The sequence below is a fragment of the Haplochromis burtoni genome, unplaced genomic scaffold (genome assembly GCF_018398535.1).
Source record: "Haplochromis burtoni strain Fernald_Lab_line unplaced genomic scaffold, NCSU_Asbu1 Contig_47, whole genome shotgun sequence".
NCBI classification, from domain to species: Eukaryota; Metazoa; Chordata; class Actinopteri; order Cichliformes; family Cichlidae; genus Haplochromis; species Haplochromis burtoni.
The window spans coordinates 2,044,348-2,116,436 of record NW_024582408.1 but is presented as its reverse complement, the minus strand read 5'-3'; the positions used below and the strand labels follow the sequence as shown (position 1 = coordinate 2,116,436).

The window sequence follows — 72,089 nt, the reverse complement described above, 5'->3', positions numbered from 1 at the left end:
TACACTAAGGTGGGGGGAAAATTACCAATAGTGTTATCTGATTGGATGGTAGTTCACAAAGCAGCAAGATCTCTGAACTCTGTAAAGAAATCTAAGAATCGCCCAGTCATTACTGTATATTCTATTGAAATAGGATCCCCTACCTTAAAATGCCGTTGCACCTTAATAGAGCTTTAACCTTAATGTATATCAGTATATTACCAATGTTCACCTGTCAATATAGTGAAATGGCAAATTAGATATAAAAAATAATAATAAAAAAAAATTAATTTGAAGCCAAAACAAAAAAATTGTAAAAAAAAAAAAAAAAAGATTTGCATTATTTTAAATAAAAAAAATAATAAAATATCAAAATTTCATTTTAAATCACTTTTTCAAATGAATAAAACTTCTGACAGCTTCTGTGTTTTCTTCTCTCTGTCATCATATTCAGTGTTAGTCTTCATGTCTAACTGTTAGCTTTTTTGACTTTGGTCACTTCCTGTTTTACTTTGAAGGATAACTTTCTCATGTGTCCTGCTTCAGCTTTACTTCCTGATCTTTTCTCTGGCTTGCCATCATTAGGATGTGACTGCTTTAAGTTTCACTCTTGTTTGGTTCTTTTCTTCTCCTTCGTTTCAATAATTTGATTACATTGTTGGTTTCTTTGCTTTGTGATGTGTATGTGATATTTAATATAGTGAAACCATAATTACTTGTATGAATCTCAAGAAGAATGGTTGCTTTCTCTGTAGTGGCTCTTGGGCATCCAAGCATAATAAGTAATAAACCTCTTTAATGAGGTTTGTGATGAGTCCAAGGTTGACAATGTGTCTTCCTTTTACTTAAAAAAAAATTATGTTGCATGATAATAAGGCTTTATGTGACAAGATGACTTTTAATCTTGCAATCAAAAATAATTAATAAAATTATTCTTGTAATTTGGAAACAGCATGAAAGTCACTTTAACCTCTGTTTAGAATCACTTAAATCACCCAAAAAGTCTTTATACTTACTAACAAACTTAATATTAAATTACATTAAATTATCTGAAATATTTATTGACTTAAAAAAGTCTTGATACAAATCAATCAGTATCAACCTTGGTTGTTCACCTAATGTACTGTATGTAAACACTCCATTGATGCTTTGCGAGGCTGGCTCTGTTGTTTTATACTCTTCCTGTACTAGCTGCGGCAAACCTCACAGATGCTTTTCAATGTTAATGCCTTATTTGAAAACATCACATTGATTGTAGCAAAGCGATGAATGGAGCAATGGAAGCAGATATTGTATTTCCTTCTAAATAACTAACCATAAAACATCAATTCGTTAACAAGGCAATCAAAATTGGCTGTCACAACTGTCCCTGCCCTTAAACCTCTTCTACCCTGGAGGTCGCTGTAGCTGGATCAGGTAATAAAATCCAATCTGATGCTATTTTGAGAAGCTTACTGAATGAGGCACGTGCTGTAGTGATGGAGCTTTGTCATGCCCCGATGCGTGAGCGTAGCATTTGTACTGCTTTATTTCTATTACGTCAAATGTATTAGAGTTGTAGCTGATTTTTCAAAACTTACTGTGGCCTGGTCGAAAAGTCCTACAAGTGTCTCTCTTTCAGAGTCCAAGTTTGCAGCTGTTACAGCCTTGCACTCGGCAGCCATAAATTAATTAACAGTAAATGAATAAACATATAAGCAATTACTTTAACCTACACCATGCTGTTATTAAATTATGCCATTGCTGGACATGTTTGAGTTTTTCCAGCCTGTAATTGTTATTGTTTCTGTTCAGTGTTTACTTTGATTTCTGTTATAAATCTTACGCATAAGTTCAGTAAGGAAGATCTGTAATCTCTCATCTGCCTGCTTTTTCCTGGGTGTTCGGCTGCTTTTCTTTGTAACTTTTTGGCTTTCTTTTTTATAACATAGAATATGTTAACATCTTCAAACCATTAATCAGGCTGTGCTCTGTTTTACTGCTCACTATACCTGACTGCAAAAGGTCACAAAATCTAACTTGACCTTGAAAATAATAATCTGCAGGGTTGAAGATGAAGCTCACTAAAAACTTAATTTCCTAGATTCACCACTTGAGGCTGGTTCTGAACTTAATTTAACTAAATTTACAGTATTTACAGTGTAGTACAAGACATAAGCTAAAAAACTAAATTACATCTTCATAACAACTTTACAGGGAATGAGCTTTAAGTCATTCACCTGTTTAAATTCTATGAAGGCTTAAAATTATGAATGATTAAGGGCGTAACTTCTATAAGGATGGCAACAGGTTGGTGCAGACACAGCCGACTGTACCCGCTAGGTCTTTGCTACATCTCAGAAGTTCAACTCTCTGAACTGGACTCAAAGCAGAGAAATCTGCGTCACTGTGTGACACCCACACTCTGTGAATGCACGTTGATAACCAAACTAGAGAGAATTCACCACTCCGCTCTGTTATCCAAATACGGAAACTTCTTGAATACAAACAAACAAAAGAAGCTGCTTATGGCAGGGTTCAAACCACAAACTGATATCACGTTGCACAGTCTCCTGGCAGTTTCATGACTATTACTCTACTCTTTCATCGTTCTGGGAATGAATATTAAAAAAATTTTCATGTCCTTGGACATAGTTTCTCATGTGAATGGACTATAATGTACTAATCCGTGCCAATGCACATGAAATTAATACATTTTACGTTTAAGGGGGTAAAAAGTTCTGTATTTGGAGGCAGATGGGGTTAGCAATGATCATACTACCTCCCAGCTACCTGGTCAGGGTTCGGCAATAAAAACTACTCGGGTTCAGAAAAATCACTTTTCCACATTCTTCTAAACTTTTTTCTTGGTTGCCATGGTGAGGTAAATCCTCTCTGGACAACATATCTGCAGCAGAAACAAAATCTACTTCCTACTTAAACACATTAGTTTTAAAGTGATGCTAAAAAAAAACTGTAACAAGAACTTAAACTAGATTTAAGTAAAACTGCCCAGTGGGTAATATTTGAATATATTTATTCATGTATTAATAAGCATATCACTAAAAGCATATAGCTTTATCTCTAATGAAAACAGAACCCCAAGACCCAGGTTTACCCGCTATACCTGCCAAAATTCATCGAGTTCAGCATAATTCAGCACTATGTGCATCACGTTTCACTTAAGTTGTTTTAAAGCTTGGGCCTTCACTTACCTTATCTTAGTAAGTACAGGCCTCTGAGGAAAAATGTCGCCCACTGCTGGTTTATGGTGTTTCCTATGTACAGTTTAGGGCAGCAAAATCTGTTTCTTTGAAGTCTTTGTGAACTGTAACGGGAAAAGAAAAAGGCCTAGCACACGATAAGGGCTGGCTGTTTAAAATAAGCGACTGGAGGCGTAATCTTCTGCCTAATGTGTCTTTTTCAGTTGTTTTAAGGACAGAAAAGTCTTAACTTTTTATGTAAAACACAGAAAAAAACAACTTGCATTGTATCTGCACTTACACTGTAAAGATTGACTGCTGGAGCCATATTGATTAAATTAACTGAATCAACAGATTGGATCAGCAGTACCACTGTTTGTGTATTATCCAATACAGAAACAGAATGAATGAATTTATTTGCTTTTGTCTGTGTTTTCATTTTCTTTCAGCACTATCACTTAATCAATCCCTTAACCCTATCACCTTGTGGAAATCCATACCAATTTTGCCACAGTCAATAAGTAGACTAATGAACTAGTTTGATCAGGGGCCCGGCAGAATATATAAGTGGTCTCATTACTTTATGGAGCTATAGGAATATGTTGTGATGCAGGCTGTGACCTCATTTAAGAGACAGAAATAAACCAGAAATAGAAAGATTAAACGCTATATTTATCTCCAGGTCATTTTGTCTACTGGGACAGTATCAATCGTTTTTATTGTCTGTTACCTAATCCAATAATTATAACAGGAAAAATAAAGCAATGACTGAGCCCTCCCCAGGTGAAAGTAGTTTAAACTTTGAGCCTTCCTTCACATGCAGTGGGCTCAGGTGAAGTGGATCTACGCAGCCTCTCTTGGAATCCATTTACAGTCCTCAAACAAAGCTCACCTGGATGAATGAAGTGTAAACACAACCCTGCATGTGCACTGCTTTCTGTGCGGCTGAACATAATGGCTTAGACAGCTCTTTCTCGACCTTCGTGGAACAGGCCAGGAATCATTGTGAATCATTAAAAACAACAATAGCTGCTATTCCCAACACAGACAGAGATATTCCCACAGGGCCCTCTCGCTGTCTGGGATGAACGGTTTGTTACACTGAAAAAAAGGGATTGGCCAGCACTTGGATTTACGTAAGCATCTTGCGTGTATTTAACACAATTGCCTCATGCTTTAAAGTTAAGTGTAACTACATAGTGTAGAAACTACATGATATGCAGAGAGGCTAGATAAAATTGTTCATATCATGTTCAAGTGAAGTAAGTCAATAATATATCAATGTTAAATCCCGCGACACTGCACGGGTTTCAGACTCGCGCTCTTTAGATCGTGGTTTCAGGAAGGCATCCATCTCAGTCAAGTCGAGCAGCCACCTCTACTTTTTTTAGTATACCAAAAAAAGTAAATTGGGTGGTTGTTACATTAAAAAAGTCTAACTTGTAATTTGAACACAATAATTTCATGTTTCTATGAACGTAATTAAATCATGAAGAATCTGTACGAAATTCAACAACTTAATTTGTTCTTGTTGAGACGACCTGATACAATCTAGGAAGAGTGGTTAGTTGCTAAACTCATGAAATTCACAAGATCGCACAAGATTTCAAACTGCAGGAAAATCACTGGAGTTATAAGAGGCAGGCAACTACACACGCACCACGTGCATGCTATTGCTATTTATTGTGTATTATTACAAAAACAAAAAAATTCTGCATCAAATACAGGAAATCATAGCTTTCCTACATTTCCTAGATTGTTGGCATGGTGGTTAGTGCTGTTGCTTCACAGTAAGAAGGTTCTGTGTTCAAATCCACATTCTGGCTAGTTTGGAGGTTTCTCTCTGGGTATTCTGGTTTCCTCCCGCAGTTATTAGAGTTAGGGTTAACTGGTGATTCTAAATGACCTGTAAATGTAAGTGTAAATGGTTGTTTGTTTCTATGTGATAGACTGGTCAGCTGTCCATGGTGTACCCTGCCTTGTAACCCATCACTTCAGGGTTATTTCACAGCCCTCCTGCAACCAGGATAAAGATAGAAGGATGGTAGTTGTTGAAGACCCATTCAATTTTTATGGTAACCAGGATTTAGACTTTGTTGAACATTATGTAATATGAAGACAGCATGTAGTATTTAAGTGACCAAGTAGTATTGGGGTAAAAGTTATTGAATAGTGTTGAAATAAAATGACAAAATTGTGAAGGATTAAAATATTCCAAGAGCTCAATTTACTTCATCTGAACATGTTTCAATCGCGTTTTATGAACACAAAATGCACAGGTTTACTGAATATGAAAAGTTTGTGTTAATTTATATCAGTTGTTTAATTGTCTGCCAAGGAAAAGCAGTTTGAATCAAGTAAATCCAACATGGCCTTTTTTTCAGTGTAAGGTGGAACTGGAAAGAACATCAGCTGGAAACCATCACGACTCGTGTGCTGCTGACATACAGTACTAACTCAGCTTTAGTCATGAAGAGCCTGTTGTATGACGCTTGATGTAAAGGACAGACCTCTTCATCTCTTTCACAGTTTAAAACATGTAAATGAGGCAAAAATGTGTCACTGTGGACTGAACTGCAAGTTGTTGTTTTTAATTACTGAGCAGTGGTACCCTGACACATACTTTTAAAACTTTTAGATTAAATAGAAACTGCTAGTGTTTGTTTTTTTAATATCACTTGATCTGTTAAAGTGGATGCCTCTCTTATTATTAGTATTACTACCACTCAGACCATCTCTACATTCACTTGGTAAACTACAAACTACTTTAGTATTTTTTTAACTTTTCAATAATGAAACTTTATTGTTTGTCCATCACTTCTCACTTCATTTACTCAAGTAATGTGAATGTATTGATACTTTAACTATTTCTACATCGTTCTGCTTTCTACTTCTGCTCCACTTTCTGCTAATAGCTTTAAAACTTCAGCAACTTATTTCTTTCTTCTTCTTTTTGCAGTTTTCTGCAGGAGGTGTCTTCTCCTCTTCTTCTTCCTAAAAGGGAGCTCTTCCTCCCCCTGTTGCCCAGTCCTTGCTCATTAGAGATTGTCTGATGTGTGGAGTTTTTTTTCTTGCCATTGTAGGGTGTTTACAATATAAAGTGCCTTGAGTCAGTTGTTGAGATGTACTGGACCTAGAATTGAAGATAATAAAATATAAATTTACTGAGGTATTGTGTGTTTGCTCTACAAAGCCTTGTGACAAACTACGGGGACAATCCCAAAAGTAAAGTCTCCTATTTTTTATTTAGAAATTCAAAAAAACATTTATTTTCTATAATACTTACATAATTTAAAAGGTTGAAGAATTATTTATTTTTCTACATAATCACCATTTTTGTAGACGCTGTGGCAGTTTTAGAATGTCCACACCATACCATCTCGCCGCCATGTTAATCAATTCCACTTGAAAAACTGATAATCAGGAAGTGTGAGCACCTCTATGAAAGCAGAAGTTTTGGCAGTCTGGTCTGGATTTAGGTGCACGTTAACATGATGGAACAATCTTTCCAGCAAATTCACATCAAGGTCAGGCTGTGCAATGTTCACAGGCCTCAGTTAAATGCTAAAGTTCAAGTACAATTTTAAAAAGACTGAAAGTAGGTTTTCCAGAATAAATCCTCTTCCCAGCAGTGATAAATAATTATGATTCAGTTACTTAGTAAAAGTCATACTTTCACTTTAGGTTAAATAGCTAAAGACCATGCCAGTGTTTCTACTTCTACTTCAATGGAGTTTATTCTTTAGTAGTGGGTCTAAAATACTTTTCCACTTTTGTATTTGATACTGTATTTGATGCAGTTGGTTCCTCTTTTCATGAAGTACCATCTGTACGGAGGCACAAGACTGCACATCAGCATCAAAGTTTCACTCGGTGTTTTCCACAAATGATATATGATTCTGATTGGGCCAATTAAATTCAACATATTTAAGTTATTTTCAGAAAAATGTCAGTGTCATTTTCCTTATTATTGAGTGTAGTTAGTTGCGCTAAAAAAGGGTTTAGGCTTGTGCTTTAGTTGTGTTGTAGAGTCTGACATTGTTTAAACATCAGTTTATTGGACTGAAATTTATTGCATGAGCGTTGAATACTGAGAATGGAAAATACAACAGATACCTCGAATTGTGCAGAAGAAGACTTCCAGACAGAGCCATGCTTTTAAATATCATTCTTTCCATATGAGAAATCTTATGAGTGAGTGAAAGGTCAAATAAACACAGAAGTTAATTCAAGAACAAAGGTTAAGTTTCCACTTTGGAACTCTAGGAAGCCTATTTAAACCTACTTAAATGTCTGAAGCATTATTCACTGCTTTTGCATGTTAGAGCAGGGCTAACAGCAACACATGTGAGATCAGAAATTCGTCCATATTTGGCCGTGGGTACAGATTCTTTGTCTGAAGGCGAGTTGCGATAATCTGAGTTGGCCACTTTCATAACCAGGACTAAATCATAGAGGACAGGCTTTAATATTATCTGTTCTGACAGATTACATTAAAGTGTGTTCAATGCAAATTAGAAGTAAAATCTTTGCGTAATTTCATGGTTTTTGTAATGGCACACAAACTAAAGGTTGTGTCATTTCCTCTCTCACAGCAAATTTACTGTTTGGTTTGCACATTTTTAATGGCAAAAAATGCCATTTGCCATTTTTTAATAAAATGCTGCATATTTTAAAATAACAATAAAAAACCCCAAATCTCTGACAAGGACAGTCCTGACCTGCGACCCTCTGTCTCGCCTGTCCACTCGTCTTCTCTAATATCTGTTGTATCAGCAGCACAGCAGGACAGTTGTCGTGATTATGTATCAGCCACTGAGAGATGTCACTGGTTATACAATCTCTCTCCAGCAGTACTCATTGTTCTAGTAGCCGGAACCGGGGCTCTCTCAAGTCCCTGAGTGACCTGAAGAGGCCCTTGAGCAAATAGTACTTAAAGAAAATCCACCCTTTGGTTTCCACGTGAGGGATTGGATTTGTATTATTCGCCTTTGTTTTGCATCAGATCCACTTCACATTAAGAACTCAGAGGTGTGGTGCTGTTTTGGGCTAATCATGTATTATGAATCCATTATTTGATTTTAATTGGCTCTTCTTATGAGAACACTTGACAGTCCTCTCTGATCTGCAGTGGGAAATTAGAAAATTCAACTAACTTCCTCCCTGTCTGTCTGCTGTTTGTGCATTTTAAAGTAAATATGACTACTTTATACTTCAGCAACACTTGGGCGATTATTTTAAAGTAAAGTAAAGTAAAGTAAAGTAAAGTAAAGTAAAGTAAAGTAAAGTAAAGTAAAGTAAAGTAAAGTAAAGTAAAGTAAAAGAGCCCAGTTTCTGGTGCTTGGCAGCCATGGTATTTTGTTTGATATTTGGATTGTGATTTTGCACGATTTCACCAATTTCAAACTCTTAAACTCACACTTCTTTTTTAAAATTTAATATGAAGTTGCCTCCCCTGTTTGTCATGATCGGTTTGTGACTGGTGGGGGCTTATCGGGGATTAGGGTGCAATGCCTCTCAGTAGTTTTAATATTGCTGATTGTTTTTGTTTTTCTGTTTGTTTGTTTTTTTTTTTGGGGGGGGGAGTTTTCAGTGGCTGAAAGGGTGATGCTTAGATCCTCTTTTTTGAATGCAAAACTTTCATATCTATGGTTATAGGAAGCTTCATCAAAATCTGAATCCTTATAAAAAACGCTGAAGGCTCAGAGTGTCCATTTAACACTGTGACATTTTGATGAAGTAATAAAAATATGATTGTGTCATATGGGTTTGATGTTTTTATTCGTAATCCTTAACAGTGCTGTAAAACAGGATTATGTGTGATTGCAGTTAGTACATCATTATTCACTGCCTAGAAATAGGTTATATTTTCTTTGTTCCTGATATTAAATCAGCACTGCGTATGGATTTCAGTCACATCAGCTCATATCTGGACTGATTATCTAACCAATGAGGTGCTTCACAACATGGCTGGGCTGTTCAGTGTACAGAAAGGCCTGGCCAATTTTCCTGCAGATCTTCTTGGAGGACACCTAATCACAAGTGACACAAGAGCAGCACTGCAAATTTGATCTTAATCCATCCTGAAGTCAGAAACATTTCCAAGGCTCTCAGTGGAGCTTTCTAGAGAAAAGGGCGCAACTGAAATGATGTTATGAAGGCTGTGATATGACACCCATTTCACCCATTTACATACGGTAAAAGTGAAAAAGAGCAAAAGTGGAAAAAAGACTGAATTTATACCAATCTCCCTGAGGCCAGAGCTGAGAGCAGCTTGTTTGCATGCAGGTTTTCCCTGTTGCTCTAGCATGTGGTGCTCCGCTTGTCACTGAATGTCAGATTTTGTTGACCTTGAAGAATGTGCTAGATGTTAAGTCCCTACTCGGCACTCTCTCGGTTTCCACACCAGAAGTTATCTCCTAATTCAAAAATGTGTAAATTAGAACTGTGATAAAATGTGGCAAGGATGTTAAACACACATACACAAACTTTTTATTTATTTATTTTTGGCTGTCAAAGTGGAGTTGAGTTTCCAAGGTTGACATATGACAGAGATTCCCTGCAGCTCTGTTGTCCACTGTTGTAAAAGCTGGTGTTGCTTTTTCAGTTTTGATCTCAATGCACTGTGACACTGGAGAAAGATTAGAATAGGTAAGGAGAACAAAACATACATCAAGACCAATTTAATTAAGCTGGATATTAATTCTAACAATATTAGTAGTGAAACCGGCGCTACCTGTCCCAATCACAGACTCCTGCAAAAACGAATTAGAGAAGAACATACAAACATGAGATGCTCTAAAACCGATTTAAAATTCTTCCTGCTGCCACAGTCTTGAATTGAGACATTGAGTTATTAGCTTCAGTGTATAAGGGTATATTATTAATTGCAAAGCCTTCTGTCTCCTCGGATGCATGGTTTTTGATGTTTCATGGCTGTGAATGTCTCTTTTGATCGTGCTGCTGCAGAGCTCTTCTATCAAATCATTCTGGCAAACCTCCTCATTAGTCATATATTATGTCTGACTTCACACAGAGCCACTGACACCAGATACTTTAATCAGCAAAAGTCTCATTTGTGACTACACACATAGGCTTGTCTGCTTGTTAAGAATGATATAATTAGCCAAGCACGGATCTAAATGCTCCTTCAGCTCCCAAAAGCAAACAACCGCAGAGGCACCTCGAGTCCAGCTTCGTTTAACTCTAATAAAGTGATCAGTATAGCTGTTCTCCCAGGTGATGCAATCAAGTGTACCATCCAGGGTTCCACAGAAAAGAGGATTTAAGTGGTTAGTTAGCAGGAAGTTCGATAGCTGTCACTCAGAATATTTTGGACAAAAACAAAGATGAAAATCCAAATTTTGGCGTCCATACAAGGAAGTTGATACATTAGACAAAATAACTTAACACGTAATGCAAGGAAATCTGACCAAAAAATGAATTGTGCAGGCAACCACATATGTTGTATGAGCAAACTGTACTTATTTATAATGTATGTTGTATTTTTGTTTGTGATGGATATTTTTCCTTGCAATACTTTTCCAAAAAGTAATCCTTTTAGGCATAATCGCTTAAACAAGCCTACATAAAGTGTAACCACTCCATGCTGGGTGCAGACTAGGCATCATAGTTCATGCAGCTTTTATGGTTTCACTGCAGTGAAATCAGTAATATTGCTCTGAAAGCTCTGCCCCATTCTCCTGCTTGTTCCCGTTTCAGTTGCAGCTTCAACCGATCAGAAGAACATCCCAGATAGTGCCAAGAGCTTGACTGGACAGAAAGCTGGGCTCATGACAGAAGTCGTGCAAGCAGAATGATTTCTGCAAAGATAGGAAGGTTGGGGGTTGACTGTACCAGACTCAGCAGCGGCAGAGCCAGGGGTCATAGTTATATAACAGCACTAATGTCAGACCTTCACATAAGATGTGACCCTCCCTAGAATCCCTGTAGCTGAATGCCATTTTCCCTTTACCTAAAAATCACATCACAGCCGCTTCAAACCAGCCCTGCTGTCCTGCTGATTCAGGTGTAAAATGAGCATGAAACTGGCCAATGTGTTTTGACTTCAAAGAGAAAGTTCTTTTTTTTTCTTCTTTTTTGAAAATGTGTAGCATTAAATTCTGTCTGCGATTTTTGAGGCACTTACTCGTGACTGATTTTGACAGATAGGTCACACATGCACATCTGTACATGGATTCTTACAATTATTTATTTGCCAAGAAACAACGATTCATCAGGAAAGGAGGAAAGAGAAATAGCAAGCCAGAGTTATCTTGTTTACTCACGACAATGACGAGCATGTCATTATTTCATGTGCTGAAATACACAGAAAAGCTCCAGGTGTTGGTGGGAGGAATGAAAACGCTGTCAGTCTTTGTGCAATCTTGACCTTTAAATGACTCCCACTGAAAATGAGCTTGTAAATTTTCCTTTGTTTTAGTCTCATTATTAAAAAAAACCCTCCAACTTTGACCTTTTCAGCAAAGTTTTACATTTGAAAATTTTTTTTTTTTTTTAAAAAGCTTTGAAATTTCAACTGATATAAAATCTTCTTTGATTTACTGAATAGTATTTAGTATTAACGAGAGCCAGTGTTGTATTGAATTAAACATCAGTCTGTTTAAACTAATGATGTTAGCAGTGTCATCATTGGTTAACTGTCACAGCTGCTGTCAGCAATCAATAAACTGGTAACAACAAACAGCCTGAAGAGAGACAAGGCAATTAAGGTAACCCTTCTGTTATGAATAAACAATGCAGAATTTTTCATTCAGTTCACTTATATCAATTGAAGACCACAGAAAGTCAATGACATTCAGAGACATCAAGAATTAACAGGTGGAATAAGTGTGGGTGACTCAAAAGTAAACCTTCACAACTTTGAGACAAGTGACTACTAGTGAGAGCAAAGGATACTGCTGACTGACAAATGACAGGGTAGCAAATACATTACTTAAACAGGCAGAGCCTGGATCCAACCACCAGCAACAAAGCAATGCTGACGAGCAAACTGCTTCCTATGTGGACTCCCCTTTAAACTTTTGTTTAATGGCCCCTGGTTGGCTAACACATTCCTGATGAGTTTAAGGGCAGATCAACTTTATTAAAAATGTTAAGTCCAGTTTATGTGTTTTTTTGTCCTTATTTCAGAGAGGATTATGGATTTATATGGGATGTACTCTTGGCTCATCTTGAGGCTTCCAAATTGGACTTCAGAAGCCAACTGGTAACGTCACAGTAGATACGTTCGTCATTTACAGACCTTTTGCAGCCATGTGACAATTAACCACATGACATCAACTTGTCAATCATTTGTGGGCATCTAACAGTCATGGTGACAATCTAAACCCAAGTGAATAATGCTGCGTTCCAGGAAGTCGCATGTTAAATGTAGCGTGTTCCAGAAAAGTGAGTAAAAGCAAGATTTGTTTTGTTTTTTAAGATAGCTTTGTGGTGTACCACCATCTTTACACCAAGCAAGAACCAGAAGTCTCCAGCAACTATCAGTTAGGGAATCCCTTGCAAGCAGCTGTTGTTTTTACCACTTCCAATATGGTGGATAACTCTCAAGCAATGTGGCATGACATCACACAATAAATCTCCAATGCTGTCTGTAGTTATAACTTGTTTGTTTAACCATTAAGGAACTAGGAATTCAGTTAAAACCCACCTCACCTAAGCTAACATGCTACAAATCCTTTTTTGTCCTTTGGTTTATGGAAGGCTTCAACACAGTCAGTGAGTGAGTTTGAACATATGCCATGCATGTACTATATAGCTGTCAACTTGTTTGGTAGCTGACACCAAAGTTGTAAGTGTTTAAAACATTAAATACCACACGCTGGCTGACAAGAAATTTAAAAAGGACAGGAAAGTGTCTGTAATTTGTAATGTTGACATGTCATTCAGTAATGCACAACAGCTTACTGCTTTTGTCAAAGGAGATGGTTTTCTGCACATAAGAAGACATTTCCTCTCTATGTGATTAACAGCAGGGAGCGGAGTAGGACATTAATGGCATTTTCCACTTGTGAGATAAGGGTCCTGGCAGACGGCTGTATTTTCAGCTTCCTGTGAAAATGAGTTGGCCTCGTGCAATGCAATGCGACTGAGATGTGAAAGGAACTGAATGCTAGACATTTAGTGGTGAACGTACGCCCTCTTCATTTTTATTTATTTCTTTGAATATGCTCTGCCATGCCTGAAAAGGACTCATCCAGATGCTATTCTTTGGAATAGTTTTAGTTTATTCTACAAGTTGCCAATCTCAGGAGACAATAGTGACAGCAAATGCGGGAGAACAAGGAAGGAGGTGATAATGTGGAATAGCGTTTTTATAAATGCTGGACAACAAAATATATAAAAAGTGACTAATTTTCAGGTACAAATGCCTTCAGATGTTTTGAGAAATGGCTTCAGTTTGATGTTTTTTTTTTCTCTGCTCACAGCTCCTTTCAAAAATCAGCGCCTGGATTTCACAGCATGCCGATTATATTCTTGAGTGCAGCGTAGAGCAGCCTTGCAGAGAAGGCCATTACTGTTCTGTACCTACTGTCTAATTACACTGTAACATATTTAGTCCACCTGTATTGTCTTAACATGCTGCTCATTTCTAACAATGTTAATGTTATCTGAGGTGAGAAGGATACGTCCTTTTGTTATGTTCATGTAACACAAAAGTATGAACTTAAGTAATGGAAAGTAAGTAATGGTTTAATGTTAGCATCACCTCAGATTGAAGTCTTCTTGTGCTCTTTTTGTGAAGCTTGGCCGTCCAACCATGAAGAACTGCAGCCTGTCAGATGGTATTTGTGTCCTCGAAAAGCTCATAACTCTGTGGACGCTTCCTGTCATATTCTGTAGTTTTCTTTGATTGTGTCCACATTCCTAAAAATACTCATTGGGTTTTGTTCATAAATTTGTCTCCGAATGGCGTTGGTCCATTTCACCAAATAGTGCAGAAATAAATTAGTTAAATGCATCAATGATTAAATACATAGCAAAAACACAAAACACTGAGCGTTCAGTGGACATAATGTCAGTATTTCTTTTGTTAATTTGGAAATTACCACAAACATTACATGCAGATTTTGTAAACCTATGCTAGACTTTCTTTTTTAACAATGATTTCAAACCAGAAACATTCCTATGAAGCAGTGTGGGGGAAAAAGAAAATTTTACAGTTCAATCGAAAAGGAAGACACATCGTTCCAAATTGTATATGTAATAGGATCTTATCATTAATACAAATGATTACTTTCGGGGAAAAATAAAGAGGGCTGGACTTCTCTCAGATGAATCAGTCAGGCAGCAGTTGCCAATAAAGAAGGATAGAGGACGATAAACACGAGGAAATGGAAAACGATAGGCTAAGAAACTGTCTCGTCAGTAGCACATTTTTGCTTGTTTATTCTTCAAGAAGCAATGATGGACCCAACCACAGCACTGTGAGAAATAAATGAAGCTATTATGAAAGGCCAGCTGAGCTCATTATTAATGCTACAGTCACAGCAGGAAACAGTGGTTGGAGACCAACAACACAAATAAAATTAATGCAACTGTGTGCAGTGAAATTGTGATCTTGTTACCCTTGAAATATTTGATTCAAACACGAGGACCAGGGCTGCAATCCCTTTGAGTTATCTGCCATCTTCAAACCTACTTTGGTGTGTCAAACAGTGATAAAACTCCAATAAGGTGGACTCAGTCCACTATCAGTCAAGTTGATGAATATGCCCAATCAGTTTGTAATAATACAGTGATTATCTGTGCTGAATTCACAGAAGATAAGGTTGTTGCACACCCAGACTCCGAGTGACCAGCTGGTCACCACAACTATTTGTAATTGGTGCTAAAAGCAAAAAAGTTAAATGCAATCACTTGGCAACCACCTTATCTTGGTGGGGCTGAGCCATAAAACATGATGGACGGAAAGTACAGTCTATAATAAACAACACAGTTAAAGTTTAGTGGCTGTACAGTACAGTTTCTGGTACAGCCAGTCAACTCAATTGTAATTAAATCCCTGCACACCTATTAAGAGAACACAGCCTGTGCCAAGTCTATCATATCTCCTACATGAGTTTTTGAGACCTAGACATCATCGTTGTAATTTAAAAAAAACCCACATCTAAACCCTTATTATATATATTTTTTGTTTGCTTGGTGTTACGTGTCTGCAGGCTGCATGTTTTCTTTCCCTCTCCTTTTGTTTGCCATTCCCTTAGGTACGCAGACTGCAGGCTGATGTCAATTTGGGGATCTCCAACTAATTAGAGGAGGGAGACCCTGATTGGACAAACCAGGAGGGCACACCTTGATAAGGAGACTCACCTGTGGCTGGGCGTGGCTCTCTTCCCTCCTTTGAATTGTTTGGCACATGTGTAAAGTGCCTCGGATGTATTTCTTTTGTTTGATAGTTGTGGTGAGAGTAAAGTGGACTAAGTTTGGGGACCCCATACACTTACTCACGTAGAGTCTTTTTGTTAGAAACACTAGGTAAGTAGGTTGGTGCCACTCATGTAATTTTGAGCTTGTTTTGAGTTGAGGTTTAGGGTCTTTCCCCCCTGTTTTTCCTGTTTTTGTTTTTGTAGGATAATATCTCAGCTAAGTTTTGTTTTTGTCTTTTTGGTGTCCCTTTCTCCCCCACATTTGTTGTTTGAATTTGGGTTACTTATTCTGTGAGAGCACTGCTATTAAACTTTTTATAACACCTGTACCGGGTTTCCAGAGTTGTTGTGTTATCACCTCCTGCCCTCGAGGAGACGTAACACTTGGATAAACAAATAAATTACACCCAAAGAGTGGAGAACACCTAGGACCAGCAAGTATGGTTCCATGATCTCATGAAGAGCCTCAAATACACAATGAAAACACATACACAAAAAAAAGGTGTTGAAAAAGCTCTCACTTTATTCCCAATTCATGCTTTCCACATCCACGTTTCCCCAAGAGTTGTATGAGTCAGCGTGGCATAAATTCAGTTATCTGCCCAAATTTAAAAGGGTCCACAATGACGCAGTTTGGAGACAAACTTAAGTAGGCAAGGATGAGATGGTTTGAACATGCGGAGAGGAGGAATGGTGGATGTAATGGGCAAAGGATAGTAAATATGGAGGTGCCAGCCAGGAGGAAACGGGACTTCCAAGGGTCTAGTGAAGGAGGGCATGCAGAGGGTTGGTGTAACAGAGGAGGATGCTAATAATAGGGTGAGATGGAGGAAGATGATCTGCTGTGGCGACCCCTCAAGGGAGAAGCCAAAAGAAAGAGAACCATTAACACATTCTCAGGATTAATTATTATTTAAATTGTTTTTTTTTTGCAAGCTTTTTTTAAAATTACATAATGTATCTATAATCTGAATGTATTACTTATGTCTTAAAGAATGTTGCATTCTCAAAGTGGTCTATGGGTGAGGACAGTAACATAATACTGGATGGAGAGCCAATGTATGTAGGCCCTGGAAGGCATCCATTGCCTGCAGGACTTGAACCACAACCAGTGACATGGAAGGTGGAGGGAAGGGAAGAACCCAGAAATTGAGACCTAAAAGCAGCTTAGTAAACGTTAACCCCTTTATATACCCTTTAGATTATCTTAAAAGAATGCAACAAGGAAAAGAAAACCTCTACATCTCTAAATTAGCTGCAGCTTCTTGATTGTGTTTTTATGCTGTGATGTGAACATAAAGACAAGGTATAGAGAAACTGCTGAACTGCAGAGTGGTGCCGAGTGCAGTGCTGCAGGTCAGTACTTGCAGGGTTAAAGGATGAAAAGTAACGAACAACAAGAAGATCTCGGCTGATCATCTGTGCACTTTCTCCTTGGAAGTGGAGCGGAAGAGTTTACGGTTTGCAGCTGTGAAGGTGTGACTGTGACAGTTATATAATAATTTTCAAAACGGATGAATACACTGCAAGTCACCCCATCCTAACTTTGGTTATGTAACATGTCACTGAAGCCTGCATGGCTGAAAAGTTAGTCGTGATGAAAGGACTGGTGGCAGTCAAATACAGATTCGGGGAGTTTTCGCAACATGGGTCACATAGATTTATTATTCATTAAACATAATGGATTTGTCTAAAAATTTGAGGCTTTGTCTACATAGGGTGTTTAAAACAAACTGGATGTACTCTTATTTTCTGAATACCCATAAAGCCAAAATTGAGATAAAACACAAAGTAGAAACAAAAATAGGAAAATCTTTGACAACCAAAAATACTAGAAAACAAATTAAGATAGAAAAAGATAATTTCTTTAACTTAAACAGGAACTAAAGGGCTTTTTTTCCTGAAGCTAATGCATTTTGTTTATGATGCATTAAATACATATTTTATTAAAGCCATTCTGCATTGAAGCAACTTTAATATGTAAAATATTTTCTCTTTGGGTTTAGAAAAAACGGCTGTTGTGCTGTTAGGAATTTTCAGCTCAATGAATATCTGCACTGTGACTGTTGAGGGCATCTCATTCATTATTAAATCCCTGGAAGGTACAAAGAACAATGAGTGTTGACTTCCCCTGCAATCTATAACACACTGAATACTGAATAAATGTAGAAAAACATGCATCCAGTAGCTGCCCAGGAGGCTGTACCAGAGTATGTGTAGCAGAGTCTCTTGTTGCTCTAATGCTGGATGATTTGAGCATTTACTATGAGTTACATTTAACCATATGCACACAGACGGGTGTAGAATTTTTTTTTATTGCAGAAAAATTGGGTAATATTTTTTGGGTAAAGTGCTTTAATTTTTCAAAATAAAAGACAGCTTGTCATGTTTAAAACTAAAAAAAAAAGTCACTATGTGGCGTTGTTAGGGGCACATTTCTAAGCAACTTTATAAAACTTGATACAAAAGCAAAGAAAAGCAACACGTAACATCTGTCTTCAGAGGGTGGAAAGGGTTTGGTTATGTTTTCATTTAGACAAATCATCTGAACTGGTAAATTATTTAACATTATCGCGGGAGATTTCCTGTAAACAAACAAAGATTATGTTTACACAGACCGCCATCCTTTAATTGTAAAATAATATGCTGAATGTGTTTCCTCACTTATAAAATATTTACATATTTTTAAATATTTAAAATCCCACGTTGTTTACATTTATGTTTAACTGCTAAACAATTTTTTTTATGTCTTTCTAAGCGTGTTTCCATCCTATGGGTGTCATTTAGAATAAAAGCATTGTTGCTAACTTGCTCTTTCTTGATTTTTCATGTAGTTTTCTGTTTCCTTTCATGAAGGTATATTTTTCAACATAAATATATTCAACTACTACATTTTATTCGGCCAAAGTAACGCAAACCTAGACACTGGTGTGACCAAATATATATTCCCCAATTGGTTTTGATTGGTTGTTGAATGATGCCACTGGCAGTTACATGAGGAATTTGGTGTCAGAATGGTATATGGTGCTACACCCAGAGCCACTGAGTAAGTCACTTGTGTCAGCGAGCGTTCAGAATTGGGTTTGTCACGGCAGTATTTAACAGCAAATTTAAATTAAGTGACAAACTGTCAAATTTTGATAATTATAAATCTATAACTGTATTGATTTATTATATTACCATACCAGATACAACTGTATATGTGATTACATCAATTTGTATACATACAGTAAAATATGTGAGGATTTGTCTGGACACTTAACCAGAGCTCTTGAATTGATTTGAACTATTATGAGGCTCCATGATCCGCCATTACTGCAACAAAAAATAGAAAAAGGTTCATTGGAGTGAATGGAGATGATGCGACTGTGTAGTCCATACAATGAAAAAATATACCTCCACTGCTGTGCACAAAAAAATTGCCTTACATGTATTTTCAAAATAAATGTAAAGCTGGAAAGTATGTTTTGTTGTGTGGATTTATTGGTAATTGAAATGTGTTAGCAGAATTTTCAAGTGATGATGATTCATCTCAAAAATCATGAGACACTGCTCTCCCATATATAAGCTGCCTTTATAGGTTAAAGGTATCAGTACTGGTATCAGCACTACTATCTGTATTTACTTGGTATTGGATCGACATCAATATCATGATTAAAAATTAAAATAATACACCAAAAGCATCAAGATCAAATTTAAGACACTGTCCAAGAGTAATAAATGAGAGCCATGTTAATTAAATCATGTTTTATTATAGTTAAAGAAAAAACATAATGTTAATGTATAGTAACACACAAAGCTGACTGTTCATCACTCGGTTCAAAAGAGACGCTGAACAATGTTAACAGGCATATTGCAGTTAATGAGAACATTCCAGTACAAAAAAAGGATGAAATGTGACACTGTAAAGTAAAACCACTAAACTAAAATATGATAAGCTAAAGATTATGTAAGAAAACTCTTTCAGAGAGGACTGAAGTGAGAGTGAGCACTGCATAAAAGCCTCAGCTAGCTGAGCCAAGTGCGTTTAGACGGGGCTGGAGCAAAGACTCCATAAGTGCATGAGGTGCAAACTGTGAGGCCATCAGTTAGTGAGGTGGACGCCTGTATCCTCAGCCATCGGTACTGAATTCAACATTTCTGTGTAGTAAAGTGGGAGGAGTTAATTGGGGTGTATCGCCAACATAATGTGACTCCATTAAAAAAATGGTTCTCCAGTGTATGAAAGCGTGTACGACAGTCTGCTAAGGTGCAGCACTGAGTAATGACTTTCCACTACACGTAAGTGAGCTTGCATGCTCTGATTTAGACTATGGGAATACAGTTGTTCTATATGAAAACATATGACAAGCAACATGTACATAAGATAGTTTGATGCACACGAAGAAACTTTGCAAAAGAAATTCACAGCGCTTTGCAGTGAAGTCTGAATGGGCTGTCAGGGAGGCCTTAGTGGTTGAAGACACTGTCGCAGGTTTGATCCCCAAAATGTTCTTCAGCAAACCTGCTCAATCATTCTCAGTCATTTAAGCACCTACACGGTGGTTTAATCTCATGGATGGAGAAAAAAAAGTAGTTAGCAGAGCAGAAAGTTTGGTTTAAACTTGAACTGTAGACACACAGGAGACACTGAGATCAATTATCTTTTAAACGTTCACTGAAAAAATAGGTTTTCCCTCAATAACACCTACTAGTGTCCAAATATATACAAGCTTTAATTTCACTGAAGTGACCATACTCCTTACAACCAAAGATTTATTTTGGAAAATGTGGATTTAAGTTGTTTTTTGTTTCAATAAAATATATCTTGGCAGGGATTTTATACAGTTAGTACACCCTACTTAAGTGTGTCTCACAGTGTATTTTGTCCCTTTTCATATTCAAACAAAGTTCCGCCTCATGAGCACAGAAAATACTGAGTTCAATATTAAGATACTCGATATTCAGAGGTGCAGAGAGATGCATGTGGTTTTTTCCCCCTGTCTTCTAACAGCAATAGTTGTGTAACGAATGCTTCTAAAACAACCATTAGCGTCATTTCTCTGTAACATCAGTAACAATGTTAGCGCTAAATGGTTTGTGCTTAATTAATGGAAGTTAAATACATGGCTGGAGTCTGAAGGATGCATCCTCTTCAGTGCCAGAAAGAGGCAAACGTCTAGAGTCCAACATCTCTTCAGGATGCAAATAGAGTTCCCTTGGTGTCCACAACTAATCTCGCACCACAGTAGGAGGGCTCTCCCTCACTTCAAGTGGGACTTCATCTAAATGCACAAAGTCCTCTGGGTTTCTAGATGGAACATCTGCGTTTATTGAGTCTTCTGTAGGTGTTGATGCTGTGCAACCCCGTGGACACTGAGCTGATGCCCGAGTGGCGCTGCAGACAGCACACACAGCCGTTAGAGTGAAGGGGATTGGAAAAAGCCTCTCCCTGCTCCATGTAGGTGTCTGAAGTGGAGAGGTCGCGGGGGATGATCATCGGTATGGAGTACTGCAGCTTCTCTCTACTTTTGTACCAAAGACAGGAGCACATGGACTGGAAATGAAGCACCTCAGCGTAAACGTTACGCAGACCCCGGCTTGCCGCTCCGCCTCCCCCGCTTCCTCCGATCGCACTCCCTCCGCCGACAAACCCAGAATGCGTGGAAGAAGGAGAGGCCGGATCTACGGAGCAGTTGATGTGTCCGCCTGCCTGACCGTTATGTGCCAGTAGAGCCCTCTGTTCAGCATCCCTCTTCTCGTCCTCGGCGTTCATGGTCATGAAGCGCAGCACTGCTAAGTTGAGGAACGCTCCAATCACGGCCAGACCTGTCAAGATGTAGATGAAGCTGAAGGCCACGTACTGCGGCTTCTTCTGCAGAGCGTGCTCATTCTGCAGCGCCACATAGTCCCCAAAGCCGATGGTAGTGAGCGTGATGAAGCAGTAGTAGAAGGCGTGAAAGAAACTCCACCCCTCAAAGTGGGAGAATGCCACTGCGCCCACACATAACGTGCTCATGCAGGATATGAAACCGATGGTCACCATGTTGACCATGGAGACCTCAGTGCGCCTCATTCCAAGGCACTTCTTCAGGCGGTGGAGCAGGTACCTGACAAAGGTGTTGATCCGCTCACCCACGCTCTGGAACATGACCAAGGTGAGAGGGATGCCCAGGAGGGCGTAAAGCATGCAGAACATCTTCCCTCCATCTGTGCTCGGGGCTGCATGGCCATAACCTGAGGGAAGAAGGGAGAAAGAAGCAGGGTTACTGGGGCAGAACTAATTAAATCTGCAGTGCAGAGGACAGGGGTCTGAGAAGAGAAGGCTGGAGGCAGGAAAGATATGAATGATTTGTATTCTCTGAGCAGCTCTTCTGATGAATTCAAAAACCCTTCATTTCACAGCGGCAGTATGCAATTGGAGATGAGAATGCACAGCGGTGCGGCGGGAAGAGCCGAGTATTGATGTCGTGTACAGGAGAGAGAGAGAGCTTGAATAATTCATTGACAATCGGTGTCCGCAGAGTGGCTTCAACTAATGAGTACATTTGCACCTAATTAGGACTCAACATTTTCCAGATCAAATAAACAGGACACCGTAGGGTAGTGTGAACATACCGGTCTTTTTGTTTGTTTCTATAACACCACTTTTTGCCCCACATGGTATAGAAACTCGTCAGCATTGTGGCCGTTAACAGTCAAAGCCCCCCCAAAAAGTATCTATGGCACAAAATATATCAAAAAGTGGGAGAAAATTTTCCTGTAATTTATCCCCCATAAAACAGAGAGCAGCTGATAAACCACTTACTGTAAAAACATACTGTCAGGGAGATGTGTACTCACTGAAATGACCTGCAAGCACACACTACCTCCTACTTTATGGCCTGACTCAGAGATTTTGTAAAGATACAGAGCATGGAGCTCCCAAATTTCAGGATGTATTTTCAGGTTAATTGTCAGCCTTTTGTGTCATAACATCATCTTCTCATTATTATTGCCCAGCAGGATATGACTCCCTCGCAAGCAACATCATTACAGCGTGAAATATGTTCCCAATACGAGGACCTGATGCGCGCCGGGACGGAAAGATGACGTCCCCGATAACAACAGGCTGGGCAAGTGGAACGGGCTGACCAATAGTTGAATGTAATTACTCCTGGGTTGATTTAATTCTTCTGGCTCTGGTTCTTTTGCCGTGCTGATCCGTGCGTTTGAACCATCTGTCTGTCTGGTGCCAAATATGTTTAAAGCTTTCCCAGTTGTGCCGCCAAAATGAGAGTCATTACGACTGATGGATCTCTCAGTAGAAGGAAAAACCTGACCTGTTCTCCGAGTGCGAGGACATCTTGCTTCTTTGTGGCTTTGCCTATTTTTAATCTCATCCCCACAAAGACATTTATCACATTTTCCAAAGACAGAGAAATTACCTCTGACTGCAGTCTTTTCTAAGTAAGAGACTGAGTCTCGGGACAAATGATGACCTTAGGTTGAGCTTAATATCTGCACGGGAGTGCTTTTAAACTTGAATAAAATTAGCATTCCTGGTGCAGCACACGTACTATTATTCCATCACTTATTGGTTGGGATGGTTAAATAATTTACTTTTAGGTCTTTCAACAGTTTATCCATTAGGCCTGCAATAATTTTTCCAGCTGTTCTCCGTGACTGTTATTTGCTTTCAGCCATTACTTCTAGCAAACTGCTTAAACAGTTTAATAATTTGAATTAACGATTTTAAACATTTAATCAGCACTTTTAGCTGTTTATCCATGTTATCTGGCCAGCTATTTATTCAGTACATTTAGCTCTCTATTTCAGCCGTCTATAATGTTAATCTTTTAAAAACTAAGTTTGTAATGTTACCTATTAGAACCATTTTTCTCTTGCTTTCTGTAAGCGATTACAGAGCTAACTAAGCAAACTGGTTGCTGTTTTATAAACCATTTAAAGGACACAACGTAAGTTGTTAACTCTCTGTTCCAGTCACGCTCCATTCCTTTGAGGATATTTAAATCTTTCTTTTCACTAACATGTTTCAACCTTACTGCTATACCTCGTCCTGCATGCTGTATTCAGTTCTTACAATATACTGTTCAAAAGTCTTGAGTCAGCTTTAATTTCTTTACACTTTGCTTCCATGAAGCCAGGCTTTCCTGTCAAGTCTTTCAAAGTTTTTCTTTGCACACTGGCTCCTTTTTTTTCTTTTTTTTACATTTTCAGCCCAATCTTTGTACCTGTAAAAACACAATTTGTTCCCATTGCTTTAGCTGAATCTATGAAAAATGACAACGATAACCCAGCTGATTCCCCAGCTCTTTGGGAATCACCCAAAGGGATTCCCAAAGAGCTGGGGAGCTTCTAGCTAAACTTGGCACACTTGCTGTGCAATGTGTCCTTAGAAATCAGAGGAAACTGGAAAAGTGACGTGGCAGTGAAAGTGGGAGGCCCAAAAAACTATTGACAACAGATGAACAGTATCTAAAAATTAGGACCTTATGAATAAATAGGAAAAAGTCCAGTAGAGACCCGACAAAATACAAGAGAACTGGACTGAAAATCTGTGGCAACATTTCTTATGTAGTGATGAAACGAAATGTGAAAGTTCTAGTTAACAATGAAGGAGGATACAACAGTGAGGGTCTACAGCCATCTTTAAAATACGGTGGAAGTTTGTCTTGGATTTTTGGCTGCATTTCAGCTGGTGGTGTTGGACATATGTGAAAATTCCTGAAATTATGAACACGGAAAAGTACTGTCAGATTTTGATCCACCATGCAGCACTGTGTGGAAAACATCTGATTGGTAATGGCTTCATTTGTCAAATGGTAATGAACCCAAACACACTGCCAGTGCCGTGAAAGGATCCCTGGACAAAAAAACACACACACACTATCAGTCATGGATTGGCCTCCCCAAAACACAGACCTCAACATTATTGAAGTAGTATGGGATAATTTTGACAAAGAGCAGAACAAAAGGCTGCCATCATCCAGAGAAGAGCTTTGAATCTCCTTCAAGAAGCCTGTTTAACTATTCCTGAAGAGTACTTAAAGACATTAGAAGAACGTTTGCCTAAGAGAGTTCAGGCTGTGTTGACGAATAAAGGTGGTCACACCAAAATATTGACTTTCAAGCTTGTTAGAATTATACAAACTCTGTTTTTGCCATATATACTGTATGTTTGCACACATTCCAATACATTGCTGCACCATCTTCCTATCAAAATGTAATGAAATGAGACGTTTGTACAGTGTTGTAATCAGTCGTGTGCATTTGTCATTATTATAATAACTGACTACTGACTTGCTTTTTCTCCAACAAATGCTGATAATCAGAAATGCATATGGTCAGTCCATCCCTCCGAACTTCCATCTCAGTGTTACTTTTTATGCATATATATTAAAGTCATAACCTTCTAAGGAAATTTTTCATTATTATTTTCATTTCAGAAGGTGCAGCTCAAACTTACTTCTGCATTTGAAATTATTTATTACTGTCCCCTCAGGCCCCGCACACTGCTAGTAGAGAAGAAAAGAAGAAGAAGAAGTCATTGAAAGTTAACATAATTAGTCACAGTGCAAGAAAAGATGTTGGGGTGAAATCCTTGAGTGTGTTTCTTTCTCTAAAATGTTAGCGACACACAGGGTTTTGTGGCTCTCCCCATAAAAATAAAAAATAATTCCTGATTTAAATGTGGCCACTAGCCTCTTTGAGGTGCTGCAGTATAGCACATGTGCATATGTGATTTCAACAAACTAACCAACCATCAGTCTTCAGTGGAAAAGTCTGGAATGTCCAAGCCTGGCGAAGGCGCCATCAGGTCACAGCTTTGACCAGGAGCGTGTTTGTTGTTTTTACATTGATAGGGTTGTGCAGGGTAAAATGCATCCCTGTAGGTGAGACTGTGAATGTGCGTTTTGTATCATCCATATGCCGTGAATGACCTTAGCTGTGCCTTGTGCCATCGTGTCACTATGTGGTCACTCACAGCACACTGAACAAGTCAGGAGTGTTGTCATAGTGTGGAAGGAACTTTAATATTTTATCTTGTCTGTGATGTTATGTTGTGGGTTTCGTTAATATTGATTTTGATTATTTATATTTTGTATACACGCATCCACACATGTGCAGTAAAACCTAAGCGCAGTTGTCTTTTTCTGACAATGTTGTATTTTATTCTGTTCTGTTTATTCTTATTATCTTATCCTATTCCAGTGTTTTTCTTAATTTTTGCTACTGTGTCTTTGCACTGTCCACTTTCTGCTGCGACACAACAAATTTCCCACATGTGGAACTAATAAAGGTTATCTTATTCTTTTATTTGCATGCTTTTATTAAAAGAAATTGTACTACTTCCAACCTGCATCTCCATAATTCAACGAATGACCTACACCTGCTCAGTCACCCGATATAAAAGGAGTCCAGCGTAGCAGTTGGCACAGTGGGATCGATACATCACAGAGACTCACCAGGGTGGGGCCCCAATGGAACAAGGAGGAAGTGGCAAAATGGACTGGGAAATCCAGTTAAAGGCAATAATAGTGCGGAAAGTGACAAGAAAGTCATTGTTACGATGGCTTCTTGAGCATTTCGTTTAAGACGGTGATGCCTGTGGACATGTTATTACTGTACACTGGCAGTTAGCATTGCGTGCTTTTAGTTTTTGTTATTTTAAATATTCTACACTTAAAATTCTTCCTTGACTTCTGCATTCTGAGTAGGGTAGGTTTCTCACCATCCAACTAGCTCACAACATTTGGCTCCATGTGACTTCTTTCTTTTTCCTCAAAATATAATTTCAGTTGAAGGGTTGTTGTTTTGACATAATAGACGTACATATCGCAAATATGCACGTGCAGCAGTCACATTTGGGACTCCCAAAAGATGGGATCTAAAAATAGGAGTACTGGAACATGCTGCATTAGGGAGATGACGGTGAAAGGAATGGCCAAATTTAAATTGGGAAAGATTTTTAAGATTTTTACCTGTAAGTAAAAATAAATAAATGCACTGATTAATCATTCATCATGGAATAAGCAGGGCAGTGTATGCTCAGGTGAGCACAGAAGTTGAGCTGTAGGCCTGTTTGGAGCTGTCACAAAGAGCATGTGGCCTGTCGAGACAGGGAGATGACCAGAGTGACAGTGGCACTCGTCACCGGCGCACACGGGAGCTGGAGGCAACAACGCCAGCAGTCCTATCACCATGTGAGAGAGTGAAGAGTCGCACATGACAAAATCATCTTCGAAAAGGCCCCCAAACAGTGACAAAGTTATCATGAGACAGGATGTCTCCACGGCTTGTGCTGGCATGCAGGGGAAGGCAGCAGGGCTGTTCGCTCTGTTTGCATGGATTATAGTGACCGGCAGAGGAAAGGTGCAGCCTCATCCATCACAAAACAATAGAAGATAAAGAGGTTTTGTTTGAACAACCCCTGACTGTCTGAAACTGAAGTATTAATCCAGAAAAGATCTAGTTTCATATTCGCCTCTGTCAGTGCGCCCGAGGGCAGCTGTGGGTAGCTTGCCATCACCAGTGTGTGAATGTGTGTGTGAATGGGTGGATGACAGAATGTGTAAAGCGCTTTGGGGTCCTTAGGGATAGTAAAGCGCTATACAAATACAGGCCATTTACCAAATTGGCAGTGTCGTTATGAAGAAATTGCCACAAATGTTTATGCATATTTGATGGATTGATCATGGGGGAGGTGGGACACTAATCCCCCGCTAAAATTATCTCAGATTCTCAATTTGTGTTGGGATTGTTGCATGATAGAAAACCAGCACTGAAGGTTTTTGCTGTATCCCGAGGCTGATTGTCTCGTAACCCAATTCCTGTAATTATCATGTGAAAGAAAATCTGAAAATTGCATAACTGTGGAAGGAGATAAGAGTTTTCTAAATACTTATTTGGCATGGGAGGCTAATGAATTTCAGCAGAACACAGGTGCACCATACACTCAGACCCTCCTCGCTGCTGCCTCTGATTGCAGAATCAGGATTTACAGCCAGTCGCTTAAGCTAATGCCTCTAGCAACAGGATAGTGCTAATTTAAATGCTCCAAAACAAATCATTCTGCAGAGAGAAATATTCCCCTGTGATAGCCTTGCCAACATTTTGTAATTTGGAGGTTTCATTTCAAGATTTCAATCCTGGCCTGTAATACTTTTGGGTTTTTTTTTACCCTGTAATTCATTTCACAGTTTTTAATCCGTATTCACTTTAGCAGATGGGAGCACAGCTTTATTCAGTGCTGTGCCATATTAACCCTCGATCAGATTTTCCAAATTAAATGTTTGATACCTTCCAACACTGCTCATCTGTAGCAATAAATACAAAACTGGTGCTGGTTGTCATATCTCATTTCTGACTCTAGTTTGCCTTTACAGATAACAACTCAGTGTATACAGTTCCTTCCTGCTCCTTAAACAAAACATTAACCGCTTTCCCAACTGCATCTAAAGTCTTCATTACGCTGATTAATTAGGCAGGGGCAAAACGGGCTTTGAAAATACATCAAAGAATGGCATAAATGCAGCTCCCAGGGCTCCAGTTCTCTGTCACTCAATTAAATTTTCATTGATTACCAGGCACAATTTGTTCTCGCCAGCAAGACGAGGAGCACAACCTATTCATCAGCTCACCTAATGGGAAGGGATTCTCAAAGAGGTGGTGCATTTATCAGGGGCTCTTTGTCAGTAATTTGTAAGGATAGGCTGCATGCAACTAATCCACAGCATACACCACAGAGGCAACGTGTATTCACAATAAGTTCAAATGCGACCATATATGTAAAAAGATCCAAAATCTCAGGATATGGAGTCTGTAACTTAGATGCTGGTGGCAGCACTACACTCTCTAGGGTAGGCGACTGATAACGTCCTTAAACATCTCTGCATCCTGAAGCCCAGGCAGCACCAAACTTGGTAGTGCACTCATCAGTCTCTCTCTGTGTATGTGTGTGTATGGTTTCACACAAGACTGAGGGACAAAGGTGAAATGAGTGGAGGGTTTGGTTTTCTTTTCTTTGTATTACTGAATAAATTAGAAGCTCTCAGTGTGAGGAAACGATGCTGTTTGCTGGGTAGCATGTTAAGGTGTTCTAGAGGCATGTGCAGCATTTGAATGGTCTATTTAATAACTGTGATGAGAATTATTTCAGATTTTAAGCTAATATTTTGACAAAATTAGCATATTATCCTATTTATAAAATAAAAGGCATAAAAGATTGTTATCTAAAAAGTTAGAAAAATCTTACTTAAATAAAATTTAAAACAACTATTTAGTAAAATATGTAACAATAAATAAACAAAGGTCAGAAACCAAAATAAAACATTAATGTCTGTCATGTAAAAGACGATGTCATTCACAGACTGTGAGTACACAGAGGCCCGCGCTACAATGCATGATTTCTGTCTATCCAATTTTTAGTATTACAACAGCAGTTCACTTCCTGCCAGGGTATATTGTCATAGTAACTTATGCTGCAGACCTAATCTGCTCTAGATGCGGTCACACTCTCGATTAGAAATCAGCAGGTATGAAATCACTGCCTACTGAGCAATCAGGTCTCTGGAAAATGGCATCACTGATCCTGAAAGACCCATCAAGGGCATCTAAAAGTCTTTGTGCTTCCCAGAACAGGTTCAGTAATAAATATAAGTTATTAGAAGCAACTTTATTATTGTTGTTGTTTTTTTCTTGTTGGTTCCAAACAGTTTTACAACAATTTGTTGTGTTGTACAAGTATAAACACATGATCCTAAAGCAGCGATTTGTGCTTTTGAGCCTTGTATTGAATTTGCATTTACCTTAACCCTAAAGTTTAATTCTGTCTTTTATATTTATTCATTGCTCTCAGGTTATGAAACTCTAGTGCGGCTGCAGGTAAAATAATAAAAACTGCTGATCTGGCTGCAGCAGCGGTATGTATGTTTAATTTTTTCATATTTTTTACTATTATATTTCTCTAATTTAAAATCATTCGTGAAATTTAGCTGCTCTGCTACCAACAGACCTGCCCAGGTCAGATTCTGCCAACACCATCCCTTTTAAGATCGTCTTCTGTCATCTCGGTTCTGTTTCACCCCCCAAAAGAAAAATGATTACTAGGGTTTCCAAAATTACTTCTTAAAGATGAGGTGTGGTTATATAACTGTAGTCAAAATTAAATATTTTTTTAATTAATTTTTTGGGGGAACAAGAGGCTGAGAGGAAACACTTACAGTGTAACACCAAAGCCTTACAGTATTTATACAAGATGCGCATTTTGGAAGGAGTTTGAAACATGCTGTAAATATATAGACTAACATGCTAAACACAGCAGATGCTCAGAGGGCTAGCTACAAGTATGATATCCTGACATGCCTTGCATTACTCTAGCCCCGCCTATCTCGTGTGTCATGTTGCACCATAAAAGGCTGAGTAGTTTGACACCCAGCCCATGAGTTCTGGGGGGAGGAAGTGCCTCTTATCTAGCTATGTGTTGAACTACCCAAAAGTGAATGAGTGGAAAAAACTGCAAAAAGCTTTGGATGTGCATACAAAAACCACCTGTTTCTATAGACCTACTGAAGCAGCATACCTAGAAGAGTTGTAATAATTTGCGCTGAGAGGGAATGGCTGTCAGTGTGTAATGCGGTCGTGATCTGTAAACAAATTCCTTCTGCAAAGCTGAAGTGTGCTCTGAGGTGTTGGACACAATCACAATATTCAGCCGTATATGGCCATCCTAGTTCTTCAACGTACAGGTGGCCAGAGGAGGCATCCCAGCGTGACGTCACCCTTATCTGCGTTTACACCATCCCTGAAATGCTGAGCAGATTGGGGAATGTTCTGTACAAGTGTGCAAATAAACACATCATCATCATGTCATCCTCTTGGTACAGACTGTATTTGAGCAGCAGCCCAATCTGCTTGCCTTTCCCGCAGCCCGCTTTCATCTCTCGTTGACTCTGGCCAAAGACATCATTGTATGACCCAACAAATTGTAAGTCTTCTCCACTTGTAAGCATCAAACTTTTCGAAGAATAACACCTAAAGATGGCACATTAAAAGGCCATTATGACATTGTATTTCCCACAAATACAATTCCACTCTTATCTAAAATGTGGACCTAAAGCCCCCCCCATTAATTGTCATTCACAGACACTTCAAACTCCAGACGACCTCACGATTGTTTATACAGTACAAGCACTCCAGCTCAGCACTGGTCCTCCCACCTCCCTCCAGTACTCCGTTTGGCTTTTGACCCACAAGGCCTTGCTGACAGCTGCTGCGTAATGTCCATGTGTGTGTGAAAGGCAGGAATTCTAAGACCAGTTTTAGTGGAATATTTACAGTGAGTGAGTGAGTGTAATCACGAACTGGGAAAACAGAAACACGCTTGCTTGATTTATTTGAAATGAGTTATGGATTTCAAAGAAATACATTCAGGCATGTTGATGACTTCAAGTAACTCCAGTGACCTGAAAAATTAGAGTTCTCATATGCTGAAAATGTTTAATTTTATACAAAATGAGGAGAAATTCACCTCTAAGCTCCAACCTGATTGCCAAGATAAAGATGTGAAGTGGACGCAGTTTCTAAGATTCCATTTGTTCCTCCCATACAGTAAATTATATACGCTATACACATCATGTAATCCTTGCTATTACTGAGTTGAACCGCCTTTTGCTGTCAGAAGTCTTAATTCTTTGTAGCACAGACTCAAGAAGGACAACACGATAGCATTACACAGATTCGTTTCCTGATCGTCCCAATCCTAACCCCATTCCATATCCCAAAAGTGCTCCATTGGATTGAGATCTGGTGATCATAAAGGCAATTTGAGTACAGTGAACTCAATGTCATGTTCACCTAATGTGTTTGTGACATGGTGCCTTATTCCAGAAGATGAGTACACTGTGGCCATGGTCACGGGAAGGACATGGTCACCAACAAGACTCTAATATTCTGTTAAAATGATGTTTGGCTGGTACTATGGTACAAAGTGTGGCAAGAAAATATCCTTGACATCATTATACCACCAGCAGCAGCCTGAACTGTGCTTTCATGTTGTTTACACCAAATTTTTACCCTACGATCCAAATGTCAAAGCAGAAATGTTTTCAGAATGTTTTTTTCTGTCTTCTGTTGTCCAATTTTGATGAGCCGGTTTGAGTCGTAGCCTCAGTTACCTGTTTTTAGTAGACAACAGCAACTTCAGGGTTAAACAGGTACATTCAGACATGCTCTTCTGCATACTTTGGTTTAATAAGTAGTTATTCCAATTACCATCTTCTTCCTAACAGCTTGAACCAGTCTGGTTATCAGCCTCTGTCATCTGACATCAACAAGGCATTTTCACCCAGAGAACTGCTCCTCACTGGATATTTTCTCCTTTTTAGACAGTTAGGAGAAAATAGGGTTGTGTGGGGAAAATCCCAATAGAAATACTCAGACCATTCATCTGGCACCAACAACTATGCCATATTACAGTCTCCTTATCACCTTTGATGATCTATTTGAACATACATAAATGCATTAATTTGCTGCCATGTGTTCAGCTGATTGAATATTCATGTCATCAAGCAGTGGAGCACCTAATAAAGTGACTAGTGACTTTAGAGAAGGTCTGAAGAAAACCTGCATTAATTGTATTAATGGCCTTCAGTGGTGGCTCCTCTGATGATAAAGAGTCCAGAAGGAAAATGTTTACTGAGATCATGAATCAAGTAAGATTCATGAACTCCTGATTTGTTTATGGTGTTAATCATTTGCTTCAAACCCTCTGAAAAACTTCTTGATGTTAATTTAGCAAATTATTGTTTCACATACCAATCTTTGATCAGCACCCATAGCTGTCAGATATTAATGCTTCGAGTAGTGTTATTGTGAATGTGTCACATGTGTCATATGTCTTAGATTTTTGACCTCTACATTATCAGTGGGACTTACTTTTCCTGAAAAACAAAAATGCCTGATGATTGGTTTGTTTGTTTGTTTGTATGTTAAAGGGAATTCTCTTGCAATTTCATGGGTCAAGTTTTAAAGGGTGACAAAAAAGAGTTTCTGACCAGGCATCCTTATGCGACAAATTGCAAGTGAGAGTGTTGGTAAAACAGACAATGGAGCAGATATTCTGAGCGTTGGGTTACAGTTGCAGTGAAATTGGCGTCTGAGACACATACATCTCTCACTTGTCAAGCATTTAATAATTGGACTAATTGTCAACCAAATCAGCTGTTCAGTCTTTCCAAAAAGGCTATATTTGCTTTTTAGTGTGCTTTTTCTTGACCAAAAAGCATCCCAATTTATATGAGAGACCCATCTTGCTAACCAACCTAGGGTTTTAGCACTGGCTTCAGCTGATTATCTCAACCCTCTTGTCCAAAGATAATGACAGCAACAGTTAAATGCTGAACTCAAGTACTTAAAAGTAGTATTCCACACAAACAATATTGTTTTAATGCACGCAGTGTTAAGTCAGGAGTCGCAAGAGACGGGAACTGGGAACTGGATAGTGGTTCGGTCTACAACGTGGATATGGACAATGCTTTTAATTTATTGCACAAAAGGAAGAGAGCATGATGGTAAAGTGCAAACTGCATCCAGGACAGAAACAACTGCTTTATGCTGCTAACACAACTTCAGCTTTCTGCAAGCACCTGCACAGCATGCTGGCTCTAGGCTAGCCAAGAACCTGGAGTGATATTAAAGCTGAGTGAATACCGACCCCAGCCCGGGAGCCAGAACTTCAACAGGTAACAAAGTCAGTGATGAGAAGTCTGGCTGCATCCTCCATTTCTATTTGTTCATGTTCCTAAAGTAGACTCCCTTAGGCAATCACTTTGAAGTATCTCTCTCTTGGTTTTCATCTTTGCCTTGTGTTGTCAGCTTTGTGTTCATACCTAAATACTAAGAGAAAGATCATACAGTATGTGTGTCCTCATTAGGACAGGGATTTGTGCTGATTTGTGGTCTAAAGTTTTTTATTGTTCAATAATAATTACGAGGCAGTGTATTTTAGGTCATATTAAAGAAAAAATCAAAGCAATGTCAGGAGTACTGCACTGACCACAACAAAAAGGGGGAAAAACATTCAACATGCACAAACATTTGACCACACAACATGAAATTAATTTGCGCAAACGTAGTCTTTGATATGCCGCTTAGCAATCATGGTCACTCTCAAAGCAGAGCCAATGAGAACCCAACGAGAATTGGGTGGTGACATCATTTCTTTCAATGTTTCTTTTTACCAATGACCACAAACATTTCCTTTGCTTTCAATACTAGTTAGCTTAAATTAGGGGTCGCTAAATTTTACTATAAAAAGAGACATTTTTGAGCTCAAATCGACATCATGAACAACTGTATAATTTAAATCTGTACTAACGTTTGTTATTTTTTTGGTAATTAAACTTTTCTTTTTCATTTGTATTTAAGAAATTATAGAACTAAAAATGCAACATTTTCATTTTTCACTTTATTTATTGGTTTAAAAATTGTATTAATAAAATCTTGGTTTAAAAAAATAAATTAATAATAATAAAGTAATTCAATGTTTGTTTGTTTTTAATTAGCTTTTTAAAATTTGTAAACTGAGAACATGAAGTCTTGGCCCTGATATCTGCTGGCCACAGCCCCAAAACACTGTTTGTCATCTCAAGGCAAAGTCATCAGACGATAGATGGGTTCCCATTAAACCTTAAATAAACCTTAACTCAAGCCAAAACACATCAACAGGTGTTATTTGTCTGGACATGCTCAATGAAGAGAGCTTTAAAAGGTGCCTATAAAAACAAAAAAAACAACAACACTATCCTGCAAATGGGAGAGGCAGAGCAGGAAATAACAGTTTTGACTGGCAGCTATAGAGTCCCTGGCTCCTTTGTACAGTACAACACATGACTAGTCGTGTAAATCACTGCCGTCAGTGTGTGAATGAACAAGTGTATTTCTCTAGCTAATAAATTAAAATACTGGCGATAGCCACTGGAACCCCTCAGCTTCCTAGCAGACACACTTATGGTATCAGTTTCAAAATCCTACGTTGCCTCAAGTCAAGATTTTCAGAATACTGGACCTCTGATCTTGAAGTCAGGGTCACTGAGATTTGAAAACATCCAAGATTACTTGTTGGTGCACCTATGGCATCAACTTGAAATTCCTATGTCACCTTGTTCTTGAGTTAATGCTCACCCGCCCGCCCGGGTGACGATAGTTCCCCATTGCTGTAAAAATCATAGCCTTTTTTGACTGGTAGTAGCGTCAGATCTCAGAACACCCAACAACATAATGAACTGGCCTTTTAACTGAGATTTCTTTGCAAGGCTGTACTTTGACATACTGATAATGATGTCAGATTTGTCAGCTTCTACATTATTCAGATGATGCTGTCAGCTGACTGTGAAATAGTGAGAATAATCTCTTCAATCAGGCTGTCATTACATGCTTCAACAGTGAACAAGGAGCCTGTCCAGCCGCTGAGAGCGAGCGAGAAAAAGTGGGTGATGCGGGATGTATTCATCACAGGCAATCTGATGTAACGCCAGAGGAGACAGCGCATTGGCAGAGCGTCTGTCTGGGTTCACTTTAACTTGGTTACCCCTGTGTGGGCCTGGGAGCATGTGCTTTCATCCAGCACACAGCTGAGGCCCAAACACTGAAGCATCACAAGCGTTCAGACCAAAGCAACCAGGCGTCAGATGTGAGAGCTGCGACTCGGCTGCCAGTGCCCCAAATATACCTGTCTCGTAGTAAAACCCTTTCACTATCATGCCATACAGCCGCAGCATCCGCTATCTGCCAAATCGCCTTTGTCCACAATCGAAAGCACTGTGGCTGTGTCTGTGTGTGTCCAAACATCCAAGTCATATGTTTTGCTTTCACTGTGAAAAAAAACCCCTATCAGCGTCTATTTCCAAACCTACTCCTTAGGTTCCTTTTTAGGGGATATGAGAGGAAACCTTGGCAGGCCACAGTTTTCCATGAGGTCAGTAAGCAAGGCATTCCAAGCAGAGTGTGAGATCTCTGGGAGGCTTAGCTAATTAAAAAAATCATGTGATTTATGTACCTGATACACAGTTGATATGGACTTGTTTAAATCTCACAACACAGCTGTATTTAAATGGGTTCACATACACTAACACTGTACACAACACGGAGGTAAGAGCGGAGAGGAGGACAGAAGAGGACAGTAGGGATGAAATATGACGGGAAGTGAAGAAATTCAAGGTTAAGAAATATCACTTAAAAGTAAGACAGATTATGACTTTATCCTGTATCGTGTCCTCTGAAGCATTGTTGTGAATTTAAAAATGGCTATTAAAGAAGTACAGACGCATTCAAGTCTTAATTTAGGTGGGAGGAAGTCTCTAATTTGTAGTCGTGGCTAATGTAGGAGCTCGAGTTGGGATTTCTTTTCTACGCTTTTAGGAGGTCAACTCAAATAACAGACGCATCTGTTTCAAGTGCTCCACTTGGGCTATCTGCTTTAAAAGTGTGCCTGTGTGGGCAGGGAGAGTGAAAAAATCAGGAGAAAGGGAGAATATGTTGTGTAATATGATACGGGAATTTCAAAGAGTTTCTTTTGGGAATAGATAGGTTTGACCAGCCCACAACCCCCCCACCCTTCACCCATCAACCTGTCACTAATCAGAATATGTCCTCTCCCCACTCTCCCTGCCTCCCTTTCGTCATAGTTATCCCCCCTTCTGTCCTGATACACCATGATACCCCACCTCCTCCAAAATCTCGTCTCTCTCAGCAGTCTCGACATGAATCCCACTTACCCCCACTCTCCCTCCATCGGCCAAACATGTCTGCACCAGTAGTCACAGTTATGGAATATCAGGTCTATGTGTAGGGCAAACTGGAAGGGGACTGCTTTGTCGTCCTCCAGATAAGGTTAACGCTAGGCCCGGGAGAACAAGTGTGCTCAATAGAGAGATAGTGCGGTGCTCGCTTGAGAATAATCTTGAGTAGGGAGCCAGCGCATAATAATTAGTAGAAGATACTATCACAACCTAATCAAGTTCTGCGATCTTGGGAGTAGAAGAATAGATGCACCTCGCCCTAAATGGATATATGAACATCCACTGCTCATTCGTTTCTCTACATCCGCGTACCCTAAAATAAGACACGGCTCATACTTGAGCTGATATGACCTTTGACGGACCGGCTTTGGTGTCACTTGACGTTCACATACTGATGAACGTCTCTAGAGCGAGGTCCTTCTTCTCCAAGAACTTCGCTCGACCAAGGAAGGGGTAATCATAGTGAAACCAATAGAATGAACGCCGCATCGGACCAGACGAGAACTCAGCTCATATCCACAATTTTAAATCATATGAGTCAATAAGAGAGACGTGGTTTGTTCGTGTATGTTTTGAGATGCGTATTCTGATCGAAACAATTCTCTGTTCCAAACATCCTGTACCTCCTACACAGAGCCCACTCACACCTGGATGGGGGAAAAGGCACGGTCAGGATCCTGTTTCTTGACTTTTCCAGTGCCTTTAATACCATCCGGCCCTGTATGCTTCAGGAAAAACTGAACAGGATGGAGGTGGACCCCTGCCTGGTGGCTTGGATCTCCGACTACCTCACCGACAGACCACAGTACGTCAGGCTGAAGGACATCACGTCTGACACTGTGGTCAGCAGCACAGGAGCACCACAGGGAACTGTGCTGTCCCCTCTTCTCTTCACCCTGTACACCTCTGACTTCTGCTACAACTCTGAATTATGCCATATTCAGAAGTTTGCAGATGACACGCCATCATGGGGTGTATCTGGGATGATCAGGAAGAGGAGTACAGAAGTCTGGTGAGGAACTTTGTCGCATGGAGTCACACAAACCACCTGCAACTCAACACCTCAAAGACTAAGGAACTGGTTGTGGACTTCGGGAGGTCCAGAGAAGGTCCACTGCCGGTTCAGATAGAGGGGGAGGAGGTGGAGGTGGTCAACAAGTACAAGTACCTCGGGCTGTGGGTGGACAATAAACTGGACTGGTCATGCAACACAGAGCACCTGTATAAAAAAGCCCAAAGCCGACTGTACTTCCTCAGGAGGCTGAGGTCTTTTAACATCTGCAGGAAGCTCCTGAGGATGTTTTACCAGTCGGTGGTTGCTGGAGTACTTTTCTATGCTGTGGTGTGCTGGGGGAGCAGCACAGCAAAGAAGGACTCATCCAGGCTGGAGAAACTGATCAGGAGGGCTAGCTCTGTGGTCGGCATGAAGCTGGACACTCTGGTGACAGTGGCAGAGAAAAGGACATTAAAGAAACTGATGGACATTATGGACAATGCCAGGCATCCTCTGCACACGGCCATAAACAACCAGAAGAGTCTGTTCAGTGACAGGTTGCTTCTCCCAAAGACAAGAACTAACAGACTTAAAAACTCCTTTGTCCCACACGCCATCAGACTGTTTAACTCCTCTCTGGAGGGGAGAGGGAGGGGAAACAGGAGGACAAAGGAGGGGGGAACAACTAAGCTGTAGTGCCTCTTCACCTCACTGTCAATACCTTGTGCAATACTTTTGTAAATAGTCAACAGTGCAATAGACTCAATACTTGAAATGTGCAATTCACTTGTATTTTTATTTTTTATTCCTATTTATTCTATTTATCCCCTTTGTATATTTTATTTATATTTGTCTCTGTATTTATATATGTGTATTATTAAAATGTTCTATATTATATATATACTATATTTTTTATTAAACTGATAATACTAGTACAATTCTGTCTGACTGTCGGTATGACTGATTTGCAATTATTATATAGTTCTTATGGCATAGTCTGTTAATAATAAGTTCAGACTTTTCAGGAACTTATTTCCTTTTTTGAGATATTAGTATTTCACGGTCATAGCGTGTGCTTTGTCGAACTCAGAGGAACCCCAGGATTAATAAAGTTCTATCTTATCTTATCTCTTATCTTAGATACAAATTCTCTGGGTCGTGCAAAGCATTGATGCCGGTAATAATGACGCATTAAGCCAAAACAAGCAGAGATTTACACAATAATGACACGATCTGACTGCTGAATGAGTCTGGGCCGAGTCATAGCCAGGAAGTGAAGAATGTCGAAAACCTCGACCCATTTGATAAAATATCAATTAGAACTGTAAAAATAGCTTTACATTGAGAGGTATGCCTCAGTGTTATGGCTCAGTTTCCCAGGCATAGATTTAGCCGAATCCTAGAACTCAATGGCAGTCTTCATCAGTTTTCTTCAGTCTAGGACTAGGCTTTATTCAAGGCTTGGAAAGTAGGTGTATATGTTGCAATTAAGAGTGTGACTTTCAGTGGGCAGTAAGAGCAGTGGATAATTGGCTAGCCGGTAAGATAAAAGTAATGAATAATGAATTAGTAATGTTTAAAAAGAGTAATATGTGATTATAACCTTTTTGAATGCTTTAGTGAAATAAACAAATATGTAATTTAACTAAATAAGATTTAATAAAAGGACAGCAAAAAACACAAGGAGGCACAATTTTAGGTAAGAACAGGGTTTTAGAAAGTCCAGTGGAGCCACCGTTTAATAGGAAAACAATTAGTATCCCCCGACTGGTTGCTGGAGGTTTCTGGCTGCCGCTTCAGTAAAACTGGTTGCAAAGTAGTTGGTAACTGTATGCAAACATGTCAGGATCTTCCATACAAACTGCAGGCACTGATTGGTCTTTAGACCTGTGTAACTGGATCTTTGGCATAAGCCATTAAGTATAGCTCATACAGTATTAATTAAGAAAGACCATCCCCTGCAATGGTTGAGCTGGATTCGCTAGTACACCTACCAATAATGCACAATATTTTGAAATAATCAAATCCCCCTCTAAAGCGGTCGCATCAGGTCAGAAATACAAACTTTAGTTCAATATACTGTCCTGACATGCAAATAAGGTTGGGAATCACAGGTTTGGTACATTTACTCACAGGTGTCGATGGCGAGGATGACGAGGACAATTTTCTGTGGAATATATAAAAAGCACAGACACACTTACATCTAGGCTAGGAACTAGGTCAAGTGTGAATGAGGAGAGGACTGCTATAATCCACACACTATGAAATGCCTTTTGATCCATTTGGACTCCAAAAGTGTTTTGTGTTTGTCACGTGCGATGACAGCTAAAGCAGCAGATGTACCGCAGAACCTGAGCAACACTGTATGGTTGTTGATCCTGACACACTGGAGGGGCTTTGTCTAGTCCAGCGTGTTAAACAAAATACATAACAAGACTGCTATGATTTGACTTTTCTTTCGATTTATGTTTATTTGAACAGCAGTATTATTTTATTCAGCTGAATGCCCTGTTAGAAAATAGCTGCTGTTTGTCTTGCGATTATGTTTCCATGACTATTGCTTACCCTTTCACATTTATTTACTCTGCATTTATGACTTTCCTTTATCCTCTTCTGTATCTATTTATTCTGACCCCTCAGCTGTTAATTCAGTCTTGTATTTGCTCTGTCTTTACAGCCTGTACCTGTCTCTGTCACCTGATTCCAGTGATATACGCGTGCTCGCTCTGGCTCATGTTCAACTGGTTCAGTTGTTCAAAGGGAGCAGATGCTGTCCTAAACTGACAGACGGAGAGGGGGGCGGTCTGGAACATAACACAGAAAGATCAATTTACTCAAAGCAAAAAGATAATATGGAAAAACTCAGAACTAAATAAGAGGCCATAGAAACACGAGGAGGTGCAATGACACGTGTCTCGCTACGTAAACAACTTAAACTGTGCCCATGTTCATCGGACCCAGTCCCGACCTGTGGCTTTTTTAAAGGATTGTGAACCTTTTTTGGTTATGTAGGCCACCTCTCTGTCGTCTTTCCAGAACCATTATTATGATTTACAAGAATACTGAACAGAAGCTAGTTCCATCCATTCTCTTCTCTTCCAGTTATCCATATGCAGGGTGGCTTGAGCCTATCCCAGCTACCACAGAGTGAGAGTCGGGGTCCACCCTGCACAGTGGGCTTTCCCAAGTAGTTTTAATGCCTAAACCATACACTGTTTATAACTATTGATTAGTCAAGTCTCAAAGTGTGCTTTTTGGGGTTTTTTTTTTTAGTTTATGTGAGTAGCCAAGACCAGAACAGTAGTGTGGGGGCTTGATACAGGATTAATAGGCACAAGGAAAAAATGCCAAACACATATCCATGCCACACGCTTGATTTGTTGATTAAGACAGAACCGGTGCCCCTACAGTCACATCATGTCGTTAACTTTACTTCTTCTGCAAGAATTTAATGGCACCCAATGATGTGTGCAACTCAGAAGCCGCTCTATATACATAAATAGCGATATCAGATGGAAAGAAAGTTTAATTACCAGAAAGTTGATCCTGTTCATCTGATGCGTTTATACTGGGAGAAAAATCTTTCATTCAAGTGAAAAGCATACATCCAGCTGAACAGACTCAACCTTATAGGATTTCCTTATTAAGCATGCACCAGAACAAACATTAGCTACGTTTTATTTTAATTTTCAGTACAGTTCAATGGCAAAAGAGTCTGACTTTTCATTCTTGTGACTTACAAGGTGCAGTTTGAGAAAAGGACTCCTGTGTTAAACTAACTTGTCAGAGGTAAGCAGGTTTCCATTTGCTGTCCTCTGATGATCTCAGCAGTTCAAGAGGCATTTTTAAAATGGAATTTGATGAAGACATTTCCAAACACAAGCCCACATGAGAGAATGTGTGGGTGCATCACAGCACTCTCGCAGAGATAGGAGCATGTGTGGTCGTCAGACAACGGCTTTCTGCTGGAGACACAATTGCCCATCAACATCCTGGCTGAGCCGTCGACCAGGCTCATTGCCACATTGTAAAACTATCATATGTCGTGTCATGTGATGCACAAGACTAATGCTGGCACCTGACTTAATGACCAGAGGCAATTAAATCATGTAATGGATCTTATTAAGGTGTTATATGAACCCTAAAAAGAATTAACTATTCCTTGTGTGCCTCTGCAAAGACAGTATGTTGTTCTGTTTATCTTGTGATTATTTTATATTTCTTGTGCAAAACTGACAGATAAATCTGAACAAAAGAGCAAAAAGCATTTGGCTTAATGGTTTTTCATAAGAGAGTCATGCTGTCATTCGCAGCAGGGATTCAATGCCTCGATTGAAATGGCTGGAAAAGCCAAACAATAAAAATTGTGGGAGCACAAAAGTCTTTATCAGCAACAAATGTCTTTTTCAAGTGCAGCATGTTTATTGGATTTTCTGAGCTTGTACTGCATTTCTTTAAACTTGTTCTTGTTAAGTTAAAGATGACAGGCAAATATAATGTGTGTGTTAGAGGTTAGGTGTACCTTTTAATATCACAGGTTTCAATATCAAGTCAAGTCAGGCTGACAGTGTGCTAATGGGGCAGCTCTGGTTGTTTTTTCTTTATTATTCAATCATTTCATACACTCGAGTGTCCCTGCTCGTCCAGGTTTTCTGGTCTTATAACAAGAAGGGTGTTCAGCCCTTTGAACTGACCTGCCTTTGCAAAATGTACACTAATGCATCACATGTCAATAAATGTTCCTAATCAAATCCTGCAAGTGTAGTAACTTTGGAAAACTGTTACAGAATGACTATCCAGTTTTCACTGTCAGGTCTCTTTGTCACCTTGGTGAGGTAACTGCTGCCTCGGGCAGCCCATATGGCTGGAGCAAAGAGACAGGGTGCCCCACCCCCTCTCAATCTGCTGGATCACATAATATCTGCAAATCGCTCCGTGGCATTCATGATAACCTACTTGGAGAGCTGGACTCCAGACTTCATGTGTTTCATTTAATATGTTTTGCCTGATACCATACATCAGGCAGTCAATACTACTTATCGTGAATCCTAGTTTGAAGAAAACACCACTTTTGGTTTAAATCCTGTCTTGACTTATATTCTTATAATGTAACAAACTCAGTGCGTTAAACAAAAAACAGTTTTCACTCCAGTTTACACTTTATATTTATTAGAATCAAACTGTCCAGCTGATAAAATATTTGGCTAATACAGCAAGAATGGGCATATATTATGTGAACAAAATGAATTAAAAAGTAAACAGCCAGTGCTGATGAATGAATTATTTAAACATTACACACACGAGAACAGTTCCTCTTTCCTATTTCAATCCATCACAGAAAATTAGTTTGATCTGCTACGCAACTATAACTGTTTGTTTTATCCAACGATGACAGCACAGCATCTAAAACTGTAAGAGAGTATTCACTGTGCCACAAACTATGATTTTTCACCTTAATAAAGTCCTTCAGTCATTTCATGATGATCTTTTTGATCTCTAACAAGTTTATGCTAAAAGTTACCAATACTTAGTCATACCATAGTCTTATGTTTAGATTTTCAGCACGGATTTGTAAATGTTTTGAAGAGAACAGAAAATATTTCTGTCATCCTGAGTTGTATTGGTGTTGAAAGATAGCAATATTCAACTAAATCTGAATACTTCTTCATGTCACTAGATAGTGAAATCAGTCTTGTTGGGCTGAATTTCATCTCACAGCACCATCCATGTTTAAAACAGCTATATTTTTTGTTGCAAGGCCGACTTTGTTAATCATTAGTGCGACAAAGTCATGCATCGCTGTTATCTAATACGAATACGTGAGATTAAAGCATTAGGGAGGTACGTTGAGCCTAAATTCTACATTTTATTGTTACAAGCTGAGTGTCGTTTTACGTGGTAAAATCACCAGGATAATTTATGCTGAACAACCTGATCCTAAGCATCATCATCATCATAGATTATTTATATAGCACTTTAAAAACACATAAGCAGGATATGTTCAGAGTGTAGTTTATCAGTTGAAAGCGACCACCAAATGAAGCACAGTCGTAAAGTTACAGCAGTGCAAACTGTGCTTTGTACTGTTACTGGAATTTGCATTCAGGTGGTGATGCAGAAAATGGATACATTTTTTATGTTTAATCATAATTTACTCCCAAGTCTTTGTTATTTATCACCAAGAATAGCTATCCATCCAACAGCATAAGAGCTGAACACTGAGTAATTTTTAATGTCAATATGTATGCAGTTTAGAGTTTAGAAATAAACAGACTGCACTGAGCGATCATATAAATGCATTCATATGTTTTACTGCCTTGTGTAAATATATTTATTTCACCACTTAGCAGTGATGATCAAATTTAATCAAATTAAAATTATTAATATTAATTAATTACCATTAGACCCGCTTTCTTTCCTTTTATTTATTTGGCACCACAGCAGAAAAACGGCAAATGTCTTTAAGTTATGTTTCAGGTACTTCAGTATCTTGCAAGAAATAAGAGCTGCAAAGATAAAGGGAGTAATATTTTTTAACTGGCAGGTAATTTCAAATGCAACGTTTCTACCAGTTTAACAAACATCAGCAAACACACAAACTGCTTGTGTGAAGATTGTCGCACAGTGTGTTGCTAGCTGTATTTCACAGGGAGAGAAAAGAAACAGCTAAATTCATTCAGAGATGGAGAAAGATAAGAAAGACAGGGCAGTAAAGGAAGAAGAGGTGGTGAGGACTCGTATTTGATAAACTGGAAATTTAAAGCTTGAGGTTTTTAAATCAGATCTTGGGTGTAAACATGTGACATGTCTTTTTCATATTGTGAAATGTGCTGCAAAACAAATTGAGGTAGACTAACTGTGTTATTATAAGGATGCATAAAAATCCTCTGCAGGTTAGTGAAGGATAAACAGATTGCAGTACTGTGATGGATTTAAAGTAAAGGCCAGTGTGTGACTGGTGCACAGTGGCCATCTAGTATAAAGACAGCATAAACAGTGTACTGTCGGTATCGAGAATGGAAACCAGCCAGGACAACTCATGAAACATCTGTTTACATCTGGTTGAATTCAGGTGTTTAAATCTGCAAAGGGCAGCAGGTCTGTACCTTAAGAAAATCTACTGGAGCTCTCAATAGAAATTATTGTGAGCTGTGCTTCCTTCCCCCACGCTGAGCCATTAAAACTGTTTTTAGGGTTCCCCCACTCCCTGAATTCCACTCTAACTCCTGACTGTACTTATTTTCCTGTTTTCCTGCAAAGAAAATACAGCTTTTTTATTTTCCTTCTTTTTCTCTGCTCATGTTCAACATAAATAATTCAAGCTAAGCAAATGTATTCAAATTCTTTATGCCCTTCTACTGATATTATTTAATTATTACATTAACATAGAACAAGGTTCAGCAAGCTTTGCACAAAAATAGCTGGTAGAAACATCCTCCAAAAAGCTACTTTTTACTTTCTTGCTGTGAGTACATTTCAGAACTTGTACTTTTTCACGTTTGCTTTAGTAAAAAATTTGAATCAGCACTTCAACTTTCACTGGAGTATTTTTCAACACTGGTATCTGTACTTCTACTTAAGCACAGAATGTCTGTAATTTTGTCACCTCTGGCATTTTGCTTAAAAGGAGAATGCGTCATTTTATGTGAGGGCACACAGAGCCCGAGCAGGAAACCTGGGTTAACAAAGAAAGTTGATAACCACCAACTTGATATCTGTTATCTCTGACTGGGATTCTGTCAAGCAAGCTAACACAAAGAAACTCTGACAATGTTAAACTTGCTTTGTAGTAGACCGTTGTTTTGAATGTAGTGATAAACTCCCAGGTATGTGTCTATCGTGCTTCTTCTCTATTAGAACAACAGATCAGTGAGCGCTTGCACCTACACAGCAGCTTCTGGTTTTGATTTGTGCCACACAATATGACAAAATATTTGTTATCAACTTTTCTGTGCCCTGCAGCCATGAGAAACTGAGAATGCAGTCATGTCCAATACTGAAACAAAAATAAAGAAGCTGTCAGAGTTTGCAAATTTAAAGACAGACTGGTCACAAAAAACTGAACTTTACTTAGACTGACTGCAAAGTCCACATCACTGAAAGCCATAATGCAAGTTAATTGAAAACCAAAACTCCAGAAATGAACAGGTAGCATATAGGCGAATATGGAAGCTGTTAACACCACTAAAATCTGTTATTTTTTTGCTGTCCATAAGTCAAAATTTCAGGTTATTGTCTCAAAATTGGTTAGAGAGTTATCTTGAAATATTGCCTTACTTAAGGAGGGTTAGGGTTCAAAATATAACCCAACATTTTCACTTATTGACTGCAAAAAATCTTTAGTTTTTTTTCAGCTGGAGGAGGAAAAAAGCTTTCACTGGGGTGGCTAAAGAGACACTATTACAAAGACAAAGGGGAATGGGCATTACTGATGCCTCATTAGCAATTGGAAACAGGAGGGAAACAAGACACTGAAACTAATCAAGACAATCACAAAGAAGAAGTAAACCTCAAGCATGACAGACTATCAAAATAAAACAGGAAATAAAAGGGAAGCCCCTAAACACAGAGGCAAAGAAACCCCAATGTAACACACAGGTGGTTCGGGCATCTGACAAGGATGCCTCCTTGGCGCCTCTTGGGTGAGGTGTTCCGGACATAAGAAATACCCAAGTAATAAAACTAAAGCAGAGGCTCAAAAAGAAATACAAAAACCAAACCCTGTAGACATGATTGCAAAGTAGACTGCAAAAAAAACCTAATTCAGCAGCAAATTAAAAAAAAACAACCACCCCGTCACTGTTTGTACTACTGTTTGTATATTATAATATATTGTATTAATATTATAATATAGACAGTTGTCAAGGATTAGGATTACATGTAGGAATTTTCACTTATTTGATATACTTCTGAAACAGTTTTTAACAGAAGAACTGTGCTGCCAAAATGCATTTTTTAAATAACAATTTATTATATTTTATTTATTTATTCTTTATTTGAAACCTTTTCGTGTTTGTTATTCTACAAGCGATGACTCAAAAACAGTCTAAGGATGTGTTTAGTCCATTTAACCCAAACTCTGGCTCATTTTCCCCCTTGGTGTGATTCGTTTGCGCAGATGTGAACACCATATTTGATTGGGCGAATACCAAGACGACCACACAGAGGCTCTTTGGAGGAGGTGCTTTAAGTGTGGTTTCAAATAAACTGCAGAGTGTTTCATTTGTGGTCTGACCGCAGTCCAGACCAACTGACAGGGGTTTGAGCTAAACAAAAACAACTTTGCTTTGTATTCTGGGATGCAGCAAGGTATCCCAGACTATATATGGTAAATGGCCTGTATTTGTATAGCGCTTTACTTGGTCCCTAAGGAACCCAAAGCGCTTTACACTTTCAGTCATCCACCCATTCACACACTGGGGATGGCAAGCGACATTGTAGCCACAGCTGCCCTGGGGCGCACTGACAGAAGTAGAATAGAAGAGCAGAAGTTATAACAACTAGCATTGAAATGAATGTAAATTCTCCATGTTCTCCAATAGTCCAGAACACAGCACCTTCTTATTGTGTTTACTTTTGTTGCTCCTGCTCCAGACACGCTTTGGTCAATAAGCGGACAGATTATTCTCATGTGGTTTTTTAGCGACATATTGGTTTGAAGGGACTTCACTTGGCTTTTGTGAAAACAAACCAAACCATAGGAAAAGCTTTAGAAATTCATCAACTGATCCAGACCAGAGCTATCAAACTATAGGTGTGAAAATGCCTGAAAACTGTGACAGGTGAACAGCAACCTGCTAAGAAGCTGGTATGAATGTCGCTGTTGTCAGTGTGCATGCCGTCCACCAATCAGGTAACTTGATAGTTCAAAGGTGTAAATGCCCTGGCACCATTTTCCACCAGCACAAACCAGCATGTAGATAAGGAGCAAACACTCTGACAGCTGTGATATTAGGATTAGTCCAGAGAAAATAGCAGTCTGTTGTTTTAGCCCACGGTTCTCACAGGACACTTGTTTTCTTTTGTGGGTTTTTTTTTCTTTTCTCGTTGGTTTTTTTTTGTTTGAATGGAAATTAAATGTGTACTCATATTCTCATGTTTCATTCGCAGCCCTCGGGGGTAAACATGACTCACCTATCACTGTTATTGTTATTATCATTACGCCCCGGTGTGTGACAGTCCACTTCATCCAGGTTGGCTTGTTGAGAGATTAAACAGATGCTGGAAACAAATTGGAAAACAAATTCCCCTGGGAGACGGTATATAAGCCAGGCGAGCTCCAGTCGCTCGGCTCTGTCGGACTGAATCATTCCAGCGCTCAAAGCCAGTTGGAGTAGCGTAAAACTAATACAACACCCGGGTTACCAAAGCGTTCAACACAATCCCCCTCTCTGGATGCAGAGAAGTTGGAGCCGTCAGGAGCCAGTGAATTGTGAGAAAAATCACTTCAGGTTGTTATGATAAGAACGGCGTGGACGGCTCTCATTTTTAGTGTGAACCATAAACATGCAGTATTAACTTCTCAGCGCTCACATCAGTGTTTGGACGCACTGCGCACAGCTGAGAAGCCTACTATGTGTGATATGGACAGAGCTTTCTTTTTTTGCCACATGTATGTTCTGAGGCCAGGGGGAAAAAATAGCTAAGGCTACTTGGGCTCCACCATCGCTGGGTGCCGGGAGAGACAGCTCACTGCTTTGGGCACACAATCAGGGCTCAGCTGGCATGAACACTCCCACCATTACACAGAGAAATCTGTGTGAGGGGTGCATTTTATGACACTGTGTTTCTCTGGGAGATTTATAGTGCGGTCGTGTGATAGTGATGTAGACCTTTTAGAGCTATAGAGGGTAATTACAAATGATATGGTGAAATATTTGTTTAGATGTAGATCATTTCTGGTTTTCTGATGTTGTTTTGCTCCTGATTTCTTGATTGAATTAGCTTTGCATGCATCATATCCTACATCTAGCTATGGCTCTGTACAGTAATGTTTATGGAATGGGTTATAGAGGGTTCACGCGCAGCACACTCATACCAGAGTGGCCATTATGAGCTATGGGATGAAATTTTCTCATCAGCATTTTAGTCATTTCTGTCCTAAATAAACAGGCAATTTGCAGCCGAACGCAAGCTGTAATATTTTGCTTCTTCTGCATGGTTGAGAGAAAGTGTCTGTCCAAACGTTTTGTCAGTGCTATCCACCACATTTCTGCAAAATTTAATAAACACAATGCAAGTCCTATCAGACAACTCATGTGAAATGCTTTGCATGGATTTCTGAAATTAATGCTCATAACCTATGAACTGCAAAAGCTTGGACGTCATCCGCATTCAAATTTCTGAGAGGTCAAATCTTTTGTAAGATATACAGTATTGTTGAATTGAATTTGTAGCCTGTGGGGACTCCTGCTAGAACTCACCAATTAAAAATAGTCAACAACAACAAATCTTTATTTTTAAGGTCCCTTAAAATAATGAACGTGTAGCTTGGTTGAAAATATGCCGTAGAGCTAATATCTGATTTTGTAAAAACCATCTTGCAGATGTGTGTATCCAGGCTTGTTTTTACGTGATAGATGTGGGAATGAAAAGGGAACATTTGCTTGTAATGTGCTTGAGAGTTGGCAGACATGCTCTTTGCGATGCATTTTTAATCCAAATCTATGGTTACAATTGCATCAGATAATTTTTGTCCTTGAATTTAACCATGTGACAGAGACAATAAACATAACATCCATCCATTTTTTTCTGTGTGCCCATTACATAATTTATGAATGAGTGTCCCTTTTGAGCGACATGACAGTAGATTTAAAGGTGCAGAGAGCAGCCACCACAGAGTTCTGGCGTTTCAAACCAAACAAGCTGCATCTTTCCCTCCCTTTGTATTTCATTAACAGCTAGAAAGGTTATATTAATTGAAGACAATAACATCAGCTCAGCTTTTGCCACCACTTTCCCATCATCGTCTTCTTTCAGCTGCTTCCATCATAGATCTCCACAGCAGATCATCTGCCTACATCTCACCCTAACCCGAGCAACATCCTCTGTTACACATACCCTCCACATGTCCTCCTTCACTACATCCATGAACCTACTATCTTGCCTCTCTGACCTTTTTCTCCTGACTGCTCAACCTGAGCTGTTCCTCTGATGTGCTCATTTCAAGTCTTGTCCTGTCTTCTTATTAAGGTGCCAATATACTCACAAATGTTCGCTTCGCTCACCACTGCAACCTCGATCTCACAGTCACTTGTATTTATACCCGCTGCTGCAGTATTCTCCTGAACAATAGGTATCGCCACTCAGACAATATTGCCGCATAAGCGCTGACACAGGAAGAGAAGTGGTCAAAATCGGAAGCCAAGACTTTGTCAAGTGTTATTTGCAAAGTTTGTGCTGGAATATAATTAAAATGGTGTTAAAAAACCAACACAATCATACACTTGTGTCTTCAATGCGATGCGGCAGATTAAAAAAATGGAGCGGTGCTTGGGTTGCTCTCTGGAGCTCAATAAATTCCAGCGTGGTACCGTGACAGGATGCCACCTGCACAACAAGTCCAGTCAAGAAATAACGTTCTGACTTTAACCAAATAGAACACTTTTGGGATGAATTAGAGCAGAGACTTTCTTGTTCAACATCAGTATCTGACCTCATCTCACAAATGTGCTTTTGGAAGAATGTTCAAAAATTCCCATAAACACACTGCTAAACCTTGTGGAAAACTTTCCCACAAAAGTTGAAGCTGATGTAGCTGTAAAGGCTGGGCCAACATCGTATTAAACCTTATGGATTAAGAATGGGAAAGGGTGGAGCGCCCACTCCGGGTCGGGGATGAGTTCCTGCCCCAAGTGGAGGAGTTCAAGTATCTCGGGTCTTGTTCGCGAGTGATGGGAGAAGGGAGCCGGAGATCAACAGACGGATTGGGGCTGCGGCTGCAGTAATGCGGACGCTGCACCGGTCCGTCGTGGTGAAGAGGGAGCTGAGTGTAAAAGCGAAGCTCTCAATTTACCGGTCGATCTACGTCCCTACCCTCACCTATGGCCACGAGCTGTGGGTAGTGACCGAAAGAACGAGATCGCGGATACAAGCGGCAGAAATGAGCTTCCTCCGAAGGGTGGCTGGCCTCTCCCTTAGAGATAGGGTGAGAAGTTCGGCCATCCGGGAGGGGCTCAGAGTAGAGCCGCTGCTGCTCCACATCGAAAGGAGCCAGCTGAGGTGGTTCGGGCATCTGACAAGGATGCCTCCTGGGCGCCTCCTGGGTGAGGTGTTCCAGGCATGTCCCACCGGGAGGAGGCCCCGGGGCAGACCCAGGACACGCTGGAGAGATTATATCTCTCGGCTGGCCTGGGAATGCCAAGGTGTCCCCCCGGATAAGCTGGAGGAGGTGGCTGGGGAGAGGGAGGTCTGGGCTTCTCTGCTTAGACTGCTTAGGCTGCTGCCCCCGCAACCCGGCCCTGGATAGAGCAGAAAACGATGGATGGATGGATGGATGGATGGATGGATGGATGGATGGATGGATGGATGGATGGACGTTACTCAAGTACACCCAAATACTTTTGGCAATATAGTGTATTTTAAACTTATCTATTTTCACTACCTCTACTCCTTGTGACTGTTATGCCCGTATCCCTCTCATTCACATATATGCGTTTATTTCTACTAACTTTCAATCTTCTCTCCAGATCATACCTCCACCTCTCCAGATTCTCTTCTACCAGCTCCCTGCTTATCATTACTTTCACATGCAAGGTTAAAATTTAATTCTTGAGCAAACCATCATCATATGTATTTACGGCTGTTTTGCTGCGCTCCTCTGCTCTTTGTTTAACTGTGCATGGCTCCCAGGCCTCTAGATTAACCTAAGTTTTGTGGCTAGATGAGGGGAGTGGATGGATTAGAGCAGGGCTGGGGAACTCCAGGCATCAAGGGCCGGTGTCCTGCAGGTTTTAGATCTCACCCTGGGTCAACACACCTGAATCAAATGATTAGCAGGCCTCTGAAGAACTTCAAGACATGTTGATGAGGTCATTTAGCCATTTAAATCAGCTGTGTTGGATCAAGTACACATCTAAAACCTGCAGGACACCAGCCCTTGAGGTCTGGAGTTGACCCACCCCTGGTTGAGAGTAAATTTTGTCACTGGTTTACCGCCAGTACATCCTGTCCTAAGCATTCAACTACTCTCTCTGTCCCATGTACTTTTTGTTTGAACTCTATTTCTTGGTTTACTTATACAGCATACGTAAGTCTACAAACTAACTGCATCACCGATTTGCTGATTATGTATCTCATTTCTTTTGTTCTTAAATACATTTGTTTTTCTTATAAGTCTTCTACAATCTCCATATTTTGCCCTTCGCTTATAGCTTTTAGTAGCTTGGATGGAGAAACAAAAAGCACTGGAACAGCTGCAGAGACAGAGCTACATGAAAAGATTTCATATAAATGAGGTAAATGACACGAATAAAATACTGTTTTTGTTCTTTTTTTATATTGCAATCTAAGCTCTCTTGGCTGGAGCCTTTCATCAAGCGTTCAGTTTTATGTTCACACTTTTTATAAACAGGCTCAAACTGAGAGACTTATGTGAATAAACCTGGCATGATGTTGTGGATAACTATAAACACAAAGGGAGTACGAATTCATTCTCTGCTAAAGACCCCATTACTCCGCTTTATTTTTTAATACCCAATAGATCTGTGCTGCGATATTAAAATTTAAAATCTCACTTATAGAACCATTAAGAGAAGGGTAGCAGAGCAAATAAAAAAAATCTGAAGTTTAAACTGCCCAAATGGCACAAATTATGCTACCAGAACATAGCAGATTTGTCCTACAAGTAATTTTTATGAAGTCTATATAACTGCACGGATACCTAGAAATGCAGATTCTTTCAACAGTATGCAGTGTGCATCCATCTCTATGTCATGTAAGGACCGTTATCATGTTCTGGCAGAAGCGATGAGTGAGTGTGGTTGCAGCTAGCTCAGACATGTCTGTTATACCACCTGGAAATATGTGACTGAACGTTTTAATGGCTTTCGGACATCAGTGATTACGAAAACAAAAATCCACAAACTTCGATGAACAGAACAGACAAAGTTGAGACAGGCTGAGATGTCCCAAAAGTAAAAATGTATAAACAGCTGTCTGTTGTATAGAAAGTAAACCACAGAGATGTCTTCTTGGCTGAAATGATTGCATTCAGTTACAGAAGTTAGAGAAGCAGAGGCATCTTATCACGTTGTGCTACAACCTAAAACCAAATCAATCGGTCAAATAAAACCAGCCCAGCTGGGTGGGTGGGGGGCACACTGTAATACACACATTTTGCCTCTACTGTACATTGCATACCCAGTCAGAAAAACAAAGAGGTGTAATATTCACAGCATTATTGCCAGCATTGCACCTGGAGTTACGACCCAACTGTCTGCACAAGTTCCCAATACCTTTCCTTTTCAGGTCACGAGAAGAGAAACACGGCGAACGCAGCCCAGTGACAGTTTTAACAAGCAGTCAGTCTGCTCTGTGCAGAGATTCACACGTCTCATCTTCCAACAGCAGCCCTGTCTTTTATAACGAAAAAAAGACAAGTTCTTAATACTGTCATTAAGTAACATGAAAGACCAAAAGACAAAAAAATGAATTGGTCCAGCTGACAAACACAGACTGTGTATTCAAAGCCTGATGTATCTTGTTCCTAGAAGTCATTATGGTCTGTAATTGAATTCAAACATTGGCAAAACCAGAGTTATTATAGTTTTATAGTTCCTAATTACTTTTTATTCTTATGTTGTTCTGACTTTCAGTTTTGTTTTTAGTTCAGTTTAGTTTCTGTGGTTTGAAATGATTTCGTTTCGTTCTAGTTTTTATTGATTTCACCGTTAGCTTTACTTTCCTTAATTATTCTAATATGGAGAGTATTTGTCAGGGGTATATTTAAGACATTCAGAGGAAATATTATAACACAAATGCATCACTTTTTGAAGACAGCTGACTCGCAGGAACACAGATATATGTTTTCAATAAACAGATGCGCCATGGGCCTGACCAGAGGTTGGGATAACAAATCTGACAAAGACTAAAGTGCTGTTGTGTCCTTCAGCTTAATGAAAGCCTAGAAACCAGGTGATGTGTTGTGGACAATGAATTTGATATGAAATTTAAGAAACTGTGATACACTGAGTCTAAGACAGTGAAGTGCAGAGGAGGCAGCACACGTGCTAAGCACACCTGGCTATGGGAAGGTGTTTAGCTCAAACTTCCTGCGTACAGCTAGTAGTTGGGTTTGGCTGAGGTCAGATGGCATTCTTACCATAAACAAACTGCTTTGGAGTGTCTCTGGGATCTCAAAATAGTCTTGGTACAGTTGTTTTGATCCTGACCCGATTATTACGTTCAGAACCACATGGAGGCTCTAATAAATCACAGTTTGATTTAAACTAATTAAACACAAATTTCTGCTTATAGTTCTCATTTTAATTTCATGTGTATTTGAAGATATATGGTACATACACATGCCCACTTTTGCTCTATCCCGCAATGGTAAAGAATCTGACCCTGAATTCAGAGCAAATCTGGATCAAGACTGACTCCAGGCATTTAGCCTGATTTAGACTTCTGCAAGAAATCCATATTATATCTTACAACATAAGTCGAAACACTTTTTAACCCTACGCTGTTACCTTCCATGCCATTTAGTCATTGTGGCTTGCGTCGACCCGATGTATAGTTAGAGTTCTGAGAAGGTACAGATCTGACTACGTGGAAGATTAAAGCATAAGGTTGGAGGGTTTTCCGGTGACATCCTAAGTTATAATGTAGATTTCCCCACAAAGGTCTGAGTTAGGCTTTTCTCATGTCCCTGACTTTAAGAAACAAAAAAACAGACAAACTAAAATAAATCACATTCCCAACAGAGTTAATTAGCAAATCTAACAACAATATTTTACATTTAGAATTTATTTTAAAAACTGTCACAGACAAACAGTATAATCCCACAAATTCTTTCCAATGCACCCTGAAATATTTCTTTACATTGTTACAGTGTTGAGTTGTAATACATATTTAGTATCTGATGAAGCTAGGACACATCTCAGTTAATCTCAAATTTCCAATGGAAGGATTAGGACATTAATCGAGCAGCAGTGCCGAGCGCTCACTAAAAGCTCTGGGTTGTGAAACAGGCTCATAATTCAATATTGCAGGATATGAGATTATAGGCATTCTTACATTTAGAGAAAAAACACAGGAAACAGTTCATATTTCTGATCAAATAAACCATAACACAGCCAGTTTGCCCCAATATAGAAAAGATTTCATGCTGTATCCTGTATATTTATACTCTGGAACAGAATCAGTGGGAGATCTCACTACTGTGTACTATTTTATTTGGTTAAACTCCAGCCAGCTCCTGCTGGGATATAAAGTCTAAAAAATACAATGTCATGTTTTGTTTAGAGAGTCAGGCAAGTACTCAACTTTCCATAGAGGCAGCGGAGCATAAAGCAGACGCACAATAGGTAAACATTGGCTGGTCATGTGAACGAAGCAGCAGCAGCAGCAATGAGAGTGACTTCTATCAACTTTCTCAGACCTAACTCCTTCAGATCCAAACCAGCAACAACCTGCCTCAGCCAGTAACAGCTGTGCATCTTTCAGTATTTATGCACCTAGTTTGTGCATGTGGTTGAGTGTAAAGGTTTGCATCTTCATTACTAATGCAAAGAACATACAGTGCTGTATTTTTAATTTGAAACATTGAAATTTAGATGCAAAATGTCTTGTAAAAGTTCGTTTATGTGGCGTGCTGCCATCATAATTAAAAAGCTGGTTACTTGCTTAACCCAATTCATAACAGAGAAAGTTTGGCCAACTTTCAAACACTTTGACTAAAATTTCTGAAGATTTCGTATTTAATTTAAAGTTACATCAGCCAATAATATCGCGAAGGCAGAAAAGAGATCTTTGACTGACAACTGATTGTTGGTCTACCTTTAATAGTAAAGAAGTCAGCTAACAGTCAAACAGACCTACAGTCATATGAAACAGAAGAGAGTATATAGAGCCGAGTGAAAACTTACTGTGACCACAGGAATTAAGTGGGCAAGTAGCAGACAGGTGCTGCGAATCAGATGCAGTTAATAACCTTTATAAAGGCAGAAGTTTTGCGGACTTTGCTGGTATCAGCAGTCCACTCTTCCCAGGAGTGGACTGCTGTAAATTCACCCCAAGGTCTTACTTTACAAAGCTCAGAGACTCTTCAACAACTCTACAAGCTACATCTCAGACTCCACGGGCAGTTAGCATTTTAAATGTTTAAGTTCATAACAGCACAATTAGAAAAAGACTGAACAAGTACGGCTTGTTTGGAAGGATTGCCTCTCTGAAAAGAACATGGCAACACATCTTAAGTTTCCAAAGTCTCATCTAAACAAATCACAGTACTTCTGGAAAAAGGTCCTTTAGACAGACCAAGCCAAAGTGGAGATAGTTGGCCATAATGCACAGCATCACATGTTGGGAAAACCAAGCATAGCATAGCAGCCACAGGACCAGGGCACCTTGCAGTCATTGAAGGAACCACAAACTCCTCTGTATACCAAAGTATTCAAGAGTCAAAGAGGCCATCTTTCGCGCAGCCAAAACTTAGCCAGTAGTGAGTCATGGAAAATCAGAATGATCCCGAACACAACAGCAAATGTACAAGAGAATGGCTAAAAACAGAAAAGAAGCAATAGATTTTGCAATATCATTAGCCCAAATCAAAGAATTCGACCTGACTGAAATTCTGTAGTGTGACCTTAAGAGCACTGTGCATAAAAAACTAGCCACAAACCTCAATGAGCTGAAGCAGTCTTGTGAAGAAGAGTGGGTCAAAACACATATGTGCAAGAAGCCCCTGTGAGCCAAAGGGCTCAGGCTTCAGGCTCCTCTAAAACGCATATATTATATTATATATAATATATATGTATGTATTCCTATTATGGATTTCAGGCACATGGCTGAGGAACACAGTCCTTTCTGTAAGCACAGAAGCCCCACCCACATCCTGCTTAAATGTTTTGTTTGAAAGGGTGACAAATCAGAAGAAGGTTGGCTTAAAAGGAGAACAGGTTAAACAGTTTGTTACAAACAGATGCTGAACAGCGCTTGACTGTACTCCAGTAGAGTCCACAAATAAAAAACATGGAACTGAAAATGAGTAGAAAGTGTGTACTTTAATCTGCAGAATGTTAGGACAGATTTGCTTTAAACATGGATGAAAAATACACTATCATAAATTACAGGGCGAATTTTGGGGAAAAGTCACATGGCAACGCAAAGAACAACATGAAATCATTGAAACGGAATTATAAATACCAGCCCGCCACTCTGGCTTCTAAAAGCTTTCCATCCAAACAATGGATGGCATCAGATGTAAACCAAAAGAACACCAACTCTGTGGGAGTTCAGACAATTCATCACTTCCACCAGCACATGACAAAAGGGAAAACATTACATTCATCTCTATTTAGAAAACCTGTTTGGGAAGCTACCCCTTTACTTATAACCGTGTAATTGCAGATAATTAGCAGCGACCACAAAGTGAAGTCAAGCTTTATGTTATTATAGCTCACAATTGTTTGCGGCTTCCTGAGGAAAAACATCGATCATTACCATAAGTCCATTATAGATCAATACAACAATATTTAGCATCACCACAAGGAGACGAGGGGATTTAAAAGGAGCTATCTCTCTTTCAGTGGGATTTTTATGTGCATTGCAGTATGTCACATGAGCTCGGCATTAGTGAGCCACATCCGCTCAATGAGATACTACAGTTTCTAATCATATGTTCATACTAAGACTACTGGAAGTATGAGTCTGGGAGTATATTACATAACTCTGCTTGACTGGAAGTGAGAGTAAAATGTATTTTTCAGCTAAACTCACTGTTCACAGTCATTGGGACTTTACGGAGGCATCAGAACATGGCCAATTAAGATAATAGAGATTATTTAACTGATTTTGCTTGAAACAAACTGGAAAACAAAGACGCATCAGGTGGGAGGACTCAAAAGTTGACATTATATCAATTTGAAAACCTACACAGAGGCTTCTATGTAATATTTCTCCTTTTTTGATGATGTCTCCCTCAGTGACCCCATCATCTGCATTAACCAGTGTGCCTTATTCAGCTGCACACTTATGACTGTCTTCCTTTCCAGATTTGTGATCTGCTTGTAACCTCAGTGACACAGAGCTGGACGAATAAAACAAAGAAAGCTTAGTCATCCGTTCAACTCTTCAGGCTTTCAAAGACGACCCTGTGAACACACTGTCTGACTGACTCTCAGTCTAATCATTTGTTTTATTACTAACATGCATATACACACTTTTTGCTGTGATCTTTATGGCTTGGAACTTGTATGTGCTATGGAAACACACTGGTATTATGTCACTCCTGTAAAAATGAGAAGTGGAAAGGGTTGGTTTTTTTTCAAGGTGTATGTCACATTACATCCAAGTGTGTCTGCATGATAGGTTTGGAGGGCAGAGCCCAACATTCAGAGTGCAACACTGGGTTATGTAAGGTAATTTGTTCTGTTTGGGGGACCTTCTGTAGAAGCACAGAAGAGTTAAAGTTACCTTATCCCCGAAATCTCCGAAAAGATAGCAGCTGTTCCCCAGCAGCATCGGGATCAGTTCACCGCTAATTCAATTAAACTGTAAACTAAAACCACTCTGGTTGATTATAACTATTCTTTCTTTATTTGCTGTAAATGAGTTTTATAATATTTGACTATTTTTCATTTGAAAACTGTGTTTCGGGAGTTCTCATTATAAGAGCAACGCTGATATTTTGAAATAATAAAAAAAACAAGGATTCATTAAAAATCATTTATGTATCAACAGCATTAAAAATAATTCAAGTGTTAATATGGAATACAGCTGTCATCTTACGTGTCTTCTTCCCCTTAATTTAGAGAAAACACATGATCTTGATTAGTTATTAATAAAGTGCAAAGCGACCTGAAGGATGAAAAAGGCTGCAAACCAAAATAAAGCTTGTTCCCTTTTTAATGTGATTAAAAAATGATTTCTTGAATCTGATTAGACACGTGACTTGTCACAGAAGACTGTGTGCTCTACATGTTTATTGTGTTTCTGTCAAGCATTCAGTTTGTGCATATAAATCCATATGAAAATGAATTTTGCATAAATTTTGACACTTAAAATAAATTCTTTATTTTGTCATTGAGTTATTTTGTTAGTTTGTCATGGGCATCTGGTAAATTGGTAAATCATACATTCTTATATAGTTCTATACTGTGTATTGTGTATTTTGTTGTACAGTTATTTTATTTTCAACTTATATATTTTATCTTATTCTTTCCCAGTTAAATTTACCCTTCATTCTAATTTGTGTTGTACAGTTATTTCATTTTTAACCTTAATTTTTTATATTTTATTCCTTCCTAGTTAAATTTACCCTTTTTAATTTTTCATATTTATTTCCTATCTTATTCATAACCTTTTCCTTTTTTTTTCGTTAGGTCACGAGCAGTTGTCTAAGCATTTCACTGCATATCGTACTGTGTATGACTGTGTACGTGACAAATAAAATTTGAATTTGAATTTGAATTGGTGCGACATGCACATGTGCTAGAAAAGCATTGCGGATACTCATCTTGTGCATATTTGTCATTAAGTTATTACTCATAATTCATCCTATTTTTAATTGCACAAACCATTTTCTATGGTTGCCATCTACAGCAGCTGCTTGGCCCATGCCATGAAGCTCCTGATGCACAGTTTTTGTGCTGATGTTAATGCCAAAGGAGGTCAGAAACTCATGTCTGATATGGAAGAAATTTCACAAACTGACTTGTTGCACTGGTGGCATCCTATTACAGTACTACACTGGAAGTTAGTTGTTGTTTAGAATGAGCGTTTCTTTCACAAATGTTCGTAAAGAAAGCCTGCATGGTGTTGGATGTTATACTGTACATCTGCTGCAGCAGGACTGCCTGAATTTTGTCTATGTCTAAATCTGCAGGTATGTGCAGATGCAGGCCAGGAATTTCTATGACTTGGTTTAGTTGACATGGGTAAAAATTGTGGCCAGTGAAAACACCAGAAGGGTGTAATGTGGCAACTACCGTATAGCCTCCCTCACACTCATACAGTATGCATCTTTACTCTTCTTTTTCTCCCCCCATAAACGTTGTTTCTTTCATGATATCATTAGCTCACATACTAACTTCATTAAGTACGTGAGGTAGATGAAGTCATTAATGACTATAGAATAAAGTATGAATGAAATGTATGACTAAATGTGGCCTGTATTCTAAAGCACTTTTAGTGGGCAGTAAGACTACAAAAGCACTATATAAATGCAAGTGCGTCATAACGTAAAGCCAGCAGAGGAAGCAGAAAGCCACACTCAGGGCCACTGAGGGAAAACACTAATGCATATGTGCAGTTTGCTGCACAAGCAAACCTCAAAGCTGGAAACTTTTTGGGCTCCAGGCGAACAATTTTCATTCAAGCAAGCAGACACCATTTTTAGTATCCAGTTCTCCTTAATTCATCCATGAGTGGCACCCACAGAGAGTTTGGACCTTAAGGAGCTTGCATAACACTAGTGGACGGAGATATGCATCCAGTTTTCTTTTCTCATATTGATGTTTTAGGAATTCAGTTAAAACTTTCACTACAAAATGAGTGGGAACTGCACATGTCAAACACTAAGATGGGATCACATCGGCCATAACACCAATGACTTTTTGAGTCATTAGCCTTGCAGATGGTACAATCGTTTTTTTTAAGTTGTAGGTATTTGTGCGCCTCATGTAGGCAGGCTCCAGCCACTGTCACTGAATAAGAAAACCGGAAGAAAACAGGTGGAAAATGATTTCTTGGTAACACCTCTGGACTGAAACGTGGAGTAAAATTCAAAATTAACAAAAAAATTTGTTTTAAAGTTCACTATTTGTCAAACAAAAATAAATAAATTAATACATAAATAATTGTTTTTATCTTTGCTGATGTCTTTTCACTTGTCTCTTCACCTTCTTTTATCTTCCCAGAGCCGACACTTTCTCCGCTCTCCTCTGAGAAGAGCTGAAGTATTCGTCTCGGTGCGCCCACGAGGAACATCCACTGAGAGTTACGTTCTTTGTGCACTCAACCACTTACTGCACTAACCTCTTAAGCTGACTGAATAATAATGGTGATTCTAATGTAAGTAATTAATTGCATTAATAATTCAACACGTGCCCTCGTGCGTAATTATGCAACAGCTAAAAGACGGGTTCATGCCTGCTGCCAAATCAAACTGCTGCCAGCAATGGAGATAAAGAAATGATCAGATATTTTATTCAGTTCCAGCCCACATATAGAAACATTAGAGTCATTGACCCAGAGAGGATTTGCTGAGCACGCCTGCTCATTTTAAGCAGCAGCATACGTCACATGCATACACTAATGTGCTTACGCACTTGGTAACTGCCCAGCACATCAAGAACTGATGTACTGCTGGTGACAGAGTAACTAAACCAGCGCTGGAAGGGCTTTCAGCACTGTGATCCAAGCCACTTTTAATGTGATGGCAGAGTATGTCCTGCAAACAAACTAGGGGATTCTCCTTAACACTCCAAGGCTTTATCTTGGGATTATAATGACTAGTAGAGACAGCATGTCCCGCACACATTTGGATTCAGTTTCTTTCTCCTCAGAAGATTAAAGATTTAAAGAATACAGATGATGATGTGTCTCTATTGAGACAATGAGCTCACGTCTACTGAATCAACAATAGGCAAACAGCCAAATGATCTTTGTACAAGAACTATTTAACAAGAGGTGATTCACTGTCATAAAAGTCCAAGCAAAACATGCTCTTTTTTTTTGAAGTAATGGTTTTCTAACTATAAACATGTGGGTTTAGATCCTATTCAAAAGAAAAATGTTTTTATGAGCCCAAAGCGAAGGTTAATGACATCAGGGATTAGATATTAGATGATCCTGAGGAAAAGAGATGCTTATTTTTTTATTAGTTTTTTTCCTCTTTTGAAATATTGAATTTTCTGCTGAAAATGCAAAATAAAAACTAACTTTTTGCATCATTCACCTAAATAATACAGTTGCAGAAAATAGTTTGCAGACCGAAGTGGACATAGCCCAATGAAAGACATGAAAAGAAAATACAGATGTTGATTTTTGGGGGTCTTTTTAACTATTTTTGGGATAGGACAGTGGAGATTCAAACCCAGCCTTACGGTGTATGGGTCGCCTGCTTGACCAAGTGAGTCATAGCAGTACAACCAAGGTTTTGGTTTTTTATTTTATTTTATTTTTTTGAGGTACATGATATGATATTACACATGTGGGAGGAAAAAAACTTCAATCAACAAGAATTTGAAGTTGAAATGGTTTTTATTTATTCATTTTCAATTAGCTCGTTCATGCATTTTTCTTCTGTCCTGCATATTTTTTTCTTCTCTTTCCAGTTATGTTTTCCTCATTCTAGTGAGTGATCTACTGAAGAGTGTGCTTTTAATGAGAGTATTCCATCTGTAAGAACCAGCTCCATAACTCACAGTGAGGTCTGCGGTTTATTCAGAGTTACTGGGACATGTTCCTGTTGAATTTTCCGTCTTTTATGAGACTTTTTGCATGATTATATCACCTCAGAAAATTGTAGTTATTTATATGATGGTGTTGGAGAGAGGAAGCAGCAACTGCAAAGAAAGATTTCTTCCACTGATTGCTGATTAAATTCAGGCTTATGAGAAGGCTTGAGCTTGTCCAAGCTGTCATTGGGTCAGAGAAGGCACACCATTATAGGACATGTTTTAGAAAAGGCTTCTTTCTTTTTCTTTTAGGTGGTCCAAGTGTTTAAGACGGCTAATCTAAATATATTGTAATAATTATTTTATGAACATATAAAACAACATTTTTCTTTTCAGTATGTAGTTAAAGAGTGGTTAGAGAAAAGTTATTGTTATTGGTGAATTAACAATACCGTTAATCTCTATAAAGTCATGCACGTGAATATGTAGGTAGGAGACAAGATTTTAAAGGACAGGAAGTAGAGGTAAAAGAAGCCTTGCAGTTTGCCTGTAGCTCCACTTCCACTGACCAGTCACTTTTATGCAGGCTTTAGGTGGATGTAACTGAACAAGAAGGTGAAAAAATGCAGTTTTGTAATACATCTTGGATGTAATCTAATTACAATTTAGCCTTGTATTATCCATTCATTCTCTTCCACTTATCCTTATCAGGGTCTATCCCAGCTGTCATGGGGCAAACTCCACACAGAAAGGCCCCAGTTAAACCCAGTCCACGCCACTATGCTATCCAGCTTTGCGTTAGCTTTTGTGAAGGTGTCTGGATTTATAAACACTGACTGGTGCACAGAGCAGCATGACTACTTCCTGCAATGAAAGCCCTTAAAGCTGGGCCTGATGCGTTTCCAGGCTGTGATGTCACCAAGGTGTTGCTAGTGTTAGGGTTGTTAAAACAAAGAAAAAAAAAGTCTCATTTCAATTGTAGGTTTGTCTTGACACTCAGAACTGCATTAAATTAAAATGCACCAGCTTGTTTTATAATGTTAAAAAGGAATTGTGGTAAATAATGTTGATCAGTTGGTTAATATTTAGTTTGCATGAAAATATTAGATCTTTGTAAAGCTACAAATTTACAAAAACAAAATCTTCTAAAACTTAAAAAAATTGCAGCTTAATGGTATTTTGTGCACCTATAAACATTATTTGGGAAATTATTATAAAGTTTATTACGGTGTTTCAAAGACCATATAAGTAGGGGTGAGGTGCCAGTGATGTCACAAAATCTGATCCTAGTGATTGGTCAGATGCGTCCTGTTTTACTCACAGCTCTGTCTGCTCAGCTGTGTGGTCAGTTGATTTTTTGTTTACTTTTGCAGTCTCTTTTACCATGACCAGTCACAGCAAAGTACCTACCTGGACCTGGTTTTGCTGGAGATTTCTTTCTGTTAAAAGGTATTTTTTCATTCCCACTGTCGCCTGGTGTTTGCTCAAAGTGGGTTGTCTGATTGTTGGGTTTTCTCTCTATTATTGTAGGAGAACTATCTTACAGAATGAAGTGCCTTGATGCGACTGCTGTTGTGGTTTGGTGCCAGATGATTTCATTTCTGTTCCATTTAGACACTACAACATCCTGATTAGGCTGATTAAAAGATTGTAGTTTGCAGAAATTGGTCTCTGTCTGTTGCTGTGCATCACAGGACCAGTGTTGAAGAACATCTTGTGCATCTGCGATGTGAGCAGCTTTCACTGTATATGTGACACCAAATGTGATTTCTATCAAACATCCAAAAACATCAATGTTGAGAAAAGTAACTTGAAATTTCGATTCAGCGCTGCCAATCAGTAATCTACGTGAATGATGTCATTTCCTTGGTACCTGGAAGCTGAAGCCCTCATCTACAAATGCTACAGCTAAGCTACCAGTATTATAGCCAGTCATGAATGCACAAGTTGCTGAGTATTTTCAGCGGGGCTTCACAAATAATGAAATCCTTGTGTTATTAGCTGAATCACATGGTGTTACTATCAGCAAATGTACTCTTGAAAGGGCCAACTTGTTGCGATCTGGTTTTGAGTGTGCATTCCTCTGCACCATACCCTGCCGGGTTACAGGAAAATGACGTCATTCACGTAGATTACTGATTGGCAGAGCTAACTCGAAATTTCTAGTTACTTTTCTCAAAATTTTTAATTAGTAAATCAAAATTTCGAGTTATGGATACTTTTTTTTTGTGGCGGAAATGGCCTTCCATACAACACTAATAGAAAAATTCTTAGGTTTTTATTTTTGCTTTTTAAATGTGTTTTTCAAACTTGTGAGAACAATAAATATCATTTGTTTTCTTTCTGCAGAATTCTGTCTGAATTCAGTGAAAGTCAATTCAGTGAATGTGTGAGCGTAATTCCGGGGAACCAACCGTTTAATTTGGCTTGTGTAATCATACAGTGATATCATATTGCTTGTTACACAAAGACTTCTATAGTGTAAGTCAACATATTATATGATGGCCATCTGCCCACGACTGCTTCTCATGACCTCCAATTGTATGCCCCTGTCCTTCTTTCTGTTATGTAACAGTCCTCTGCCTGGTAGAGTTCAAGGTTTGCCCTGTGGTGTGGCAGTGATAAGAAGTTCACCCCTGGGGTGAGGATACAGGGAAGATGACTCTGTTTCAGATCCCCGCGAACCCCCACATTTTATAATACTCAGTTCGAAATCGTGCAGAGGCGCTCCCCAGGTGGCATTTAGAGAGCATTTTCTTGCCCAAAGCTCATTTATTTTTTTCCTTAGAGGTGTATCCCACATTGATTCCATATTACTCCCACAGTTGGGTTAGTAAATATGCACCCCAACCTCTTCCTTCCCTTTTCTCTTTTAGAAAACGATGTGTGCTTACTGGCTGTAGCTTCTCCTGCCTTTGTCAGTTACATGGATCGGCCAAAACATTAAAACCACCTGTCTAATACTGTGCAATTCCCCCTTGTGATGCTAAATCATGGCTTGGATGTAGGACCTTGAAGAGTGTTCTGACTGTAGGGCCTTTTGTTCCTGAAGGTCAGGGTGGGAACTTAATGTACTGGGCTTTTAAAGGTGTATCTCACAGACGAGTCAATTACTCAAAGTCTTTGAAATGTTTTTAAGTCATTTGGGGTATTTAGCACAAAATTACATTGTATCAAGATGATCCCTGTTATTACCTTCTCCTTTCAGTGATTTTAATATTGTGGCTCATTGATTTATCTTAAATTATCATTATGGCTTGCAGGGACTGATTCTGTCATGTGCTAGCTGGCAGTTGACATGGAAAATTCCCCATTTTATTCTTGATACTGAGCTGTTTGCACATCATACTGAGCTCTCTGGTCCTTGGGGGTGTCCTGCGTTGGAGCGGAAAGTCCTGAGGCCTCATTCTGAAAATGACTTTAATTATAGATTCAAAGAATAAGCGAGGAATTAAGAGGTTCTTGTCTATTTTTACGCTTCAGCTTAACAAATTAGGCGTTCCACTCTCATATCCTGAAGCAATATTTGGACTTTGCTATAAGCCACAGCTGCGTGATATTATGTGTACAGTACAGTGTCCGTACTGTTGATTTCATGTGCCAGGAGTCCAGTGGAACAGCGAGGCTCTGGTGTTGTCATTAATACTTAATGGCAGACTGAAACGCCAATCACTGTATTTGTAGCAGCCTCGAGGCTCGCAATTACAGAATGCAGTTACAGCCACCCGGGGGCTGGGGTAGTGTGCAATTAGTTGCCTGCATCTGATAGGGTTACAAGTCACAGATCAATAGTCATTGCTGCCCCGGCCACTAAATACAGGAGGAAGACTCAGATAGGAGATGAAGATAAGAACAGCTTCTGACAGATAAGGACAATGTGATGTAGGGAGACAGTGAAGCCTTTTTAAAAAATGTATAGAAATAAATGAGGTGGTGTAATCTATAAAAATATGACTTTATAAGCAAACAATCTGAATTTGCCACTTTGGCTGTCTAGTAACAGAGGTAGCTTATCTGTTTAAGAACTATGGTTTATGACTTATATTGGATATGGTTTTTGAATTATTAGTATCTAATGAAACATTTTATTGGTATATATTCACATGCAAACCATTTTTTTACTATGGTAGTACAATTATTTTTCTTAATTGCAAAATGTGCAGTTTTAAAACAGCCTTTAAGTGCACGCATGGTTCACACAGAAGCTAATCAATTGCTCCATTACTTCTGCTATTTCAGTATGTCAGGGAAAAGCATTAAGTCTGTGAACAGTGGACTGTTTAAAGACTCTTTGAAGATTCACGCAAGATCAAAAAAGATCAGCAATTTGTTGCACAGTGCTTTAACTTTTCTAAATATTTAACTTATTTAACATTCGCTGCTTTTTATTGTTGTTTTATGTCTCTACCAAATCACTGGGGAAGTATGTGGCTCATCAGCTGCTAAATGACCTACCATAGTCACCCACAAGTTACTAACTGTGTGTTTTATGGTGTGAATTATGTGGGGAAACCAGCATTTTCTCACTTTCCCCCTTGTACAGAGGATATTTTGTCTGAACTGACAACCTGGAAATCCAGACTTTGTAGAGTGATTGTGATTGTATGCAACTTCCACCTCGACTTTTCTCTCCTGTAAAAGATGTCATTGTGATCTCAATGGGAATTCAATCATTCTCAATGGGTATAATTGCATTTTAAAGAACCTACACTGAGTAGAGCTACCTGTTGCAGCCGTAATCTACTGTATAGACAGATTTACAGGAAGGATGTGCTAAAGCTGCAGGGAGCTGCAAATTTGGTGATAATTCTCTGTATTTGCATCAATACCACCCCTCCTTTCACTCTGATGCACTTTCTCATGGCTATTTTGAGCATAATGATAAAACAAATGGTTATAACTCTTTTAAAAGCAAAATGAGCTGATGTAAACCTGGCCTCAGATCACAAGACAATTTGATACATTACAGTAATTAAAGTTTTTTTTTTTTAGTTCCATTTATCTGATATGATGTCAGACTGAGTAAAGCACGGAGAGTCTATGGAGGAAAATGAGTAAAGCTGACCTCCAGTGAAACCACTAAAGCAAACAGGCTAATTTTCAAGCCTGATAAAAATTGAGTAAAGAGCTGCCAGGCTTGTGGTGTTGTCCTTGGACCCTTCGGAACAGGAGAAATGCATTTGAGCACAAATGAAGAGGCAAATGAAGGTCCCAATAATGCAGAGCTTTTCAGTATTCATCACAAATTCACTGGCTGAAGTTTTAAATCCTTCATATTGTGTCTCAACATGTACAGAGAGATTTTCAGATTTTTGAAGCTCATGTCTAATGACAAAGTTGTGAGCAAAAGAATTCTTTGGAGAGAAGTTTGCACTTAACGTTTACACACTCATTGGCTTCAAATCTGACTTTTAAATGATCCTCTATAATGCTGGAACTCAAAATAAATGTGGCCACTTCCAGCTGATGTAACATTCAAAGCTTGCTTTCCCAGTGAGCTCTAACCTGACTTTTTGGTTACTTTTTTGTTTTTGTTTTTTTGATTCAGGCACAGCACTCCTACGTTACCTTTGGTATTTCCTGACAGCAGAAGTTTTCCAAATGTTCTCCCACCTTCCTCACACACGTATTCATAAGGACTGGTGATATTGAGGCACAACTCTCGGATGAGCCTGCCCCTCAGTAGTCTTACAGAAATGTAGCAATCACATTAAGTATATTTCCCTAACTATGAATAAAACAAATATAAATTATTTAAACCCTTATGGTTAAAGACACCCCCCCCACACACACACACACACACACACACACACATGCTACCTTCATATACTCTTAAAATACTCGGTTTTCATGTCTCCTGGCAGATTTGGCTGTATCTATTTTATTATAAACCTGTTGCATTGATATGTTTTTAAATAACATGATATTTTATGCTCTGTTTCTTTCATCTGTGCTATCACTGATTAGACCAGGACATTGTGCAGTGATCATATTTTAATGTGATCAGCAGTGTTGGACAAAAATTACTTAAATCGGGGTACCTCCTCCCTCATATTCAATCGCGTTTTGTCTTTATACTCCCAATAATCTAAAACTGTGCTCCACAGGTTTATTTGATAGTCGAGACGAATTTTCTTCGTTTTGTGCAATAACCGAGAGTCAAACTAAAGTCCGAGTTTCCGCAGAGGATCTAAGAAGTTGCTCTCTTACCTATTGTCGTGATCACAGTGATGGCGAAGTAAAAGGAGCCGGCGAATTTCCACTGCATGCCGGCTTTGTGCGGCTTCAGCTGCAGCACCACTTTTTCCAGCTCGTCAAAGTCCTCCGAGGACAAGTTGAATGTCTGGAGCAGCTCCCCTTTCTTCAGGTGCAGCTCCATCCTCTGGGTCGTCTCCTCCTGAGATTCCAGGGCGTCGAAGATCGCGGCTCCCACGAGCAGGTAGGTGAAGGTGCAGATGATGAGGGCGAGGGTCCTCACGTTTTGCCTCTTCATGGTGGTGTGGTGTGTGTTAGGGGGACAGGCGGAGTGTCAGAGCGGGTCTTGAGGACGGGGAACTCGGCTGGCTCATGGCTGTGCTGCTCTGACGGAGCAGAGGAGCTCTCTGATTACTTTATGAGCCGAGGAGCTGTTCATTCAGCACCACGCCTCCCTCACCCACCAACCCACCCCCCTCCACGCATCCATCCCACCTCTCTCTCACACACACTCTCTCTCCGACTGCATGAATCCCATTTTAATTCTCCTTATGAAATACTGTGGACTCACTGAGAAACTGAGAACACTGTGCCCCAATGCTACAAAAAAAAAACGTCAGCCTTTAATGAAGCACAGCGAAAAAATGTATGCCCACATTAGGGAAAAAGAAATGGAGGATAAATAATCTCACTTTTTAAAAAAAACCTTTCAGGTATTTAAGTTACAAGAAAAAAAACGTTACATGCGAACCAAGAAAAAAGGGAAAACGAAAAAAAACTTGATTTTGACTATTTAATTTTTCCTTTTACTTTGTTTATCATAAAAAAATATAAATAACAAGACATCCACATGCAAAATGTTTTTACAGGATTTACAGGCACTAGTAGAGAGGTGAAGAGTTTACTTCTCAGTAAAGAAAAACCTCTTATAGAAAATAATTTTTAATGAGATACAAATGAAATGTAAAAAAAAAAATGCTACTTAACAATCAATAACAGTTTGGAAATATTTACAGAATTATCTGTTTGCCTTGTGGAGCCAGAGGAGACGAGTGTTAAGGGGGGATCTGTGACAGAAGGACAGCAGCAAGAGTGAAAGGAAAGGTTTACAAGATGGACGTGAGACCTGCTATGATGTGTAGTTTGGAAGTAGTGGCACCGACACAAAGACAGGAGGCAGCGCTGAAGATACTAAGATTTTAGGTGGGAGTGACTAGGAATGACAAGATTAGAAATGAACATACCAGGGGGACAGCTCAGGTCAAACGGATTAGAGACGAAGTTAGAGAGGCAGGCCTAAGGTGGCTTGGTCATGCACAGTTGAGGGATGATGGAAATATTGGACAAAGGGTGTTTTTAAGATGAAGCTGCAAAAAAAGGAGGAAAAGAGGAAAACCACAGAGAAGGTTCATGGATGTAGTAAAGGAGGACATGCAGAGCATTGGCTGGACAGAGGATGTTTGGGATAGGGTGAATGAATAACTCAGGCAACTTCTAAAGAGAGCAGCTAAAAGAAGAAATGTATAGTATGATCTATTACGTGATTTACTATAAATCTGAAAATCTCTCTGTTCATGCTGAACTCTAACCACAAAAGCATATATGAAGGATTTAAAACGTCAGCCAGTGAATTTGTGATGAATACTGAAAAGCTCTGCATTGGCTTGAGATGAGTTTGTTTATTTGCACTTTCACCTTAAATGTGACAGAGAGGAATACGCAAACACAGCCTCAGGAGCCACAAGCTAGTGTACTCCTTGTGCCAGTTCCAAGTCCTGATCAAAAATCAACATGCTGATCCATCCACTGGCGCAACCAATTGGGAAATACCAGAGAAGCTGAAAGTACCATATAATGATCTTTAAACAATGTGGGTTTTGTTACCTAAAGCAACCCCTTACCCCTGCAAAACTTTTAGGATACAAGTCATAATATCCTCTGAACATGAACAAAAAGAGTGTCGTTTTATTTTTAAAACCTCTGCTTGGCTGGTTTAGGCCAAAAGTAAAAGGGAAGTTATCTTTATTGCATAAAACAATAAAGAACTAATTCTATCTCGTGCACTTGTAGCAGCATGCTGTGCACTCATTGCAACGTATCGCCTCTCTCTCTGTTTTTGTAATCTTGCAAGTACTCTGCTTCCAGGTTTCATAGCTACACTAACTATTCATGGAAAAAATACAGATTATAAAAGCAGTACTTCAGTGCCAACATCTTTTTGCCTGTCTCCTTGCTAATTATGTCACTCTAAAAAGTAACCAAGAAATGGTATATCTCACTGGACCCACATACCTGAAGGCTGCTGCAGAGGCCTGGCTTAAAATATTGTATGTAAAACTACTCCACTACATTTTTTAAAGGGGGGGGGATATTAAAGTTGTGTAGAAACTTAAATTTTAAGCCGGCAAGATTTAAAAAGGGGGAACCATGGAGAGCATTAAAAAAAATCCAAGCTGTTTTCTTCACCAAACTTTTTTTTTTTGTTCAGTTTTCAGCTTTGATGAACACGTATCACAATTGTATCGTCTATTACCTGAATTATACAGGCAGTAATGATCAGGTTCATTAATAATGGACAATAATTGTTAGTTTAGCCATATAATGAAGTTCCACGCTCAAACTACAATTTGAAAAAAAAACTTCAATTCCAGAAAAAAGACATCGGACATAGAAACATAGTGCAGCCCATTTTCTTTTAAGATGGAATCAGGTGAATCCCTGACAGACCACAGCTGCTTTTGGTGACTACTGACCTACTTCAGCAGAGCAGCTGGGGGTTTAAAAAAAACAAACAAACTTTTTCATTCACATTCACTGCTGGGAGCTGTGAGATGGTTTTATTGCATCAAGGATTCATGTCCATCTATAACCGATGCTTTCAACATGACTCACCAGAACATTTCCACAGTATCCAGCTGTTTCTTCGGCTCCAATAAAGACTCAAAAGTCTGCTCTTTGACCCCAGCTTTTCCCAGCTCGCCAAGGCAAAACCAGAAGCTGCTCCTCAGAGTTTTCAGCATTACTGAAATATTCCATGTTTAGACTGAGGGGTAATTTAGCCGCAAGAGGTGTGCGAGAAGTAAATAATGTTTAAGCTGAGACAGAAATCATGACGGCAATAACGCAAACACAAACGGACAAAATGTCAAGTGAAAAGTCCACTTGGGCCAAACTTGATGACCTCCAGAGTCACTGGTTTCCAGTAAGTGGTTCTCTGACATGTTGTACGTCAGCGGGAGATGCAGCCACTGTTTAGGGATATCGAGCAATCTTGATAATGCTCATTTTTACTTACAAATTACTGTACTGCACGTCGCTGCCTCAAATAAATGTTTTAACACAGGAACACAGACATACCGAGCAAGAGGAATAGCTTTTTTTTTCTCAGGGAACAAAGTGGTTGTATGTCTTCTGATTTTTAGCTATATAAAGCCTATTTCTGTGTGAATGTGAGACTAGTTGTTAACTCCCCAGTGAGCCATTTCTGAGAAATAACACACAGCATGTCAGGAACTCGACGACCTTTCTGTATCTCTAACTTTATCTCTGCCAGCCTGTGACAGACCATGACATCTGTACTGCACGTCGCTGCCTCGATTACTGACTGATAGATTCTGGCCAATCTTAAGTTCCACACCGTGAGCCAGGCTAAAAATAGCTCTGGCTTCAATAAACAGGTCAGTCAAGTCAACCGTGACTGAGCCTGAATAAATCCTCCCTTCACAAACCGAAGTGCTGCCTCAGCCGATCAATACGTCAATTAATCCATGACACTTTGATCAAACCTGTGACTTTTTATTTTAAATAATGCTCTTTGAAAGGTAGAGACTCATTACCTGATTAAAAGTACCTGCACTTTAACAGAATAAGTAAATATATATATATTTTTGTGAATAGCAATGCTTTATATTATTGTATTATAATATTTTAATCATGTGTACACAAGAAGAATGATTAACACAATGTAAAATCTTGTAGCAGGGTTTCTATCCCTCTCAAAATCT

At 39.2% G+C, this 72,089-nt stretch overlaps 1 protein-coding gene across 1 annotated transcript; it reads right to left on the bottom strand.

The window, feature by feature from the left end:
• Positions 1-20,529: 20,529 nt before the first annotated feature.
• Positions 20,530-68,495, bottom strand: kcnk3a (potassium channel, subfamily K, member 3a). Its single transcript, XM_005921538.2, has 2 exons — positions 68,101-68,495; positions 20,530-21,769 (listed from the first exon to the last, which is right to left on the bottom strand). The coding sequence occupies exons 1-2, from the start codon at positions 68,381-68,383 to the stop codon at positions 20,844-20,846; spliced, it is 1,209 nt and encodes a 402-aa protein (XP_005921600.1). The 5' UTR covers positions 68,384-68,495; the 3' UTR covers positions 20,530-20,843.
• Between the last annotated feature and the right edge of the window lie 3,594 nt (positions 68,496-72,089).

Coding starts and splice junctions, on each gene's coding strand:
- kcnk3a (XM_005921538.2), bottom strand. CDS start 68,383: ATGAAGAGGCAAAACGTGAGGACCCTCGCCCTCATCATCTGCACCTTC. Junction 21,770..68,100: donor CACTGTGATCACGACAATAG/GTAAGAGAGCAA, acceptor TTCTTCCCTCAG/GTTATGGCCATGCAGCCCCG.